The sequence below is a fragment of the Myzus persicae genome, unplaced genomic scaffold (assembly GCF_001856785.1).
Source record: "Myzus persicae strain clone G006 unplaced genomic scaffold, MPER_G0061.0, whole genome shotgun sequence".
Taxonomy (NCBI): Eukaryota; Metazoa; Arthropoda; class Insecta; order Hemiptera; family Aphididae; genus Myzus; species Myzus persicae.
Window position 1 is genome coordinate 1 of NW_019104436.1, and position 57,354 is coordinate 57,354.

The 57,354-nt window shown below is 29.2% G+C and overlaps 1 long non-coding RNA gene across 1 annotated transcript; it reads left to right on the top strand.

The window, feature by feature from the left end:
* The first annotated feature begins 25,686 nt into the window (after window positions 1-25,686).
* On the top strand, window positions 25,687-26,538 carry LOC111042158. The gene is made up of 2 exons (XR_002605400.1): window positions 25,687-25,791; window positions 26,010-26,538. It is a non-coding gene; the product is annotated as an uncharacterized LOC111042158 (long non-coding RNA).
* The last annotated feature ends 30,816 nt before the right edge of the window (window positions 26,539-57,354 follow it).

Sequence of the window (57,354 nt, forward strand, 5' to 3'; positions counted from 1 at the left end):
AATTCCTAAAAAAGTTATCTTTTACATTTTTACCGGTACTATATTATATTACTATAACATTTTTATAAAATTAAAATTACAAAAAAAAAACAATACATTTTTCACCAATAACGATAATATTTTTTATACAGTTACAATTTTTTGACAAAATACAAAAACAAAAATAATATATTAAGCAAAAACAATATTTTTAATCTACTTGTAGTAACTAGTAACTATTACTACAGACAGTCCTAAGTCTGTATAAAAATGGGAAGGGAAATATTGTTTAGTTTTTATAATATACGAGACTCAATCGGTACCTATAAAAGTTAAAAAAATTCGGGACGCAATTAGTACGACCACCAAAAAAACCCGGGTCGCAATTAGTATGACCTCCAAAAGAACCCGGGACGCAATTCGGAATGAATTTTTGCCGCGGGACGCAATTCGTATGCAGCCTAAGATAATACTTACACACCACTTGGGTCAGTCGAGGTGGATTTTAGTTGAACAACACTTAGGTTTAAAAAAGGTAATGGTCGAACTGAGCTCAGGTAAAAATCTGGTAGTAGTAGAACTGCACTTGAGCTCAAAAAGGGTATTCCAACGAAATTATTATGCATTTGAAGAGGTTAAACGGTTAGAAAACACTCATTTCCCTTCCCACTTGCTGAGTTAAGACTGACAATGCTTGGCTTCCAGAATGGGTAAAACTAAACTGTTGCCACTTGAGCTTGTTACGATGAAATGAGATGATATGGAACCTAGGTTGTGATGATGCTATCCTGGTATGGTTGGCATGGGCAACTTAATGCGCACTGCCTTGGATTCGACGGGGTAGGCAACTTAATGTGCACTGCCTTGGAATGACCGGGTAGGCAACCAGATACGACGACGACGACGGGACTAAAAGATACTTAAAATTACCGGACCAAGGAAGTTTAATTTATGCACAGGAATAAGAAAGATGAATTTAGTTATACAGGGGGGATGTCTTGATGGTCGGAATCGGTTTGGTGCAATGACCACCAAGCTTACATAAATCGGCGAATACTTAAATCTACCATTAACTTTACGATGATGATGATGATGATGTGGATGAAGGCTGCAACAAATGACAGACGACGGCGAATGGACTCGAAGACCTTGGCGGCCTCTCACACATAACGGCGGGTGCTGGCGGTCTTAAGCATTGACTGATGGCACCAATCCCGATCTCATGCAATTGAAAAGCACCGTCCAAAGATGTTTCAATGACGAGCTGATGAGATGAGTAGGTACACGATATTGATACCCAACCAGAAATGCAATATAACTCACGTAAATGCTGGTAATGATGGTGCTTTATTATAATAATAAAATAATACAACGTACAGAGTTGAATAGGTGTTGCAATGACAGAACAGGTAATATATAAATTATAATGTGAGACCACGCGTTGCCGCAGTGGCAATGAAAACAAACAATTCCGCGTTGCTCCAATAGCAGAAAATTAAACAAAATGTGTAAATTCACGAACCAAAAACAAAACAATACTTTTTTTTACAATTAATATATATACGACAATGTGATATGAAAAATGTAACGGTAAAAATTAATAACAACAATAAGGGCGTTGGCCGCGTAATCACAACAGCATTAAAAACAAATAATATAAACAAAGGCAATATGACGACAACGATAACAATAATAATAAATTAATTTATATTATAGTTAATTATAATTCACATACCTAACGAGTAACGATTCAGTGAGGACGTGGAAGAGGGAGAGAGATAAGACTGGTCGCCGCCGCTGTGCTGTTTTGCATATCGCAAGATAGTCACAACAATGTGTCGCGGCAACATAAACTAATATGTTCTTACTCCTTGTAAAATATTAATTTGGATAAAAGTATCCTTGGTTTATTGTACCTATTATAATATCTTGATATTAAGAACAAAAGTAATTAGTAAATAAGAATGCAAATGTCGTGTATTACGGTAATGTGTGATAGAATCATGGAAAACTAAAAGTGAAATATTAGAACTTTCTAAAAATAACTTTGTCTGTCCTTTTTTCAATTAAGAAAATAGTAACAACTAACGGTTTTCGGGAGTATTTCGGCATAAATTTGATGATTATTTAAGTCTTTAAGAAGATACTAATCGATGATAACTTATGAATTATTTTCTAGATAATATCTATTACAATGTTCAATAGTGGTTATGAAAATAGTATGACTAATTAGTCTAGGTTTTTGATACTTGGTTTATTACCTATGGGCTTGTGACAATAATATCACTTTGGTACCCTTAGCCGGCATTTTAGACGTATGTAATGGGGATCACAAATATTAACAGTAGTGAATGTGTGAACATACACCAACAATACAATACAACATTCTGTCAGTTGTCTATCCTTGTGAACACATTTCAGATGCTGTATACAACTGCCGGGGATAACGAATATTAAAAGAAGTGAACGTAGGTAGGACTACAATATACCTCTTTCAATCTATAAAGGAACCAAGAGTTCAGAAGATGGATAGAAATTGTCAAGGAACCATTAAAGAGATTAGAGTATTATGGGAGCAAGAAAATGATAGAGATCATTGGAAGGAAATAGTTTTGGCTGTAAAGAGAAGCATACAAGGCTTGTAAAACAATAAAAAAAATTGTGTGAGGCACTCGGGGGCTGCCGTGGTAAAGCTTTTACATACCAATTTTGTAGCCACGTATTATGTATTTTTGTATGGTATTAATTCAAGTTGCATTTTTTAAGCGCACACTTTTTAAGCCACCGCAAAGAAAAAAATGTCTGCCCCTAGTGAGTCTTGCTACAGAATAGTTGTAGATTTGCCTGTGCAGAACAATGAGATGATTTTGTGCTTCGCACTCGTATTTATAAATTATAAGCCTTGCCTCAGCCGCTGCGGCTCTGCGTAATCGTCATGATTTTCTGTGATTAATTATTGCGCGGGCCGTAGCATTGTTAGCGGCAGCCGAATCAGGAACAGAACACGGCACCGACGCCGGGTGTGTCACCTGCAAGTGAGCCGGTTGCTCATTTATTCATTATTTCTGAAAAACAATAGCCGACGTCCGACGACCGCCGATTTTCGACTGCAGATAATAATAATAACAATAAAATCTTATGGTCACACATTTTCGTTACGAAAAATATTTTTTCAGGCCAGCGATAAAAGCTATAAAATAGCTTAATCATATTATACATAAAATGTATTAGTAATTTATAATAGATAGAGTAGATAGACAATACTATTAGTGATATATGATATAATATTATGTTGAATTATTTTTTGCCGAAACCAACACATTTATTTTAGTATGAATTATGGTAGGTAATAGAATATAGTATGTACTTATAGTTAGAATCATCTGAGATCTTAATATAATATTATATTTATAATGCTATTCAACAATTTAATTTACATTTATTTTAAGACGATTTAAATAACAATTAATCATTTAGTATAATTCAAACAAAACATTTAAACGTTATTCTTTGTATTAATTATCTAGGGGAAGATTTGATGGAAAAATGTATAATATTTATTTGCTGCAGTATTATACACACAAAAATCTATTTGTGCCGTGGTATTAGAGGCTGAAAAAAATATTAGTATTAGATTTGCTGAATGTGTTCATTACAATGCCTGAATGCCCTTTCACAGACACGTTACTCGATTTATATACGTTAGGGTGACCATAAAAATTAAATAAAAATACGGGACACTTTAGTTACTTAACTAAAAAAAAAAAAGGAAATTCTAATTTTAACTAAATATATTAATACAAAAAAAACAAATTAAATGTATACTCTATAGTAGCTTTTAAATACATATAAAATATTAATAAGTATAATATTATGTACACAAAAGTCCAAAAAAAAATTATTTTGATGACGACGGCACGTAAATTTCTTAATTTAGAAATAATTTTTAAAAACAAATTAGGTAGTATGGTATACTGAATTTTAAATAAGCCTAATAAACTTCACGTCATACTACACTTCACTACGACTACGACTACACTGTGAATGTCATCGTGAACTCGACACTTACGTATAAATATTAATAACAAATTAAATATATAATTTTACATAGATATTATAAAATAAAAATGGACATTATATTTGACAACAAACTGGCTGTGGTGGATGGAATTGTACTTATTTAGTAGCGACGTCACACATCAATATAATAATATTAATGAGTAATAACATTTTCTACGTTATCGTTATACCATTAGTATTTAAAATCGTTGGTTTAACGTTGTCAGTAATGATGTGACATTATTAGTTCTCTATTTTCAACCCGCAGCAATTATAATAATATTCTGTCAAGACAAGAATCTAAAAATAATGCTGATAAGTATAGATTAGATGTTCTATTGAATATTGTGATACAAAAATATCGTAGAATGAAAAATAAAAAAATAATAAATTAACAATAAAGAGAAAAACGGGATTAATACGGGACCTACTTGAAAATACGGGACAAAATGCGTCCCGTATAACTTTTGTCGGGACAACGGGACACAAAGTGGAAAAACGGGACAATCCCATATAATACGGGACGTATGGTCACCCTATTATACGTCTATATCAATCATTTTTTAGTTCTCAAGACAGACAAAAAAGCGATTGAATATAAACCCTTTTCATTTTATTATTTTTATAATAAAAGTATTGAATTTTTAATTTATTTTACACGAATAATATTTTTTAAAACTTCCCGATTTTGATAAATCAAAATAAAATTCTTTAAAGAGACAAAAACGTTATGAGCATTAATTGATAAAATAAAATAAATAAAAATTATAAAATGCCTAACCAATATTATACCTATACACATTATTAATACATACGGCTATTTTTTTTTATAGATTCCTTGTATAAATTTGAAATATCTGTAAAAATAAACTACATTTTTACAATTTTCTATTGTATTTTGTACGTGATTTTGTGCATGTCAGTAACTCTGTTTTATAAAATGTTTAAAATTCAAAAAATTCAACAAATTATTGTTCATGAGATTAGAAAGTTTGATTCAATCTCAACATTCATTTGAATGATATGTACAGCGCTTATTATCTTACTTATGTTGCTATATGACGTACCTACATATATCTCTCGATTTTCAAACTCATAGCTATATTATACATATTTAATATTTTCTCGGTCATTAAATGTTATTTTTTTCTCTCTTAACCTAATGGGTCATGACAAATTAAACACGACCAGTGAAATTATCATATTTTAACTTCCGTTAGTTTAGGAACTACGCATATATTCTGTACTCCATTGATTTGAGATTTGAGTTGTTCTGGAAAAATATGTAATATAGGTACTGGTCTAACTCTAACATTATGACTAATACACAGTCTACACTAGAGTTATTACAAATATTTATTTTCTGTAACCAATTATAACTAATGAACAAATATTTTTTAAATAACAAAAATATTAGTTATTTGTAAACCAACAAATCCTTGTGTAAGTCCACCTTAAAAATGTGGCTTCGAGTGGCACATCCTTTTGTATAAGATTTCCAAAGTATTGAATTTCATGAGTGTGCAGATTGACTTATGTGTGAATCACTCATACACTGCCGAATAATGTAATTTTACTCTATCCATTGACATAAAAATATAAAATGAAAAATGTCAGCTCCCTTGAATATTGGGTTAACGATTGAACTGAACTTTAAATATTATCAAACGTTATAAAATGTTAATACACAGTTATTTTTTTTATAATGCAATATTAGAGAAAATAAACTTTATTTTTGATTGTATGTTGTGTTATTATTTATAGTTCATACAAATTAAAATATTAGGAAGTTTGATTAAATATTAGTTTTAACTGCATTGTGTAGTGTAAAATAAATTTAAATATATACATATACATACTTAGAGCAACTTGCACTAAAAAAAAAAAAAAATTTGAATAATTTGAAACAAATGTGATATTATAGGCATTCTGTTAATAGTAAAATGCATTTAAAAATGAATGTTGATTGATTTGTATAGTTTAAAAACTCCGCAGATGTATTTAATATTTATACACCGTGATGTATCCAATAATAAGTGATTGTTTTCAACTACTGTTTTAACGATTTCATATATAATATGATGATACTCAGTGAGTATGTAAAAAGTTGATGACCATCATCATTATTTGTATCAATCACAAATTAAATTACAAAACTAAAAAAATGTAAAAAAATAAAAAAAATACTATATGGACCTTACATCTTGTGACTAAAAATATAATAATAAACATAATGTTAAATTAGTATAATGATACCTTATGTCTTTATGATTCACAATCTAAGAGTTAAAAAGATGACTGAAATTCCAGACAATCATCAGCAGTTATTATAACGATATACAGATTAGAAATGTTTGGAATATTTGTTTTTAATTGAAATAAAAGGTTATTCATTACACATATTTAAAAAATGAAATTTCATTGGTAGTTATAACTAGATATTTTAAATTGGCATAGCGATAATTAAATACCATACAATTTTAAGTGTTATAGGATTCAGGCACGGATCCAGAGCAAAGATCTGAGGAGAGGGGCCTCAATTTTCTGTTAATGTAATATTACAATATTGGAATGACTGTCCACCATGAACTTGGATAGTACTATCTTAGTTTGTACACTTAAGAATGATACGTATAATAAATATATTATATTATCAGACATGAAATCTGCATATGTAAAAGAAAATCATGATAGTTACACTATTTATAATTCAAGAACAAGAATTTGGTTGAAAATTGGTGGGAACGTAGTTTAAAACCAGGAGACGGACACAAGATACTTTTTATACCGGTGCATACTATATGTCTCCCAAAATATACGAATTGCCTCCCATCCTTGTCGTAAATAAAAAGGTTAATATACACTATAGTTATATACGATGACCAGGTAGTTCATAATTATATACGAATTGCCTCCTAAGGATTTTCACAATAGTTGCCTCCCATACAGAATTAAGTATTGGTTCATAAACTTCACTAAAAAAATTGACATAAATAGATGAATTTATAAAATTAACATAATGAATAAATATTTTATTCAATCTTTTTAAATTGTTTTATGTTTTATTATTATTGAAAATATGAGACTTAGGTATATATATACCTCTTGTATTTGGGTACAATAATAATAATAATAATATAGATGTAATGTTAATTGATAATTTTATAATACATGTGTTAATTGATAATTGTATAACACAATGTGCCCTGCACAGTTATGAGAAAAAAGCATAACTCTTCACAACCACTTTCCTTCATAATTTTAATAAACTTCAACAAGCACGTTGATATTTAATTTGAACCCATATTAGCATCTGTTTCAGTCCACATAAAACAATACCCTTGTTTTTGCCCCATGTCATAAATTGTAAAATTGTAGCTGGAAAACTTTCTTTTGTAATAGAAACTACTAACTTCACTTTGCGATGAAGTTAACACTTTCTGTAAATCGAATACTAGTACAAAAAATTTAGGATCAATTTTAGCTCTTTCTTTATCTGCTTTTTTTATATTTCTTGCTAATGTCTTATTTAAAACATGGTTTTCATAAGAAATTTGAAGATTATTTTTTTCTTCAACACTAGCAAGTTTGTAGTGTTCGCAAACATCACAAAGATCTTTCTTCGGCTTAAAAAAAACAGATTAAAATCATTATTAAAAACATCATTATACTGCCTAAAAGTGGCATTTTTATAAATTTTATTGCAGTAGAATTAGTAGGTTTTTCTTTCATACATTCTGTGTACAATCTATACATTTTCGAAACAGATAGCCTAGCTAGCTTCGAGATATTCCCTTTTTGAATCTTGTCTTAGATATTCATTTGTCTCAGTATTGAGTTTAGAAAGAGCGGCAGTGACTACTGTTTCATAAACTCCTAAAGGATGTTGAAACATCTTTTTGCAGACTTGAAATTCTTTATGGTTAATAGTCAATGTATACTGCCTAAAAAATTTCCTGCGTGTTTCAGAAGAATGAGCTATTTTTTGTTTTTTGTTTATTACTTTAACATGTTGATCAATGAAATCCCATTGCCTAGTATGGTCACCTAATTCCCAATATGCATCAAATATTAATTTACGATCAATACAGTTTAGTTTTTCATAAAATTTACTACGGCACATTAATATGCATGGTGGTCCCATTTCCTTTTCCTTTATTAGTTTGTTGTTTTGGATCACATGCTCTTTTCCTTTGTTTAGGAGAATTTTCGACTTAACATCTATCCAATCACCTTTGTTTTTGGAGCGTTTTCTTTTTAATACTTTTTCTGATGGTGGTACTGCCACTTTTCTTTTGCGTTTCACTATGACACTATGGGTGTAGTATTTTCCTACATACATTACACAATGTAATTAAATTAGTTTAAATAAAACTGTAGTAATCATATTTAAAATTGTATGCATATTTTTAATAATATAATTAATAATGTTATGATATTTTATGATCAATGAATACCAATTTAAATAAGAGTTATTTAAATAATTAATAAGTCAAGCTTAAAATCATGTAGTTGACAATGTTCATAATGATTATGAAGCAACTTATTTATTTTTGTTGTAATATTAAGTTATAATTTAATTTATTTCTACAATTTTGAAAATAACTTACAATGTCTGCTGCAAGTGATACATTTTCAACATCAGACAAAACGCTTGCATTTATTATCTTGTAGATCTACAGGTACATATTCAGGATCTTTGTCACTATCATAATAATCTACCACGTCGGGAGGCAACTACCTATTGCATAAGCGGGAAGCAATTTGTATTAAAATTATTAACCTTTTTTAATTCGGGAGGGGAGGCTTCCTAAATCTTGAACTACATGACATTGAACATATATCTTGAAAATAACATTCGCAAGAACGGCAAAATCTTGAAGTAATAACTGTGTAATTGGTAAAAAAGTCCCTCCCCAAAAAAGGGATGTCCGGTTTAGTGGAAAAGTTCCCAATTATTGTGTTCAAAATTTTGAAGTTCAAGATTTTGCCATTCAACAGTTTGCAAATTCTTGTCGGAAGTATTTATTCAAGATTAAATTTATTCGATACAAGTCAACTCAAAGTTAACAGAAAAATTGTTACCATTTATTTGAGTTACCCACCACCATTAGTTTTGAGCCTACACACATACATATATTTACATCTAAACATCCACCACACACTAGCGCTCCCGAGTTATGCTCGGCGATCCCGTCCACCTCCCTTGAATAGCTATACATACATACACACAATTACTCAGGTCGGTCGGTTTGTGAAAATGTGTGTTAATCACATCGATGCCCGAGTACACGGACTATAATTGTTTGTTCCCGGTATTAATACTGAGTAAGCACCTACCGGGGTTCGCAATCCATTTTAGGTGGATGAATACCTGATGATATACTGAGCGCATTATCACAAACGAGTTTCATATGGAATTGGTAATTTAAACGAGTATAGAAGTGCACGGGATCAGCTAGTTTAAAATATAGTTACATCAGGATCGGCTGAATTATGAAAAGAAATGTTTGGGGAGGGGGGTGCTGGACCCATAGCTCCACCTGGACCCGTCCCACAAGATATAGTCAGGAAATCCATATATTCCTTAATAGAAAACTTTAGACGAAAATGGGATGTACAACAACTGTGTTATACAAAATAAAAATGATTACGTACTTCTTGAATCTGGAAAAATATAATAACTCCAATAATTACATTTGTAAAATATTCATAATATTGTTCTAGTGTAAGATTCTGGATTCATTGATAATTTGATAATAATAGCATTTTAATCATGAACTACATAAACATATAAGAATTATCTAAAAAAGAGTATAAAATAAAATTGTTATCAAAACAAAAAAAGGACTTACCTATTTTAACTGAAAATATAAAAGCTGATAGTAATTTATAAGTATTTTTTAATTTTAATTTTAATTTATTCTTCATGAACATAATGGGCCCTGCTAAACATGTCCGTGTGAGGATAAACGATCTTACAATTTGAAATATGAATTCCTTAAATAGTTCGTATAAACTAAATAATAACAATTTGTAACATACATTTGTCACATAACTAGAATATTAATATAGATGAAAACATATTTTCTTTTCTTAGTTAATACAATATAATATAATAATTTGGTATTATGCAAAAAATCGTGTAGTTAAATAATGCAATATTAAATTGATGCTTGATATACTCTAATCTAATTGTTTAAAGTTCTAAGATGACTGTGAAATTTTTAAATGCATTCATAGGTTTTCTTAATTTATTTGTTACACGACGTATGTGATCATTCCATTTAAGATTATGACACATTTCTATACCTAAATATTTACAATTTTTTGATATTTTTACAAAGGTTTGGCATATACACATATTTTGATTTAAACACGCATTCTCGTGTTTACATAGATTAGTTGTATTAGGTTGATTTGAAGTTTAAGAATAGATTATTTTCACACAGCCACTTATTGATTTTACTCATGTCGGAATGAACACTAGCAAATAATTCATCCCATGACCGACCCTCAACCAAAAGTACTGTATCCTCTGCGTAGCAAACTAGTTATGCATGGTATCAAATGCTTCTGCTAGATCCAAGTAGACAGTTGCACATTTTTTTAAATTTACAAACGAGTTAAAAATATAGCTGGATACTATTGTAATTGCTTGTTCAGTACTTTTCCCGGTCTAAAGCTAAATTGAGTACGTGATAGAAAATTATTACTTTCAATGTAATGGAATAGTTATTTTATAATAATTTCTTCAAAGGATTTAGCAATCTTTGATATTAGCGAGATTTTGAGATAATTTTCAATGTTGAATTTTTCAACTTTTATGTGTATTGGCGTTATTACTGAAATTTTAAAGCACTCTGTAGTAGTAGATGTTGCTGTAGCTAAATTAAGAATGTGTGTTAATGGTTTAATAAATGATTGAATACTTGATTGATCATTATTACAGAAATACCATCTAATTGTTGAGAAGAATCATTTTTAAAGAATTACCCGCTTTTTAGAATTTCTTTGTCATTAATTACAATAAATTTATCAAATGAAATGTCTGTAGTATTTTCTAAACATTTTCATTATGTTTCTTTTTCGCATCCCTTATTCCTACTTAACACGCTCTTTTGTTTTGTTAATACATGTTTTTTTTATTTCTAGATTTTGTATTATGCCGTCTTTTTCTTTTAAAGACTTTTCGAGTCCTAATATCCGGTTACATAAGGTTCAGAGAGTATAATTAGTAGTTACCTGGTTTTATAAGTTCTTCTAGTCTTGTGGTTATAGCTACACGGTGTCTCAACTCTCAATCGAATAAATATTTGCGTCCCATTTTGCATGTGATTTTTACCTCTGGCTTGTTTAAGCTTATTTGTGTAGTTTTCACAGTTGAATGCCTCCATTTTTCCTTTCATAAAGTCTAATGATTCCGCATTCATGTTGGAGCGCTTCATATGTAATACATGTTTACACGTATTACATTGAATACTGACCTAATTTTGGGAAACCGTCACATTGCATTTCGAGCACGATGTCATACTTTTACAAAATACTTAACAGAACACGACAAAGAACAGTAGACGACCATACTAAACTGTATAATTATAAAACTATTGTAATATATTGTGTTGAAAAGAGAGGCAAATCTAATGGTTTGTTCCTAATAAATTTACTGAATGTTCAGTTATTACACTAAGTTTGAAAATGTTTAGTTTTTAGTAAAAAAAAAACCAATTAAGTACCCAAATTCAATTGTTATTTCATAGTTTATTTTCAATTGGTATATTAATTATATTCATAAAATGTTCTTAATGAAAATCTTACAGAAAATGTCAATTCAGGAAATTATAGATATATTTACACTTAGTGTGACCACGGTCAAACATAATTATAGATTTTACAACATCGAAACTCTAAAAAGTGTTACGGATTTCAAATTTTCATATTCTCAATGATTTCCAATTGATGAAAAATAATTTTGAAAAATAAAAAAAAGGTTTTGTGAATTAATCATGAAACTTTCCAATAAAAATAAACGATTAAGATCAATGAAATAAAAATATCAATACATGTTTCTTACCAGTCAATTTGCCTGTGGAAAATAATGATAAAATAAAAAAAATTGTTATTACTATGCCATATCATCTAAAAATAAATATTAAATCGAATATCCAGGAATATATCAGAATAGGTACTGTCCAACATTATCAAATTGTTATAATTTGTTAAAATTCACAATCAATAATCACAGCATTATAATAGATTGAAAAACATCAATAATGTCTACCTTAATGTAATATTCATAATGCATATGGGATTTAAGGTAATTCTAGTTAAAGCATTACCTAGGCTTGGAACCTATGTATACTATTAAAATTATAAAATTCTTATGTAAAGAAATTTAATTCGTCCAATCCAGCCCTGAGGCTACATACACACATGTTCCTCAGCCAACTGTTGAAACCCAACAAAATGCTAATGACCATATACTACAGAGTTTCCAATACTTGGGAACTATATTTAAAAAAAGTATTAACAATATATAAATATATATGTACACAGGCACAAGCTTCTAAAGAATGCAACGAATGCCATTTGAGACCTTATATCTAAAAAATCTTATGATTTATATAATATACACAGAAAATTAATAGTATGGACAAGCATTAACTTAGCAGTCTACAAGGTATGTACAACCAGCTTTTATTCTTGGTGTGTGCAACGTATACCAACAAACTTCTTTTTACTGTACTCATAATTTAATTTATAAATTACAGTTAATTTTAACCTCTGGATCCGAACGTTTCAGATCAAACATCGAGAGATTTGGTGCTACCTCTTAACCTCTTATGGTAGCGTTAATTTTCTGTATTAGGTTTGTATGTTTCTTCCTTATCAACCTTCAGAAATACCTTTTAAGTATGTGTAATATGTATGTATCGTTTTAATATACATATTAATGTGAAAAAAAAATTGGGTTTACACCTTTTGGTTCCAAGCATATGCAATTTGTCTAAAGAAATTTAAAATTTCATATAACTAAAATTATAAAACTACATAATATTTACTTACTCAACCAGTCTAGAAAAACAAATTCTTATATTGTATTGTTATATTATAAACATACTGTATTATATTAAAATTTTTAAAATAAACTGTTGGTTGATGATAAACTATCATAATTTAAAAATTTCCATAGGAAATACATTTTATAATTTGGCAACTTATTGTTTTTTATTCAACTTTAACATTTTAGGTTCTAAGCAGAGCGATGAATGTATTGATTTTAAAACATGTGTGTTTTTTTCTTTTATTTTTGTTTCCAGCGTCACGTTTTGAGACAGTAAAAGTACTTCGATGTTCTTGACAGCATGTATTTTCTGGTAAGAAAGTGAATATAGTTGTTACTTTGGAGGGACAAAATCAAAACATTTAGAGTAGCAGGATAAAGAAACAAAAAATTATAAAAAAAACTATAGGATTTGTTTTTTTAAATAGTAAATACATTTTCAGTTACTTTGATGAAACCAAATAATGTTCAAATATGACGAACTACAGTTTTCAGTTGACAGCAATGCATAAATAACGGAACTGGTAATTGATAAGTCACTCAGCTGTATAGGAAACTTCGTGTGCCATAAAGTCAACGAGAATTTTGAGTAACTACAATTTGAATTCAATGGTCAATAAATCTGTTTGTTTTTTTTTTTTTTGAGCATAATATAAAATTATAATTCATATTTTTATTTATCTGTATACAATTAAAGTTTGTATGAACTACATCAAAATCATGAACACTAAAAAAAAATTTTTGTCCGATTGAATCAAAAAGTATAAATTACACGGAACATGAATATTCGTCGGATCTCCAACTTTAATGGTGTTTCTAGTAGTGAATTGGATCTAGTATTTATTTTGGAAGGTGAAAATTCCAGAATTTGTAGGCAAAACAATTAAATGATTTGTTAAAAAAAACCCCTGCAGATACTTGAAATTGTCACCAAATATTTATCCTGGCCATCACTAGATATAACATTATTTACATCATCAAGATGATGCCAAAATATTTTAGCCTTTTTTTGTGCTTTTTACAGATTTCTATAGTTTTTCTGTTCCGACTTAAGTGGATGATTCAGGTGATTAGGTAAATTACAAAAAACAAATAAATAATACGTACCTTCATTCACTATAAATAATAAAGTTTCATAAATTAATGACTATGCACACAATATTCTAAACAAAATATGTATTAAATAATTTATTGGCATACTTATTATTTATTTATTATCATGACAAAAGTAAAAATTCAAGATTTGGGAAAGTAAGAAGTCGTTAAGTTTTTTTTTAAATGTTGCTCTATAGTTAAATAATTTATTTATCATATTTGACATTGTACATTTGTACAGTAAATTAAATTAAATAATTAAAACTTCGACTTTCTGAAAAAGTCAAAATAGAGCTCTACATAAATCAGTTAAATATTTACTAGTAAAAAAAAAATCTAGAATTATTATTTTCATCCGATTTTTTTTCGAGATAAGCAATGAAATAATATTGGAATACTATTGTCATGGGACCATGTATAACGCATTCTTGAAATGATTTTTTTAGAAACAGTAATAACACTGGAATGTATATGGAATAATATCATAATGATATTCCGAATAAGTTTTTTTAATAATTTTTTTAATTAGTAAGGTATATTATTCAGGACCACGGACTAAGATATAATGAACAAGAAGCGAGCAGCTTATCAGTTTCCACGAATATATGTACAAGAGACAAGTGCAGGAAGTTGAAATGGAGGCCGAGAACTCACAACGCCATCTGCAGAAAACATGGACTGCAATTCATAATGTTAGGTCAAATAAAAACCAACAAAAGTGTCTGAAGACATTCGGTCCCCTGAGTGATTAACCTTCTGGACTTCAGTGGCGGTTTCCCGACCTTCGCCAACTATGTCGTTTCAATTCCATTATATTCCAATCCATGCTTAGGATTGCAGTTGGTCAAAATCATATATATATTTATACCACGATTGATACCAATGTCCAGCTGTGATGCAAATGTGAAAAAATGTCTACATATTTTTGCAACTTATTATAGTTCCTGGCTTATACATTCTTTAGTTTAACTCTTTCGAAACATAACATATATTAAGATCTCATTCCTTTATAATGTAATTCTTTTAAATTTTCATTCCGAAACAGATTTAATATACTGCAACATTATTTTTTTTATAAAATAACAGTCCTATTTGGAAGTTTTCAAGATTTACATGCGTGCCAGTCTAAACAATATAATGTCTATACCTAAAACAACTACACTAAAATAACTACAGTTACAGTTATTAAAACAAGATAGAAAGATAATAATTTTCTATTAAAAACCCTTCTACCTATTACATATTAAAAATAAATAAATAATACGTACCTTCATTGGCTGCAAATCATAAAGTTTAAAAACTAATAACCACGTATACACAATTTTACATATATTGATGTTATATTGTATCAATTCGAAGTGATCAAACTTCTTGTATATCAAAATTGTTCATATCATTGTATTTGTAACACATATTATAATTTTTTTCGATGTCATGTTTTATTTCAGTGTCTGTTTTTGTAATAAGAGGAGATAAAACGGTATAAATATATTTTTTGGAATATCTTTTACATGTATTTCTTTAATATTAATTGAAATAATTTATATTGTTTCAATTTGTATTATTTCCTTGGAACGGGACTCTTTTTCCCTAAAATGACCTATCACTTTTTGACTATGTCGCTTTTTGCCTAAATATTTTAAAACTATTTTCCCTTTTCGCCCAAGAAAATTATATCACCTTTTGATCGCATTTTTATAATATACAATTTGGGAAACACTTACTTGAAGCCATTTAGCGTTGCCCAGAGAGTACCATAAGGAGACGGATTTTATAACTCTCCAAAAATGTATTGTGTATTTTGTGCATTTATTGTATTAAATGTACATGCAAATAATTAATATAACATTTTTAAGGTCATCGAAGAAATTGTTTATAATTTTATTTATAATTTTATTAATATTAAAAGTGAATGGATTTGTTTTAAGAAAATGATAAGCTCAAAAAAACAATTAATATACAAATATAAACTGTCGAAATATAAATATTAGTTATTTTCGTTTTTTTCCTTGTAATTCATTTCAAGTTTGGAGTCACTGAAGGCTCTTTGATATATGGTGGTAGAAGTCGTAATATAAACTTCCTTATCATTTCTGCACCATAATCAAGTTTGAAAACATTTGATAAGAACAACCGAAAAACATTTCTTCTTGATAAGAAACAACTGATTTTGAATGGTTCATGAATTTAACTCTCAATCCCATAGATAATAGAAGAATTCATAGGACATGCCTTTACTCACTCTACCATAGAGTAACCCTCTATTTACTACCCAGCGTGCTGCTTTCTTTTCTGGACAAGCGGGAGCTAAAATAGAGAAAGACAATGATGTGCCTCTTTTAAAGTTATATTACAAAAATATTTATAATCGTAGATAATAGCCATAGATACGGGACACTTGCTTATCACTGGATTGTATTGTTAAGGGGATCGGTGGCGTTGACGACTGTCTTTGTCTAACACACGCGCAACATAAGAATTATTAATTAGAAGAAATTAATTTTTTTCAAATGAGTTATTTAATATTTATAATAATATACAAATGTACTAATGTTGAACATTAATGACTGTATACACTCACTACTCCATAATAAATCATTTTAGTTTTTATAAAAAAAAATTATAAATACCTATCCATTATTGATGGTTAAGCACCTCATAACCTCGTATATTTTTTCAATTGATTCTAGTCCGATAAGATTGTATGGCTCCTATTATCTATTCTTCATCATCTCGTTTTTTCAATATATTTTCTATAATTTTTTGGTTCAAATTGGTTTCTGTGATACCATATCAATGGCAATATTTTGTATTATTTATTAATATTGCCGAAATGGATTACATCGTATTGTTATATTATTATATTTTTCATTTATTGATACCTTTTATCACTCATTTTATATAGTAGGTGGGCGCCTACATCTCAATATTGATATGGAAGATAATACTTATTAAGGTATTCATGTTTTGTGGTGTTACATTTGAGTTTAATATAGTGCACTTTTAATATTAAAACTAACCGAAGTTGTTGAATTTATTGTATGAATATTAATAACCCATGTAGCAAGTGGAATAATTATTATTATGATTGCATTGCACGACAAAACATTGACAGAGTTTTGACAAACCAAATTATTGCTGTGTAACTTGTCTGACCATGATTGTTTTGTGTATAGTTGTTTATATATATATATTTTTTTTTTTTATATTGGTGCCATTAACTGTTAAGTTCCCATCGCCGCTGTGCAGCTGCAGTGTTGGCAATACTTCGTGATATCGGTAGTCAGCTGACGTGATGGGGCTTAGTGATAGTGGTCCATTTGCAATTACAGTTATTATTTTTAAAAGTTTCGTATTTTATAATGTTGTTGCCTTTCATCCGTCATATAGAAGAGGCGTTATGTAGATTTTGTTGTTTTGTTCCTGCTAAAAACCTTGTGCCAAATGTGTTTTTCTGTTATTTTCTTCTACTGTGCTCAAAGCTGGTATTGTTGTAATATTGTCTGGTAAAGTGGTAACTATGATTCGACAACTTTATTAGAATATTCTAGTTAAAGGTTTCCTTATTAGTTATTAGTATAGGGTCGTCATTTTACCAGCATAAGGACAATTCTGGCACCTCTTGTATGTTGGAACATCATTTTTGATTGACCACGGTTCTGTGTTTTCTGCATAACTGCTTGGCTGTGATATTATGTATTATTCTGAGTGGCCACGTAAGTATTAGACATTTTAAAGTTAAGAATATCGTGAATATTGACAGAGCTTGACAAACCAAGTCATTGCTGTGTAACGTGTCTGACCATGGTGTCTTAACGTTAAGGAATTACAAGTTAGGTTAGTTTAGAAGTGGGTGTAATATTTTATCAAATACATTCAACGATTCAAGAACAGTTTAATAACAAATATCACATTGAAGTTGGACACAAAAATCTGGCCATTCCAGGAAAAGTAAAAGAAGAAACATTGCAATAAATACAAATAATACTTACTTAAATTTGCTGTAAAATAATAAACATAGCACCAAAAGTTAATACGAGATAAACTATTTTAATTAAATATGAAATTTATAAATGTATTCAACGTGACTGACGCCCCTTTGGTTTTCTCTACCGCAAATGAAAATGTATGAATTCTGATGTGTGGATGCTAAGAATATTGGCAATGTGCGTATTTATAAATACCAATATTATATTGTGTTCCCCATTTTTGAAAGTTATTTAATTCTTGGTTTATGTAAACCACATTATTTTCTATCCTAATATAGGAACATTATTAATTACAGCGATTAGAAGTAAGAAATTAAGATATAACGTACTCTAATATTTTTGATATTTAATGTCTATCATTATCTACAAATAGACATCAAATCTATAATGGACCACATACTTGTTTAATATTTCAATATAATATTGAAATTTCTTATAAAATACAATGATGAAATTAAAATAAAATAAGAATAATAAAATAAAAAAAAACAAAAACAAAAACAAAAATATGCGTACTTATAACTTCTACAAAATACAAGAAAAAAGTTTTCATTAAAATACCAAGTGATAAATAATGATTAAGTATGCAGAACATTATTCAATATCTTCAATGGATTGACTTTTTTAAAAATTGAATAATTTGTAGCTTTTTGCATTATTATTGTGATTTCAAATCACTATCATACGCGTATGTACAAATGTACAATACAATCACTAGGAAACCCGCTACCAGGACATCAACTACTGTCTACCTCGACGAGAATGGGTCGTGTTAAATCAACTTTGTACTGGACATGGGCGCTGTAAAGAGCTGCTCCACAAATGGAAAATGGCAGACCTCCCGGCTCCCAGATTGCGACTGTGGGCATCCCCCTCAGACCATCCATCACATAATAAAAGACTGTCCCCTCCGCACATTTAAAGGATCAATGCAGGAACTTCACTACGCTACGGACGAAGCTATTAATTGGATTAAAGCCCAAGACATTATACTCTAAAGAAGAACATACCACCATATTTTACCAATTCACAGTTACCAAAAACCATTCACGTTATTTATTTATTTATTCTTAATATTACTAATTGTATTTGCTTGTTTGTACTTAGATATCATACGATAATAATAATAGCGTATGTACAATCTGCATTGTTAGTCACAACAAGTGAATTGTAATGTGTGGTTTAAAAAATGCATACTTGAAATAATTACGGAATAAGGGGCTACGATTTTATTGCGATAATCTTAAATTAAATAATAACAAATATTGACAAAAGTACAGACGGACCCATAGTTTACATTTAAAAAGTATCCTGTTTTTGTGTAATTTGGAAAACAATTTATGATTGTGAAAATAACAGGTATTCATAAAATATACTATGAGCAATGTATGACATAAAGTTTGACTTTATAACTCAATTTCGCTATACAATGAAAAAATAAAAATTACTTACGTGCTAATTTTTCTAAATAAAACAATAAAAATATTTTTTTGCTTGGTTAGTTTAATTTTTACGAATTGGCTTAAAAATTAAATATTGAACATATGAAAAACAAATAACTTTGCTTTGATCGTAATTTATGATTAGTTATAAGAATGTTTGAAGTCTCAACTTTTGATACCATTCAGTAACTTTTATTTAATTTTCTTAATGAGACAAATTATAAAATTTAAAAGTATAGGTACTTACCATCTAGACCGTCTATAAAAACAAATAATATAAAAGGCTTTTAATTAATGTGATATCTTCTAGTATAACTCTCACTGTTTATTTATTTTTTTTATTTTAAAATCACTTTAATACCGAAACACATATAACCCGAAAGATTCTATTTTAAAAACATCCGCATTAACAGAAACCTGAATAAAACATTCTGTCAAACATGGAAAACGAAAAATTTGGTTTTTACAACCATCATGTGATACATTATTTTATATGAATTTCTTGTAAAATTCTGATGAGTGTTTATTAAAAATATTGACTATGTGAATATTCAAAAATACCCCTACTACATTGCTTGCTACATATTTGAAGTTAATTTAAATCTTGGTTTATGAAAACCACCTTATTTTCTATTCTAATATAAAACATTATAAATAACATAGATTAGAAGTAAGAAAATAAGATGTAATGCGCAGCACGTACTCTAATGTTTTTAATATTCCATGTTTTTTTTTATCTACAAATGGACATCAAATCTATAGTGGACGACACGCGTGTATAATATTTTAATATAATATTGAAATAACTTATAAAATAATACAATGATGAAATTTAATAGAATAAAATGACAAAAATTTGAGTACTTATACCTTCTACAAAAAAAAATTATACTTTTATAATAAATGATAATTAATAATTACGTATGTAGAACATAATTACAGATTTTCAATGGAGGAACTTTATTTAAAAATTGAATAATTTTTAGCTTTTTCCATTATTATGGTGATAAAAAATTGCAAACCACTATTTTAATTTATAAACTATGTATATCAGCATTGATAGTCACAATAAGTTGTTTGCAATATGTGGTTTGAAAAAAGCATACTTGAAATAATTAAAAAATACGTGTTTACGATTTCATTTTATTTTATTTTTATAATTATCTGGTAAACACAGAACCCTAGTATTTTTGTTTTTTACAATCTTCATGTGATACATCATTTTGTGTGTATTTCTTGTAGTTGGTTTGATTTAGAAGTTAGTTGTTTAGTAATAACAATACTATTGACAGGAAAAATTTTACAATTAAATTGGTGGATTAAATAAATATTTTCTTTAAAATAAAATCCAGTTAAATCATTAATTGATTCTGATTATTAGAAATTTAATAGCCTAAAATAAGACCTAATGCAACATGAAATATAGAAGTGTCGTTGTCTCGACAAAATTGAATAACGTTGCACAACGTATTGACATTTACATTCGTGACCAAATACTAAATAGTAGTAAGTATATTATTAATTGATATATTGTTTATATTTTATAAATTTGTCGTGTGGTCAAAAAGAAGACCGTATTCTTCTTCCGTATTTTAAGTCGGAACATCGTGGAATGACAAGAATTTTCCGAACTAAGTTTGAAGTGTAAAGTCTCGCAATATAATCAATTAAACAAATATAATATAGTTTTAATGTAATAAAATGCTTGGTTATTTTTGGTTTGAAATGGGTTGAGTACTTAACAGACACATTTAACTATTTATGAACAGTTTCTGAACAATATAAACTAACATAACTTATTTGAAATTAAATACAAATACTTCCTCAAGAAATTTGATTTGTCATTAGGAGTAGGAGAAGTAGAAATATAGCAATGAATATAAAAAATACTTACTTGAGTTTGCTGTAAAACAATATATAATACACCAAAGTTAACACTAATATTTTAAATGTAACATGGAATTATAGATGTATTTAATGTGGTTGACCATTTTGGTTTTCTCTGCCTTTAATGAAATAATATGAATTATGATGTGTGGATATTAAAAGTATTGACTACGTGTGTATAAAAAAATACCCTTATTATATTGCATGCTTCATAATTGAAAGTAATTCAATTTTTAGTTTATGTAGAAACCATTAAACACCTTATTTTATAGGTATTAGAATATAAAAATATTATAATTAATAACAGCTATTAAAATTTTTAATTTGAATGTCACTTTTTTAGAAAACAATTTCTCATATTTAAATTGAGACACAACGAAGTACAACGAAGAATATGTACTTAAATGTTTCTGATCTTCGAAGTCTATTTTTATTTACAAACGGACATAATAGCTTTTGATATTATAATCTTTAAATCCCATATTGTATAAAATGATGCATATTTTAATGAAATATAAAAACAAAAATATACATACTATAATTTACTACAAAAATTAAAATATTAGTTAATAAGTCAAGAAAAAAAAATACCTGGGTATGTAAAAAATCATTCAACATTTTCAAAAGAGTGATTTTTTGTGTATTTCACATTTTAAAGTTATTTAATTTTTGGTGTATGAAGAATCACGAATCTATTCAAACAAAACTTATAATTATTTATTAAGGAACACTTTTCTTTAAAATTAAAAACATTTATAAAGGTTATGAACAGGGTTGGTATTTTATAGTATTTGCATATTTCTCATGAGATGCTTAAAAAATAGCAGAGTAAGCTATCAATATGTTTTAAGAATCACGATACAAAAAACTCAAATTAAAAATTTTATTTTGCTTTTTTTGCATATCTTACGATATTTAGTTTTTACTCCTTTTTGGGTTTTTTGAGACTTTTTTGCATTTTTACCTATTTTTCAATCAAAATCTGTCATATTTTATGAAATTATATTTTAGTATTTTTGTCAATCCTATTGTGTATACAATATGCGTAAATCAATGCTGAAGTATCGTTGAACATAATATGGTGTTCTCTTAAATTTAACTACTAAAAATTATAAACTCAAAATGTTTTTGGGCTTTTAAATTACACCGTTTTGTAACTTTTTATATAAATTATATCATAAAAACTATATTTATAAAATAAAATAAAAACAAAAAATATACATACTAATATAAAAATTGTCTACAAAAATGAAAATATTAATTTATACGGCATTAAAAAAACCACCTGGGTAATGGGTATGTAAAACATAATTCAACATTTTCATAAGAGTGACTTTTATGTATTTCGTAGTTCAAGGTTATTTGATGTTATAAAATTAATTATTTATTAATTGCAAAAACCTTACCGGTATAGTCATTACTCGTTTTTAATAACTCTGTACAATTTTAAAATTGTTTGAGTGAGTAGGTACCATAAAACAATTGAATTATAATATTATTATTACTATTATACTTCATAATCACAATCTATAAATATGTTAAGTTACTAAATTAATTTGGTATTTAAGAATATTACCTGTACAAAGCACTGAAAAAAAATTGTATTTGTTAAACTTGTCCATATACCACAAATTAGGTAAACTATTAAAAAAATTTAATCATCTAACAGATTATTTTGTTTAAGTTATTCAATTTTTAATTAATTTATAAGAATTAAACTATAACCCAAAGTAAGAAAAATTAAATTGATGTTATTGTAGAAAATACAAATCCATTGATGCTTGACCAATCAAAAATCAAGTTTAAATTTGTCTAAAAAATGTTAAGAGTTAACATATAATTGTACTTCAGTGGATATACTAGAATAAGCGTATACCTACAATTAAAATGTCAAAATATTTTATCTTAAAATAATAAACAATATACTTTTCGTAACATCTCAATGTATACAATTTATATAAACTATGTAATATTTAGTTAGACTAAAAAGTAACAAATGTTAAAATGTTCTGTTTGTCTCTAGATTGTCATAAAACAACAATAATAATTTTTCGAAATATATTTCGACAATATAAAAGTCATAACACAAATATAATTATTGTTAATCAGTACATTAATCCTTACATTTTAATTTTTCTATATTTGGTACAGTAGCTGCAGGCATAACAAAAACTGAAATTACTATAAATGTAAGCATTATTAAAAATTGTTTAAAGAGAATCATTTTGATTTAATATAATTAAATAATAAGAAATAATGTGTACGATGAACAATAAATGAAATAAAATATTACTGGTCGGTTTATGCTATAAGCGATGTGTTCCTCATCTAAGTACACTTACTCAGTACAGAATAAAAAATGGTAAGTAACAGCTAATACAATACAACCATAGTAAATAATATTATTCTATACTTATCGGCGAAGGCCACATATTTTATTGTTATTTTTCAACACTTAAGTAAATATAATGGGTATCCACGCTGTGACCACAGGCGCGGCAATCGCAACCCCTAGACACACACGGAGAATGGAGATGTCTACCCAGTAACGCGAAACCGAGCACAATACCGGAAATTTAATTACGACGATTAACAATACCAACAAGCCACCTAGGTCACCAAGGGCCCAGGAAGTCGGACCGTAACACTACATTGTCGCCCCCTCGTATAATCTTCCGGACATTTACTACTGTTGTGCAGTTTCCAAATCTTTTTCCACCGAGTAGAAACCGCTAGTTTAAATTACTCGCCACCGGTAGACAGCTACCTCACATTTTATGAATACCATCTCCTAAAATATTATCCTCATTGTATACAAAGGATCTAGCAAACGTAGGTTTGATCGATTAAGGGGCTCTCATCGCGTCGGCTCGCTTTGATAATCCCGGCCGACCGACCCGTGATAGTCATTGTTCCGGAATTGAGACTAATATAACAGGAAAACTACGCGTTGTTATTCATAACTTCATAAGACACCGGTCTGCCGTGTTCATGCCGTCTCATTCGGTAGGTAGGTACTACTAGGTAGTATTATGTAGGTAAAACATATTTGTTACTAACCCATTTTGAGAAATTCAAATGAAATCCAACATTTTCTTATAAAATATCCACGTTACGGATGAACTGCTCAGAAGTTAAGGGATTAAAGAAATATGGCAATGAACATAACCTTTTTTTGCAGCTCAACATTTTATTGGAGACCTATTTCTTCGTATGTTAAAAACACTCGAATACATCCAGCTCCCCAAACCCAAATAAATAATTTAGGTACAAAGCTCTGTAACTACAAGTGTTTTAATTTGTGTAATATTTTCCATTACTTCTTCGTGGTTATTTCTATCTCTAGAGTAAGATTAGTCTTTGTTCGGACTTCTACCAAACCTGCTATTTCGTCTATTAAAATGTTTGGTCGTGAATGTATTGCTCTATTTATACGTCGTATACAGCTGAAAACACACAATGTCGAACACACAATAATAATATATAAATGTATTATTGCCGTGTATTATATCGAGGCTCCACTGTTGTTACCGTCGTACATAATATTAATAATTAAGGAATATAATAATAATAATAATAATAAGTGATCATACACATGACACATAGTGATAATAATAATAAATAAAGAATACCGGCCAAGGTGTAGTTACGGATATTTAAATCATAATAAAATGTGTATTAAAATTGCACGTGCGGTGCTGGGCATCGTCACCAGGACGCCCTACGTGAAACGAAGGTTTCACTTGCTCATGGTGTTGTCCGATGAAGAGATAAAAGAAAAAAAAAGATATCTGTGTCAGCGTCGGACGCGTCGTGCATCACTCTCGAAATACGAGGTTGTTACACAATTATGAATATTGTTTCGATTGGCCGGTATTCAACTATAATTTTAATTGGATTGTAATTAGTGACGTAATGTCGGTCGGTCACATCCAAGCCACGGGTACTAGGCAGCGGTGATAGTGATGTACAAAGATCACGATTAAAGATATACTGGTTGCCGAACGAACCATGATAAGAAGACCGTCAAATATTCTTATCAAAAGTACTGTGTCCTTTGTCGCTATCTAGTATCTAGTGTATATTTGCGATTTATAATTTATAATTTAAAATACTGTAGTAATATAATAATAATGCGTAATAATTACAAATTACTAATACTCCAGAGTCCGGACAATGATTTAAAAGTTATATGTTAATATGTATGATGAACAGAAGACAACAGATTACAAGATATTGACGGTTAAATAGGAAAAAAAAGACTACAGTCTAAAAGGTACAAAATACAGTTACATACAGAATACAGGCACTAATACACAATTTTAATTTTAAATATTTCAGTCAAACAGAAAAAAACAATACAAATTAGTATATTTTTCAAGATTTGTAGGTTTTATTTTATAATTTATGAATAATAATATCTTCTTATGTTACAACTAATTTAGCAATTTTTTTTTTTGTTTTATTAATTTTTTTTGTCTCTTGGTTTTTCAGCAAACTATACTGCCTCATTCTCATTGTAATGTACATTACACATATATCAGTTAAAACTTCAGTTTTATGATCTACACACGGAAAACACAATTTTAAATTCTCAGTGCTGAAGAAATCTTCAAATGTGTCATCAAATGGATTCGCTGAGCCTGCATGTTTCAGAAAACATACTTCCAATAATTGAATAATTTGAAACAAATTTTGATTTACATGGGTTAAGAATCCTCTAGTTTTCAAATTGACTAAATCTGCTGCTGGATTAGATGATTTACCTTTAGCAACTTGTAAACTGGATTTACAGACTTCACATTTAGTATGTTTTAATTATCTCTTTGTTACATACCTATGACACATAAAAAAAATCATGTAGATAATAATATAAAAACATGTAATACTATTCAAGTAACAGTTAATTTGATTTACCCAGCTAAGAAATAAACTATGCATTCAAATACTGTTGAATCTAAATTACTATAACTATGCTCTTTAAAAATGTCATCTAAAGTCCAATAACCCTCTTCAACAATATACTTCAGTTTATTATATAAACAAAAAAAAAAATACAATATTACATACTTACACAGCTAAGTTATTTATATATTTTTTTTTTTGAATATGATATGATATTCAATATTGGTTATTAACTATAGTTTAAAATGTTCAACACCGGATGCGCTAGTAGTCAGAGTACTTTGATAAGAACTTGTGAATGTCAATAAATATTGTAGTAAATATTACTCGTTCGGCAACCAGTATATCTTTAATCGTGACAAAGATTAACATATCAGTATCATCGGCGTTTTCTTTGGTGTGGGCAGAGACGGCAGCGGGACGGAGGACACTATTGTATAATATATGAACGATATTGGTCTTTGAATTTTGACCGTTACAACCAATATAATATAATATTTATGGATGATTCGTATTCGGTGTTCGAATGGGGGGGGGGGGCTCACAGGCGGACGTACTCCGCTTTCATTTTTTCATAGATTTCAGCGTCCATCTTCATTTAATTAAGCTAGGAACGCTATAAACGCGTTCCCCTAAGGATGCTTACTTTTGAACGGTGTTTATTGAACTATTTTTTTTATTTTTTCTATAGGTAGCAAATTGCAATGCAATGGTTATTTTTTTTCCAGGAAACGGTTATCGTTGACGACAATCATGGACTAAGATAATAATCACTCGAATACATCCCGCTCCCCAAACCCGAATAAGAAATTAAGATTGCAAAGCTCTGTAACTACAAGTGTATTAATATTTTCCATTACTTCTTCGTAGTTATTTCTATCTCTAGTGTAAGATCGGTCTCTGTTCGGACTTCTATCATTTCGTCTATTAAAATGTTTGGTGCTTTATGTATCTATTGTATTACTCTATTTATACGTCGTACACAGTTGCTTAAATTACATTATATATAATGTGAGAAATTAGACATTTATAACAGAGCATGCACACGAGAACAGATCTACGGGGGATCGTGTCAGAAGCTAAGACGTGTGACATGCGTGAGGCAGGATGTATTTTCAAAGTTTGGTTCATCTTGTGTGGTTACAATCCAAAAAGTATTATTCTGAATTTTATAAAAATTGGGTTTCCAGACAAAAAAAATATCGTAAAATTAAAACAAAAACTAATTATTCTATATAATATGTAATATAATTTTATAAGTTTTAAAATGGGTTTGAAGATGAACTTTTTTTCAAACCTTTCCATTTCCATCACATATGTAAATCAAAACGTGATAATATTCATGTTAAACGTATAGGTTGAAAATAAATAAAAACGAAAAAAATGTAAAATGTAAAAAAAAAGATGAGAATCCGAAATTACATAACGGAGGTACATAATTTTATTTACAGTTTGAAACTTCCAAAAATTGTATACAGTCTTAGTACTGCAATGAAATGTATGATAAATTAATTGATGTAAAATAATACTTGAATAATTGTAGATGATGATTGATCGCATTATTTTATAATAAAGTTAATCAATGAAATGTCTTAATTTGTAGGTATCTAAATAAATAATAATGTACCTATAAAAACATGGACACTTTTGACCGGCATTTTTTTTAAAAATTTTTGTTTTAAATTAATGTAGTCTCTTGGAACATGTCAATCATACATTTCAATATTTCATTACATATAAGTGAGTGTAATTAAGATTTTATTTCTACGTAATTTTTCACTTGCTTAAAGGGTCCTAAAATTAAGTTTAGAATACCTAATATCTTTGTTGTGAACGGCCATTAGATACCAGTAGTGGCAGTACATGTTTGTATTAAGGATTGATTGAGATAAGATTTTTCAACAATTCTGTTAAAAGTAAATATTGAATGTTGAATATTGGAAATACGTTTTCAGGTGTTGTCGCTCAAAAAAATAATATTTTATACATTTAAAAAAATGTCTAGTATTTAACTTGGATCATTTTAAAAGAATAATTATGTATTTATATAAAGGCTATACTGTGCTATTTATTAAACTTTTCTAAACTGTATAATAAATTCATAACTGTATACTCGTTCGAATTTAAAACTAATGTACGAAATACACCAAAAAATATTTTTAATATTTTTATTCGTTATTCATCGTACAAATAATATATTGTCATTAATTATTGTTGTTGTTAACACCTGAATAAATACTCAGTATGCAAAATTAAATATGGCGAACATTACGCTTCTCTAACACATGTTTCTTATCGTTTCTAAAAGCTTTGTTCAATCGACTTCGGAATACCGCTAAATAATTTTCATATTCATTTATATTTGCAAGTAATATGTATAACATTAAATATACTCTATTCGGAATGAGATCGTACTTCAGCGGCACGGATATAGATTTATGGTTGCACGTCGGCCTATATTCCGTGTGTTTCTTAATTTATCAGATCGGTCAGCCGCTGGAGGGGAGGTAATCAAGCCGATTGACTAATCAGCAATCTGCTATTTTACGGATGGACTGAAATGAAACTCGATGGATTTGATAACAATATGCAAAAGTTTAGGAACAAATCAGATGAAAAGTCGCGTCTTACTAGCGCAATCTACAGTAAGAACTCATGTACCACGTTACCATAACTAATCACAATAATAAATTAACAAATAAATAAAAATATAATAATTGTTCATTATTTCTTTAATTTACTCAAAAATATAGTAATTGTTACATGAAAATATGGAGTCTTTAAAAAAGAAGTGACTTATGAACATATTGATGTACATATTTTATACATTATACTAAAGTTAATATTTAAAAATATTAAATATATATACAAAATATTATGAAAAAACTAATTAAAATGTTTACAATTGAATTTTGTTTGAAAAATATTTATTGGCCCCTTATGTAGTTGTTAATTTTGAATTTTTTTTTATTTCTATTACTTTTTTTATTTTCATTATTTCTAGCATAAGCATGTTGTCTCATACACATGGTTATATACATTACAAATATATCAATAAATATTTCAGTTTTGTGAAGAGCGCATGGAAATGATAAATGTAAGTAATACATAATTACATAATATGATACACTATGTAACGTCTCGCACGATGCCTGTCCATATTTGACGTGGGGCGTACATTGACGAAACTGGACTTTGTAAGTCACCAACCCACAGCCGATATTCGGAAATCGGAGCATGTGGGATTGAAAAAAAAAAATAAAAAGGAACAACACACAATAATAATATATAAATGAATATTATTACCGTGTATTATTTCGAGGCTCCACAATTGTTACCGTCGTACATAATACTAATAATTAAGGAATATAATAATAATAAGTGTTCATACACATGGCACATAGTGATAATAATAATAAATAAAGAATACCGGCCCAGGTGTAGTTACGGATATCTAAATCATAATAAAAATGTGTACTACCATTTCGCGTGCGGTGCTGGGCATCGTCACCTGGACGCCTTCGGTGAAACGGTGGTTTTCACTCGCTTATGGTGTTGTCCGATGAAGTCGTAAATTGTATAATATATGTACGATAATGGTCTTTGAATTTTGACCGTTACAACCAATATAATATAATATTTATGGATGATTCGTATTCAGTGTTAGAATTGGGGGGGGGGGGGTGCGTACAGGCGGACAGAGTCCGCTTTCATTTTTTCATACATTTTAGCTTCCCTTTTCATTTAATTAAGCTAGGAACGCTATAAACGCGCCCCCCTAAGGATGATTACTTTTGAACGGTGTTTATTGAACTATTTTTTTTCTATTTTCTATAGCAAATTGCAATGCAATGGTTATTTTTTTCCAGGCAACGGTTATCCTTGACGGCAATATAATAATCATGACTTAATATTTTTCTGATATTTACTCATGGTTATACCGACATAACCTTAAAAATAAATAAAAAAGTGGTAATACCGTCGTATTACGTTTTGTCGTTTGGGAAAAATCGTACTTGGTCACCGGTGTTCGGTGCGACATCGTGGATTTGTGGATGATAAGAATTATCGGTAATTGTTTCGATTAATAAGATGGCAAACGATAACAAAGAAAATAGTGCTGATAGTATTACGGCTACGGCTTCGTTAGATATCATTAGACTCGTACTCGCAATGTTGGAACAAAATAGATTGCGAGAACAACAGATGGACGCAATCGTCAATAGGTTGCTTGACCAAAAACAGAATGACCCGCCCGTTGTACCAGCGGTGGTACAAAATCAGGAGCAGATCATACCGATGTTTACAGGTGAATCAGGAGACACGGATGCAGCTACCGAATGGGTTAATGCTTTAAAAACCGTTGCTCATTTAAATGGATGGCCTGATACCTACACTTTAGAAGCGGGGCGATCACATCTGGGAGGTGCAGCAAGACATTGGTATTTGAGTCATATCTCAGAACTGGATACGATGAATAAATGTATCACATCTTTCGAAATTATGTTTACCAGTCAAGAGAGTATTACATAAACATGGAAGAAAATAGATGAACGTATCCAACAACGTGGTGAAACGGTATTTGCGTATTTTCATGATAAGGTGCGGGATTTGTCGAAGTTTAAAATTCACTGCGGCCGAAACAAAAAAAATGGTGTGCATCGGACTCAAATCTCGTGAAATGTGTGCCGCTATATTAAGTAACAGTCACACAAGCGAAGTGGAACTATTGGCGGATATACGTATGTATACTGAAGTGCATTCTAATCGAAGTGGGTATCGTCTATGTTTTGCGTTTAATATATTCGAACTAGGATGTACCAACGCACTAACTATGGACATTTTGGACAACAACGTACCAGTGGTAAGCAGACCTTACAGAGCAAGTGCGGTGGAGAGAGACATCATCGACAGAATTGTCAGTGAATAGAAGGCGGCAGGTCTATTAACGGAAACGAAATCAGCATACGCATCTCCTGTGTTATTAGTGAGGAAGAAAAATGGTGAGCCAAGATTAGTTGTTGACTATAGAAAGTTAAACTCGCAGACTATACGTAAGGTATTTCCGACACCGAACATGGATGATCATTTAGAAGCATTGAGTGACGCAATACTATTTTGTACATTGGATCTTGCCTCGGGTTATTAACACGGCGCATCCGAGTTGGGTCCCGAATACTAGGGGCTAATCGCAGGTAGTGTACTAGTTGGGTCCCGGATTTTAAAAGGTGCTATACTAGTTGGGTCCCGAATTTTTAAAGGTACTATACTAGTTGGGTCCCGAATTATTATAGGTATTCCACTAGTTCCTGAATATTTTTCGGTAAATACTACACTATACTAACATTTTCATTCCCATTTTAACACAATGTCTATGATCTATTTAGACCGCAGGTTCAAAATGTTTTTTACAGTTTTTTTTTAAATATTAAAGTATAAGTAATTGATAGTTAGTAAAAATATTATACAATAATATTAATACAATTTTATTAAATTGAAAAGTAAATAAAAAGTACTTATACGTATATAATATGACTATTGGGATATTCGTAATGAAAAAAGACGTAAGTGGTTTTCGAGCACTCGTGTTATAATTTCAGTGTTATCGATAATATCTGATAATTTTTGACAAATCTTATAATAAACTATCTGGAACAGCGATAAATGCCGGTTAAACCTCGACGAGTTGGTTAGGTTAAAAAAAAACTGTAAAAAACATTTTTAACCATACCTGTGGTCTAAATAGATCATAGACAGTCTGTTAAAATGGGAAGGAAAATGTTAGTATAGTGTAGTACTTACCAACAAAATAATATTCAAGACCTAGTGTTATAGTTAAAATAATCCAGGACCGAACTAGTGTAGTACCTAAAATAATTCGGGACCCAACAAGTATAGTACCTAAAATAATTCGGGGCCCAACTAGTGTAGCAATTATAAATTCGGGACCCAACTCGGATGCAGCCTATTTACAAGTACCTTTGACGGAGGAAGCAAAGGCCAAAACAAGTTCTATTACACCGAGTGAGACCGGACAATTTGAACGTATGGTATTCGGATTAGTAAATGCACCTTATGAGTGTTCACGATTAATGCAAGGAGTCATGTAACATTTACAACGAAAAGTCGCGATGTGGTATTTAGACGATATCCAAATTCCTGCGAAAAACTTTGAAGATATGATAAATCGACTACGAAAAGTATTTGACGCACTAAGAACAGCCAATCTAACCCTGAAGCTAGAGAAATGTTATTTCGGCTATGAAGAAGTCAACTATTTAGGATAAAAGGTATCAGCTGAGGGCATTAAAGCAGGACTGGACTAGACATCAGCGATCCGAGACATGAAGCACCCGGTTAATCAACATGAGGTACGACGTTATCTGGGGCTGACTGGATTCTTTCACAGATTTATACTATTTATGCTGAGATAGCCAAACCACTGACAGAACTTTTAAAGGACAGTATACCGTTCAAATGGAAAGCAGAACAAGAACAAGCTTTTGAAAAATTGAAGCATTGTATAACCAGTAATCCAGCGTTACAATTGTTTAATCTTACACAGAACTTCATTGTGATGCCAGTCAAGTGGGTCTGAGCGGGATGCTGTTACAGCGAGGTGAAGGTGACAAGAAAATGCATCTTGTTCATGCTGTTTCAAAGAAAACTACAACTGCGGAGAAGAATTACCAAGCAGGTAAATTAGAATTAATGGCAATAGTATGGAGTATAACATGTCTACCTCATTTACTCATTGGAATTCCATTCACTGTCATCACCGATTGTCAAGCTATCGTACATCTCAATACCAAAAAGACAGACAATCCACAAGTGGCACTTTGGGCAAATCTACTGAGTGATAACGAATTTGAAGTAAGACATAGACCAGGAACTAAAATGGCACATGCTGATGCATTATCACGAGCACCAGTGGACATACCATATGATACTGAACAGGAACTAGAAGGCTATGAGGTAATGTTAGCAATGACCGAAGAGGAACATGTAATGGCCACGCAGAGAAGTGATGAAAAGTTACGGTATATTATCAATAACTTGACAAAGAGACCAGAAGAGCGTTCAGTAGCTGAGGACAGTATGATTAAAAATTATGTCCTACGTGAAGGTATATTAAATCGAACAGTTAAGGTTCAAGAGAAGACACGTCAATTGTGGGTAGTACCAGATGGGATGCGGAAAAGTTTGGTGGTTCGCTGTCATGACTTATCGGGTCACTTTGCAGTAGATAGAACGGTATTTAAGATTATAGAACGTTATTATTTTGCTCGTATGCGCAGGCATGTTAGATATCATATAAAATGCTGTTCGGAGTGTATGCTCAGTAAGATACCTAAGGGGCGTCAACAAGGTGAGCTTTATCCAATTCCACCAGGGAAGAGGCCATTTGAAACTATTCATCTTGATCACATAGGACCATCCATAAAATCTACTTCAGGTAACAATCATATTTTGGTATTAGTTGACAACTTAACCAAGTATGTGATATTGTATGAAGTGCGTAGATGTAACACTGATTCAGTATTGAAATGTTTAAAAAGTTTTATATTGTTACATGGCCTACCAAAAAGGATTATTAGTGACAGAGGTACTGCATTCACTTCCAAACGGTTTGAAACATACTGTGAGTCAGGTGGAATAAAACATATATTAATTTCAGTCAGACATCCACAGTCCAATGGGCAAGTTGAAAGAGTGAATTCAACTTTGGTACCAGTACTACAGGCAAACATGACTAATGAAAGAAATTGGGACAAGAAATTACCCGAAGTTGAGAGTCAACTGAATAATTCACAAAATAAGACTGTTGGAGATACACCATTTCGTATATTGTATGGTTACCATGCAAGTTTCAATGATGGGGTTCAAAGACACATAACAATTGAAGAAGAATATGGAGATGTTAATAAACTACAAGAACAGGCACGAGTCAACATCGAAAAGGAACAAGTAAAGTGGAAAAATAGATATAATCAAAAACATACAAAACCTGTGAAGTATAAAGTGGGAGAAGTTGTGTTCCTACGACGTCCAGCTATACATACAGGTGAACCTACAAAATTACAACCAAAGTTTCGAGGACCTTTGATAATAAATAAAGTACTAACTAACGATGTGTACCAAGTAACTGATGTGACAGTGAGAGAGGGACGCCAGTATGTAACAACAGCTCATGCGTCTCATCTCAAAGTATATCGAATAGGAACCGACAGTGATAATGTACCAAATCATATCACTGATGAACATGAAGAAGTAACTGATAGTGATGAAGTACAGTCAGATGGGAAAGAAAAGACTGAAGAAAAGATAGAGACTGAAACAGTTCCAGACCAACCAGCACCAAGGGTGAAAAGGAAGCCATCATGGTTGAGGGACTATAAATTATAAGACTTCAATACCACTAGTATTCATGTTAAGAATTAATTTGATAATATTAATATTATATTTTGTTCTAATTTTGAAGTAATTGAATTTTTTTGTTAAATCCAGTAGGATTATTATTTCTATTTTTATTATTATTATTATTTGTTGTTATTCTGTTACATACAGTTTATATTTTAATTCTTTATTTAGTATTATATTCAAATGAATACATTTAGTAAGAAAGGGGGAGAGTAATCCCCTTTTAAATTGTACTTAAAAATTCATATGTATAATAATACAGTAAGGACGCTGTTAAGCCCAGGATGACCGAGTTGTTGGCAACACTACTGGGTGACAGTAAAAGAGGTATTTGTGAGAGTATGGACAGTGTGTTGCGGTGCGTTGTGCCGCATCTAGTGTGTGATAGTTAAGTCGGGCTTGGAGCCTTAAGCTTTAAGTTGTTATATTAATCATCCTATTCTTGTTTAATACAATAAAGATTTATGCGTAAATACACATTTAGTGAATAATATAAACATTTTGGAAATCCTGACACCACTTTCATTTTTTCATAGAATTGAGCGCCCCCTTCATTTAATTTAGCCAGGAACGCTATATAAACGCGTGCCCCTAAGGATGCTTACTTTTGAATGGTGTTTATTGAACTGTTTTTTTTTCATTTTCTATAGAAAATTGCAATGTAATGGTTATTTTTTTCCAGAAACGGTTGTCGTTGATGATGTATAGTACATAACTATATTAGAATAGGAAATTAAAAATAAAGTTAAATGTATTTCTTGTTCAATTAAGAAAAAATCTCAAATCTTCACGAAAAATAACTTAATTAAATACATAATAAATAGCTATTTCGATATAGGTATATCGTATTCGTAAATAATAATAGTTATAAAAGTATGTCATACCATACTGCGGCAGCGGCATACAGGCAATGGGCGTAACGTAATAATAATCATAATAATAATAATAGTTAATAAATTCTAATAACTAATAATTAATATGATATTATAGTATTATATTGATATAGTCATTTAGGTACAAATCAGTAATAACAAATTTAAAATTCTCAAGAACATATTATATAATATTTTCGCCATAAATAAGTTATTTTTAAATTAAAACCAATTGGGTTATTACTTATTGCTCATATATATTTATAATTTATATTTATATTTATAAACAGCCACTATTATCAGTAGACAAAATATTCATAGCATACATGGGTTCACTCTTCGTTCTCGGCTCTCATAGCACGCAAGAATTACAATATTGAATGTAGAATATTTGAAATGGTATTTCAGTTTTTGTGTTACTATGAAGTGCAGAGGGTGCAGGGGACGAAGTTACAACGGGTTACTTTACAATTTATAGGCTATTGAACGGTAGCCAGGTATTCATATAAGCATTTTAAATGTAAGTGAATGTGTGAACGTACACCTACAATATAACATTATGTCAGTTGTCTAGCCTTAAAGTATTTATAATTAGAATCATCAAAATACCTGAGATTTATAATATAATAATATATAATATAATATTTATAATTGTATTCAACAATTGAATTTACATTTATTTTAAAACGATTTAAATAACAAGTAATTATTTAGAATAATTCAAACAAAACATTTAAACGTTAATCTTGTCAAAAATTCGCTGAAAAAATGCTTCATATTTATCTGCTGTAGTATTACATCCACAAAAACCAAATTCTGTCAAGGAATTAAAGGCTGAAAAATAAATTTGTATTAGATTTATTGAATGTATTAATTAGAATTACTAAATGCCCTTTCCGCAGACGCGTAACTCGATTTTATATGTAAGTAACGATAATTTATTAGCTCCCAAACCAGACAAAACAGGATTGAATGTAAACCCTTCTAATTTTATTATTTTTGAAATAAAAATATTAAAATTTTCATTTATTTTACATGAACAATATTTTTTAAAACTTAATACAGAGACAGAAAAACGTTATTAGTATTAATTGATAAAATAAAAAATAAAAAAAATTTTAAATGACTAACCAATTTCTACACACTATTATTAATACATACAGTTTTGTTCATTCAAAGATTCCGCGTATATATTTCTAACATCTGTAAAAATAAACAACAATATGACAGTTTTTTATGGTATTTTATACATGAATATATCGGTAACTCTGTTTTATTAAATGTTTAACATTAAAAAAATTCAACAAATTATTATTCACGAGATGAAGAAGTTTGATTGAATCTCAATATTCATTCGAATGATATTATGTATATAGTGCTTATTATCTTAATTATATTGCTATGTGACGTAAATAATTTATCTCTCGATTTTCAAAATTATAGCGATATTATGCATATTTAATATTTTCTGGGTCATTAAATGTTACTTTTTTCTTTCTTAACCTAATGATTCATGATAAATTAAACAGAACCAGACAACCAGTGTGTTCGGACCAGACAACGGCAGAGTGCGCCAGCTAATTGTCAAAATATAATTAATGCAACCCGGTTGCGAGCGCGCCTGCGCCGTCGCATCTGTGCCCCGTTCGCGCTGTGTCTCCTGCTCAGTCAGCTATTTTGCGCGAGTGGTCACGATCCCCGATACCGGTCGTCGTACTTTTTCTTTGTTCTTTTGCCATCGGTGGCACGTCACGGGGCGAATACGGTCGTCGATGTATCGTGCGAGTATGGTGCCTACAGCGGGTCGTGTGCGTACAATATAATATTTAGTCAATCGACTTCACGCGTGATCTGTCTTTGGGTGCACCCGTCAATAATATAACATGGTCTACACCTGCGCGGGCGATGTGTAGCTTCGTGTTGGTTTCTGGTGCACCGGGCACGGGTTTTATGATTCTTTCATTTATTTTATATCGCGCGCGGGTGCGAAGGTGAGTGCATCGAGCCTCCCAATTTGGTGCCGAATAAGATATTGTGGGCCAACCAGCAGCTGCACGTGGATCGCGGGATTGCGGCAGCAGTTCAAGGTTTTCACTCGCCTCAACATTTGGAGGTTATGGTTCGGTTAGCGGCACTCTGTACGCGTAGCATATGCATGATACGCGATATCCTTATCATTTGTATTATCATTTTGTATTATCATNCATTTGTATTATCATTTTGTATTATCATAAATATTGTTATTTATTGTTAGTATTCGTAATATCACGGATTAAGGTTCCGTTCCTTTAGTATTATTATCAAACTACATTTGTTTTATATAGTAGGTGGGCGCCTACTCCCCGTATTATAATATTTGTACCATGATTATCATTTGTTCATGTTTGTGATGTGCTGTTATATACTCAATACAGTCCACTGATATTTGATTTATGAACAACCTGGTTTTACCTTATTTTTCTTATTACCATTGTATTTGTTGCCTAGTAATAGTAGTTTTTTAAAAAGGGAAATACAGTACACACAATACACAGTGAAATTTTCATGTTTTAACCGCCTTTAAATGCGAACTACGCTGCATATTTGTCCCCTTTAATTTGAGTGGTTCTGGAAAAATATGTAATATAGGGACAGGTCTGACATTATGACTACTACACCAGAGTTGGTACAAATATTTATTTTCTGTAAACAATAATAAGTAATAACTAATGAACAAATATTTTTAAATAACAAAAATATTAGTTGTTTGTAAACCAATAAATCCCAGTGAAGTCCACCTTAAAAAATTGGCTTCGAGTTTCACATCCTTTTGTATAAGATTTCCTAGATCTACAAGTGTGATAGACGTAACTGTAAATCACTCATACGTGGTCGAATAATGTAATTTTACTCTATCCGTTAACATCAAAATAAAAATTAAAAATGTCAGTTTCGTTGAACCGAACTTGAAAAATTATCAAATGATATAAAATGTAAATAAACATTATTTTTTTTATAATACAATATTATAGTTACTTATATACTTTATATTATACTAGTATACATTATAGTTTATACGAATTAAAATATTAGGAAGTTTGATTAAATATTAGTTTTAACTTTACTGTGTAGTGTAAAATAAATTTAAATATATACATACGTAGAGCAAGTAGCACTAAAAAAAAATATAATAAATCATAATAATTTGAAATATGAGATACGACTCTCAAATTAAATTACAAAACGAAAAAAATTAAAATTAAAAATAAATACAATCTGCTCTTACATCTTTTGACTAAAAATAAAATAATAAACATAATGTTAAATAAATAAAATAATACCTTATGTCTTTGTGGTTCACAATCTAAGAGTTAAAGGGATGATTGAAATTCCAAACAATCTGATTATTACAAAGAATATCACAACGACCTACCGTTTAAAAATGTTTGATGTATTTTTTTTTAATTGAAATAAAAGGTTATAAATAATTTACTTCAGTAATTAAAAGAAAAAATTAAAAATCATTGGTATTTATAAATATGTCTTTTATTTTGGTATAACAATAATTAAATATCATAGGATTGTGATTGAAATAGGATTCAGGCACGGATGCTGGGCAAAGATCTGGCGGGACGATCCTCAATTTTCTGCTAATGTATAATTACAATATTGGAAACACTGTCCACCATGAACTTGGATAGTAATATCTTGATACGTATTATAATATATTATATTCTCAGACATGCAATCTACATATGTAAAAGAGAATCGTGTTAGTTGCACTATTTATAATTAAAAAACGGTTAAACCGATTTGGTTGAAAAATTGTGGGACGTAGCTTAGAACCAGGAGACGGACGTTGGAACTTTTTATACCAGAGCATACTATACTAGGGCCATTGTGAGAGCGCTACTCTTTCGCGCATACAAATGATTGGGCTCAGTGGTTTCGTATCTTACTCCACCATCTAGCCGGTAGGTTTAGTGATGGGAATGCGCGAGATCGGATAAGTTTTGATTGCCGCCCAGTAGCGATCTTTTAGTTTAACGACCATAGTTGCCTCCCATCCGTATCGTAAATAAAAAAAGTTAGTATACACTAGTTGCCTCCGATGACCAGGCAGTTCATAATTAAATACGAGTTGCCTCCCAAGGATTTTCGCACTAGTTACCTTCCATACAGAATTAAGTAGTGGTTCACAAACTTCACTAAAATAATTGTCATAATCAATAAATTTTTTTTTTAATTTTTTTAATTGTTTTATGTTTTATTATTATTGAAAATATGAGACTTAGGTATATCTATCATATAGGCACAAAAATAATAATAATATAGAAATAATGTTAATTGATAATTTTCTAACACATGTTATGCATATTGTATACACTATACATTTTTCTATATTTAGTCATTAGGTTGTTAAAAATATATAGTTCAATTAAAAACATCAGTCTTATGTATAATATATTTATATATCTGACGTTCATGTACAAATAGCACAACTATAAAAATTATAAATCAATTAGTCAATAAGAATTCAAACAAAATTATTAAAAAACAAAAAAATTATTTATAACATGGCTTTGGCTTATATTTTTTAGCCAATATTTGTAGATTCTTGAAACTTTTTTTTTCATTCAGCATTTTTATTTGAGTATCAATGAAAATTATTATGTTTCTAATTTGTAATCGACCATGTAGTTTAGGCTTATTAGAAATTTGTATTAAAATTACAGTCTCTGCAGTCTGAATTAGTTTCAAACTTCGATAAATTTATGTTTATTAGAATGTATATTAATGTATATTACTATTATTATATTATAAGTATATTATTCTCTTACTTATTTTGATACCTATATGATATGTTTGAAAATGTTTATAACCACTTGTATATTTTTTACCTGCCTACTAGAAGGTTACCAGTATACTAGACCCAGTACTAGATAAAATTTAGTTTACGTATTGAGGCAATTTGTATAAAAAATATTGACCTTTTTAACATCAGAAGGCAACTAGTGTGCGTCCTTTTATACCGTTCCCGTAATAATAAACATAAAATGCGGTATTGGTATCAATGCACATGAGACATGGAATAATAAATATATACATATAAAAAAAGATGAATAGAGAACATTGGGCACGACGACCCTCAGATTTCCAGCTAATTGCAACTTGAAATTTTTGTTTGTCAAATTACGTGTTTGATCGGCGTGTAGATAGTAATTGTTCCGAGAAGTAAAATTCAACAATCTATTCTTAAAATTTTAGTAGAAATTAGTATTTTTTTTTTGGTTTTTTGGTTTCCATTAGCTTCGGACAGATCAGGTATATTAGCATCCATTAAATCAAATTTTTGCAAAATTGCCTACCAAAATGGCTGAGTTGCACTTATAGCCGCTCATCGCCCTGTCCACAATCAAAATATAAATAAAACATATTACAGAGTGTTGAGGCCCCAACGCATTTATGCCACCGACCGACACACACACACACACACATACTCACCAGCACACAAAATACCTGTTCACCAATTTATGTATATTTATATTATTTTTGTTTCGTTATAATTGTGTAGTGTGTGAATAATATAAGCGACGATTCGGTCCACATGAGCACGCCCCCCCCCCCCCCCCAAACAATTATATTAGTCTGTTCCGTTCAGCTAACGTGGATCCATCAATTTATGATTTTCAAAATCACCAATTGTTATTATTTTTACGTGTTCAACGGCTCAAATAGCCACGATACCTTGTATTATTTGTAGGCACCAACCGCAGGAGTTTTTTTATCATAATACTTTATTATTTATGTGCGATAATCCTTATTTTTACATTATTCGCAAGACGCCAATCGCCAGTTATATATTATTTACTATCATACTGTTTTTTTTGTTGTCATGTTTCTTTACTCGTATTTATTTAGGCATAGGTAGTAGCTCATGCGTGCTCCACAAACTGTGAGTTTTATTTATTACTTATTTATATTATTATACTTAAGTTGTTATTATCTGGCCAACATTTATAATTATTTTTTTATTATTTACAGTTGTTGTGTACTATTAAAATTTTTACAATACAAGTCAACTCAAAGTTACCAGAAAAATTGTTACAGTTTATTTGAGTTACACTCCACTATTAGTATGCACATATACACACCTACACATCCACAACACACTAGCGCTCTCGAGTTTTGCTCAACGATCCCGTCCACCTCACTAGAGCTAAACATACATACACACAAATATACACAGGTCGGTCGGTGTGTTAATCGCATCGGTGCCAGAGCACATGGACTACTATTGTTTGTTCCGGACCCTAATACTGAGTATGCACCTTAACCCGGGACCCGCAATCCATCTCAGGTGAATGAATACCTGATAATATACTGCACGCATTATCACAAGCGAGATTCATATAGAATTGGTAATTTCAACGAGCAATGAAGCACACGGGATCAGCTAGTTTAAAATGTGGTAACATCAGGGTGCGCAGAATTAAGAAAAAAAGTTGTGAAATAAAATGTCTGGGGGAAGCTGGGCCCCTAGGCCCCACCTGGACCCGTCCCTGAAATAGATTGGAAAGTTAAAGATTAATGTACAGTTAATAAATAAAAATAATATTGTCAGGAAATCCATAAATTCCTCGATGGAAAACTTTAGAAGAATATTGGATCTACAACAATTGTGTTTTACAAAATAAAAATGATAACGTACTTCTTGAATCTGGAAAAATATAATAATTAAAATAATTAAATTTGTAAAATATTCATAATATTGTTCTAGTGTAAGACTCTGGAATCATTGATAATTTAATAATAATAACATTGTAATCATGAACTACATGAATATATAACTTTATAAGAATCATCTAATAAAGTGCTTAAAATAAAAATTATTGTTAAAACAAAAACAAGGACTTACTTATTTTATCTATAGAAATATAATAGCTGGTAGTAATTTATAAGTATTTTTTTTAATTTTAATTTTAATTTATTCTTCATGAACATAATGGGCCCCGCTAAACATGTTCGTGTGGATACTCGTGGATAAATGAGCTTACAATTTGAAATATGAATTCCTTAAATAGTTCATATAAATTAAATAATAACAATTTGTAACATACATATGTGTCATAACTAGAATATTAATATAGATGAAAACATATTTGCTTTTCTTAGTTTATAGAATTTAATATAATAATTTAGTAGTATGCAAAAAAATCGTGTAGTTAAATAATACAATATTCTATTAATGCTTGAAATACTCCAATTTTTTTAAGTTCTAAGATGTCTGTGAAATTTTTAAATGCGTACATAGGTTTTCTTAATTTATTTGCTACAAGTGGTATGTGATGATTGCATTTAAGGTCATGACACATTTCTATACCTAAATATTTACAATTTTTTGATATTTTTACAAAAGATTTTCACATACACATATTTTGATTTATACACAAATTCTCGTGTTTACCATAGATTAGTTGTATTAGATTGATTTAAAGTTTAGGAATAAATTATTTTCACATAGCCACTTATTAATTTTACTCATGTCGGAATGAACACTAGCAAAAAATTCATCCCATGACCGATCCTCAACCAAAAGTACTTTATCCTCTGCGTAGCAAACTAGTTTTAAAAGTGTTTTTAGTAATTAATTTGGTTTATATGTATATTAAACAGTGTAGGCGATACAGCTGTCCATTGAGTTACACTACATATTATTGAAGTTTCATCACATAATTCATCATTTATTCGAACGTGTTGTTTCCTATTTTTTAAATATGAACTCAATAAATTATATGCCGTTCCATTGATAGCAAGTGTGTTAACATTTGATGGTAATATTGTATGATCCATGGTATCAAATACTTCTGCTAGATCCAAGAAGACAGTTGCACATATTTTTTTATTTTCAAACGAGTTATAAATATAGCTGGATACTGTTACAATTGCTCGTCCAGGGTTTAATTTTGTTGGTTTTTGATGATATTTTTTTCTGAAGTACAAATATTTTCTTCATTTTTTTAAAATTTGAATAAATTTGTTTGCCGTAGAATTTAAATAAGAGTCGTTCATTATACTAGTGACCAGTCGTAGTTTTTATTCTACGTATTAACATTTGTTAATGTATTAGATTTTAAAAGTACATGATTTAAACAGGATACTTATATTTCTTTAGTTCGAGTAATACAGTTAACGAGACTAATAAAACCATATTAGTTTATTGAGTTAAGATAGTTATTACAATGTGTACGGTTATTGATTATATTATATACATATTCTATATTTTAGTCGCCTTTTATCGTAGTGTAGTTACTGTTTTTGGATCAGGCTCTATGTCGAATAGTTTGTGTGAATTTGTCAAAAAAACAATTATTACCAATTTGGGGAGGTCTGTAAATTCCAAAGACTGTGAAATTTGAATTTCCCTATTTACAATTTATTTCTGGACTAGACATACGATTAGTATTTAAATCAGTTACTTGTGTATTTATGATTGAATTATTTATAAAAGCAATTATTATTCCATCATTTTGTTTCATGTAGTTTGTAGTCTTGAACACAGTATAAATTGGAATTTGAAATTTACAGTCATTTAGATTTGGAAAACCTAGCCTAGCGTCCGTAAAATAATTATACAGTGGAACCTGTATATAACGGACAGTCATAGCCCATAGGACCAAAATAACAGTCCGTTGTAGACAGGTTTCAATGTTTTAAAAATTAAAATGTTTAAGTACATTTTACGTATTGTTTCATATTTTATAATATGTACATATTAGGTATAATCTTTATTAATATTATACATATATCATAATAATTTATTTATTAATATAAGTAAAAATATATGTATTATACACATACATTCTACATTATGAATTGAATTTTAATTATTTATTACAATTACAATTATTAATTTTATATTATATACACACAATAACACATTATAAATGTATTATATGTACATACTATTATATTTGTATACATTTATTAACTATTTTTAAAAAAATGATTCTATTGATATTTGTTTTTTGAACTTCGATTTGGGCATTTCCAACTTGTGATGGATAATTAATTCGCTCATATATGAAAATCCTTTTGTTTTTAATTTAAAGCTTTACTCGGCACGGGAGGTGGCATTGCTAAGGAAAAGATGTACAACTCTGACTGCGAACAGTGCGAACCGATAGAAACTGAATAAAAACGTTTGATACTCATGGTTATCATATTTTATACGTATTGCAATTTATATCTGGATATCTTAGACTGTAGAAATTCAATAGGCAATTATAGCGTTATCGTAATCGGCGATAATGTAATTACTAATTGGTCGCAATCCATGTTTTCACTGAATGACCCAATTGCGTTCCTTATCGACGCTGTTTCGTAGAATGTATATATGTTTTTTTGTCCGTTATGAAATTGTTGGATTAAATATTAGTGTCCGTGTCCGTAATAGAAGGAGTCCGTTATAGACAGGTCGAAATACATTAGAATGCCTATCTTTTTGCAGGGACCTGGTCATTTTGACCTTTAAGAGAGGTGTCCGTTATAGACAGGTGTCCGTTAAGTCAGGTTTCACTGTATCAAAAAAAATTGTTTGATCATCTAACATTATGCAAAACTTGTATTCGCACTTTTTATTTTAATATGTAATGATTGACCCCTATTTAATACCTCATGCATGTCTTTCCATGTACCATTATGAGTAAGTATTTGATTATACTATTATAATCGTCGGAAAAGTTATTACTAAGTATATTGTCAGTCATTGGGAATTCGAAAATAGTTATTATCGATCTTAAATTTGCTTTTCTGTGTACTTGTTGCCGCGACACATTGTCGTGACTATCATGCGATATGCAAAACAGCACAGCGGCGGCGAAAAGTCTTAATCTCTCTCCCTCTTCCTCGTCATCATTGAATCGTTACTCGTTAGGTATGTGAATTATAATCACCTATACAAATTAATTTATTATTATTGTTATCGTTGACGTCAAATTGCCTTTGTATATATTATCTGTTTTTAATGTTGTTGTGATTACGCGGCCAACGCCCTTACTGTTGTTATTAATTTTTATCGTTAAATTTTTCATATCACATCGTATATATATATTAATTGTAAAAAAAGTATTGTTTTGTTTTTGGTTCGTGAATTTACACATTTTGTTTAATTTTCTGCTATTGGAGCAACGCGGAATTGTTTGTTTGCATTGCTACTGCGGCAACGCGTTGTCTCACATTATAATTTATATATTACCTGTTCTGTCATTGCGACACCTATTCAACTCTGTACGTTGTATTATTTTATTATTATAATAAAGCACCATCATTACCAGCATTTACGTGAGTTATATTGCATTTCTGGTTGGGTATCAATATCGTGTACCTACTCATCTCATCAGCTCGTCATTGAAACATCTTTGGACGGTGCTTTTCAATTGCATGAGATCGGGATTGGTGCCATCAGTCAATGCTTAAGACCGCCAGCACCCGCCGTTATGTGTGAGAGGCCGCCAAGGTCTTCGAGACCATTCGCCGTCGTCTGTCATTTGTTGCAGCCTTCATCCACATCATCATCATCATCGTAAAGTTAATGGTAGATTTAAGTATTCGCCGATTTATGTAAGCTTATTGGTCATTGCACCAAACCGATTCCGACCACCAAGACATCCCCCCTATATAACTAAACTCATCTTCCTTATTCCTTGTGCATAAATTGAACTTCCTTGGTCCAGAAATTTTAAATATCTTTTAGTCCCATCATAGCGCCGCCGTCGTCGTCGTATCTGGTTGCCTACCCGGTCATTCCAAGGCAGTGCACATTAAATTGCCTACTCCGTCGAATCCAAGGCAATGCGCATTAAGTTGCCCATGCCAACCATACCAGGATAGCATCATCACAACCTAGGTTCCATATCATCTCATTTCATCGTAACAAGCTCAAGGGGCAACAGTACTATACATTTTATTTTCATCAAAATAATGGTAATGTTGTACTTGTGTACTGAAAATTGATAACTAATGAATTTTGTTGAATACGGTATTATAAGAGAAGGGATTAGGTGACCATTCAATATTATTATAAATTGCACTAGATTTTTTTTTATGGTGTAGTTTAATAGTGAAAGAGAAGTGCAGAATTAACATGTTCAGTTGATAGTCCTTAATGCTTATGTGTACCTACATAACCTACTTAATGTTATGTTATTATATTTTCTATTAAAGATTCGTAAGTAAGCTATAAATAGAGTTAAAGTTATAGCTCAACTTTGCCCGAAATTAATAAAATTTATCTTACTAGCTGGGATATGAATGAATAAATCGAAGGTTGGATACAACGATAATGAATTATACTAGATAATTAACTCTAAAATAAAAAATGCATATTGTCGATACTTTTTATTTGTGTCTTTTTTGCAGAAGAATCTGCCATTTCTTGTCCAGGTATAACGGTATCCAAATTCTTTTGCTTTTGATATAGTCTCCCAAAGCTGTTTCCTGTTGTAGACTTTCATTCATATATATTCTACTTCCTTTGAATTCAATTTTTCCTCATATTTTAATAAATTCCTTTTTTTCTTTTTTCTACAAAACCTTTATTTGAGGTGCTGCTAAGGTACGATTTGATAATTTCAGTCAATATCAAAAAGATTAATATCGACGTCCATAATTTTCTGTATGTCACTATTGTTTCAACATTTTCATTATGTTCCTTTTTTTACGCCACTTATTATTCCTACACTCCTTTGTTTTGTTCTAGTTTTTTTTATTTCTAGATTTTGTACTATGACGTTTTTTTCTTTTAAAATTTTCGAGCAATATCTGGTTACTTAACTTTAAGAAAGTATCATTAGTAGTTACCTGGTTTTTAATAAGTTCGTCTAGTCTCGTGGTAATAACTACACAGTGTCTAAATCACTGTTCGAATAAATATTTGCGTCTCATTTTGCATGTGATATATTTTTGATATGTGTAATTTTACTCTGCATTGTTTACGCTTTTTCAGGTAGTTTTCACAAATGAATGCCACAATTTGTCCTTTCATAAAAACTAAGGATTCCGCCTTCATGTTGGAGCATTTAATATGTAATACATGCTTACACGTATTACATTGAATACTGACCTAATTTTGGGAAACCGTCACATTGCATTTCGAACACGATGTCATACTTTTACAAAATACTTAACAGGTCACGACATAGAACAGTGAACGACCAAACTGAACTGTTTTGTAATATATTGTTATGAATAAAGAGGCAAATTTAATGGTTTATTTAAAAAGTTCTCAAGAAATTTACTGAATGTTCAGTGTTTACACTGACTTTGAAAATTTATAGTTTTTGGTAAAAAAAAAAACAATTAAATACCTAAATTCAATCGTTATTTCATATTGCTATACTAATTATATATAACATTTTCTTGACGAAAATCTTATTGAAAACGTCAATTCAGGAAAATATAAATATAGTTAGACATGAGGAAGCTGACCACGGTCACGGCCAATCATAATTATAGACTTTACAACGTCGAAACTCTAAAGAGGGTTCCGGATTTCAAAATGTCATATTCTCAATAATTTCCAATTGATGAAAACAATTTTGAAAAATATAAAAAAAAAATGGTTTTGTGAATTCATCATGAAACTTTCCAATAAAAAAAAAAACAATTAAGATCAATGAAATAAAAATCTCAATAAATTTTCTTACCAGTCAATTTGGCTGTAGAAAATTATTATAAATTTATACAATTGTAATTATTATGACATATTATCTAACAATAAATATTAAATCGAATATTTAGGAAGAGATCAGTATAGGTATACTGTCCAACATTATCAAATTGTTAAAATTTGTTAAAATTCATTATCAATAATCAAGCGTCACAGCATTATAATAAACTGAAAAAACATCAACTATATGTCTACCTAAATGTAATATTCATAATGCATATGGAATTTAAGGTAATTCGAGTTTAAAACATTATGTAAGCTTGGAATCTATATATGCTATTAAAATTATAAAATTCTTATGTAAAGAAATTTAATTCCTCAAATCTAGCCCTGAAGCCACATACACATACGACATACGTTCCTCAGCCAACTGTTGAAACCCCACAAAATGCAATCCCATGATTTATAATATTCACAGAAAATTTATGGTATGAACAAGCATTAACTTTGCAGTCTACAAGGTATGTTTAACCAACTTTTATTCAAGGTATGTGCAACGTATACCAACAATCTTCTTGTGGTAGTGTTAATTTTCTGTAATTTTTTTGTATGTTTCTTCCTTATCAGTTATCAACCTTCGGTTATACGTTATACCTTTTGAGTATGTGTAATATGTGTGTACCGTTACAATATACATTTTTATGTGAAAAAAAGAAATTCGGTTTAAATCTTTTGGTTAAAAGCATATGCAATTTGTTAATAAAAAATTTAAAATTTCACAAAAATAAATCTATAAAAGTACATAATATTTACGTACTTAACCAGCCTATAAAAACAAATTCTTATATTTTATTGTTATTATATAATCAAATTGTATTATATTGTATTTTTTTAAATAAACTCAGGGTTGATAATAAATTATCATAAATTAAAAATTTCGGTAGGTAATTATTTTTATAACATGGCAACTAATTGTTTTTGATTCAACTTTAACATTTTAGGATCTGAGCAAAGCGATGAATGTATTAATTTTAGAACGATGTGTGTTTTTTTTATTTTATTTTTGTGTCCATTATCACGTTTTGGGACAATAAAAGTACTTCGGTGTTCTTTAACAGCATGTATTTTCTTTTGGGGAAGTGGTATTTGGTACATTGGTGGGGTAAAAATTAAAAATCTGAAAGAATCAGGATAAACAAACAAACAAATTATGGAAAAACTATAGGATTTGTAAATCGTAAATACATTTTCAGTTACTTTGATAAAACCAATTAATGTTCAAATATGACGATCTACAGTTTTTAGTTGACAGCAATGAATAAATAACGGAATTGATAACTGGTAAGTCACTCTGCTGTATAGGAAACTTCGTGTGTCGAAATGTCAATGCGAATTATGAGTAACTACTATTTGAATTCAATGATCAATCAACCTGTGTTTTTGTTTTTTTTTTTTTTGAGCATAATGTAAAATTATAATTCATATTTTGTATTTAACTGTATGAAAAGTACATCAGTGTTCTTTAACACCATGTTTTTCCTGGTAGGAAAGTGGTGAATATAGTTGGTACTTTGGGGGAGTCAAAATAAAAAAATTAAAAGGAGTAGGAAAACAAACAAAAAATTAAGGAAAAACAAGAGTTTTTACCAAAACAATGTTTTTGGCAAAATCGTGTTTGGTTTTTGATGTAACTCTAAAAAAAGAATATCTTAGATACAAGAAAATTTCAATGGTTGAGAGTTTGAATTTAGAATTTTATCAAAATTTGTGAAAATCACGAAAATTAGGAAATTATTATGGTTAAAAATTCATAATGATGTTTCTTTTTATATCAAAGATTTTAAAATTTAATACAAGATTTCTTATACATTTCTATAACTTTATCAAAAAAAAAAATTCTAACAAAAAGTCAAATTAAATTTCTATGAGAGTATGAAGCTGTATTATTAGTATATTTTATACCCACAATCGCTTTATAAATGTATTTTTTTTTTTGTGCAAAAATGAATTTAATGTACCTACTAATAATAGTACTAATAATAAATAGTAAAATAAAATACTTTACTCAAAATAATATCATGAAATATACTAAATTACAATTTTATATTAATTATGAAAGACTGATAGTTCATCTCCGCTCAGCATCATTTTTTGGATACTATGATTTTATTTCATGGAATTCAAATTTCACACCATACATAAATGCGATCTTCTTGTCGCCTCAATGATCAAACAATCTGTTTTTTTTTTTTTTTGAGCATAATGTAAAATTATAAGTCATAATTTTTATTTAACTGTATAAAATTCAAGTTTGTATGAACTACATCAAAATAATGAATACTTAAAAATTTTATTTTTGCCTGGTTAGAATCAAAAAGTTTAAAACACACAAAACACGCAAATTCGTCAGATCTTCAACTTTAAGGGTGGTTCTAGTAGCGAATTGGATCAGTTGTTATTCTGGAAGGTGGAAAAAAACCCAGAATTTTTAAGCAAAACAATTACATGATGTCTAGAAAAAAAAACCACTGTAGAGGCTTGAAATTGCTACCAAATATTTATAATGACCATCACATTATTTACATTATCAAGATGATGACAAGATGTTTTAGCATTTTTTGTGCTATTTATAGAATTCCATACATTATTTTGGACTTGAGCATACGATTTAGGTGATTAGGTAAATTATTAAAAATAGATAAATCATACGTACCTTCATTCACTATAAATAATAAAATTTGATAAATTAATGACTATGCACACAATATTTTCCACAAAATAGATAATAATTTAGTGACATATTTACTATAAAGATAAAAGAAAAAACGCTCGATATTGGGAAATATTAAGTCTTTTAGATTCATATAAAATGGTAAACTAACTATACTATATGTTTAAATAATTCATTTATTATATTAGATATTTTATGTATGTACAGTAAATCAAGTAAATTAATTAAAAGTTTGCCTTTCCCAAAAAAAAACATAACAGAGCTCTAGGCCACTCACTCCCTCCGTTGGACTCGAACAAAATGAAGAAAACATCCCTACAATTGTTATGCAACACCTCCTCGAGTAGGTCACACCACGATTTAAGATATACAGGCTGTAAATCGGCATGTGATAAGGTGAGTACCAAATTGAGTTCTTCGCGGTGCTGGAAATTACAGCAAGCGCTCTTTGTGAGAGAAAAGTAAATTACTGTGTGGCTGCCGGCTGCCTGCTGAATTTCAAATTTTGTAATTTTTTTACTTATTTAATTTAACAATTTTATATTATTTTCCAAACATTTTATTGAAGTCTGCTTTCAAACTGTACAAATTTAACAGTAATTTAATTTTATAATGTGATTCATATAGATTTTATTATTTTATTATAATAATCAAGCTATAATACAACCAATATATTTATTAGTTCTAAATGTTAATTAAACTTAGCAGTCAACACATACGAGAAACCATATTCTTCCAAAAGATATTCTACTAAATAAACTCAATACCAGATACTCATGTCCTAATAATATCCTCTTCCTTGAAATGCTTTTGGCAAATGCGAAAATGTTCATTTAATTTCATATCTAGTGCATTTTCTCACAAATCTAATGATGCTTTGGGTATACCAAAATTATTACATTTGTATAGTGTTTTAAAATAAGGAATGCAGCACTCACTTCATTTTATTATATTTTTCCAATTTGAATAAAATTTTTTTTATAATTTTAAGATACCTATCCTATGGAAGTATGAAATCTCAAAGCTCAATTGTAGTGGAAATAATTCCATACGTTATTCCAAACAACAAAGTTTTGAATGCGGCTATGTAATAAGTACTTAAAGTACTTAAGTATTTATATATATCTTAAATCGTGGCATAGAATCTAAGACATAAATTCAAATTATTAAGTGTGATAGTTAGTTCGTGATTAAAATTGTGATAATAGAGAGCGCTAGCGTCATTTTCCACAGCTGTGAGTCAATCTCGTCTTCAAACTTTAATCATTTCGGTATAGGTCGACGGGCAACCTGTATATCTTTAATCGTGGGTCACACTGAAACCACCGTAAGACAACTCTTATCATTTTTCGAACAAGTTCTTAAAATGTGCTAACTGATGTTTCTTAAATCTCCCCTTAAATAAACCAATTATATGTGATGCAGTTATGATTTTTAAGGACCTGTGTTTTGATTTCTTCATATTTTTTCAACATATTGCTCCTGGCTTACACTTTCTTTAGTTTAAATTCTTTCGAAACATAATATTATAAAACATTATTTTCCGTAAAATAACAGTTCTATTTTGATGTTTTCAAGATTTATAAGAATGCCCGTCAAGACAATATTATGTGGATACATACAACAACGATATGACGTTTTTGTTAACAAGAATAAACAGTATAAAATGTCCTACTTACCTACAATCAATTTTATTAAAACAAGACAGAAAGATAATAATTTTTTGAAGCGATCCATACCAACCAGTTTAACCGAATAATAAAATTCTATTTTCTTTTGAAAGACATTCACATAGGTTATATAACATACATTTATAATTATTTTATGAAAAAAATATAAAGCTTTGAAATTGGTCGAGGTGGTAATATCCTAATAACTCTAGTCCATATTTATTTTAATGATATGCATTAGGTAAAAAAATTTAAAACATGGTTAGTCTAAAATTGCTGTTTTAAAAATGTTGGATATCTCATATTATCATAATTTAATTTATAACCATCTTAAGTTCAAATTCGTGTAGTATAAATTCATAAAAATCACAAACATTTTAAAACTATGCAATAGGTGTACTCTAAATCTTAAACTTTAAAATACATGGAACATGTAAAGTAGTTTAATTGTGTAATTATACCTGTTACATATTAAAAATAAATAATACGTACCTTTGTCGGCTGGAAATAATAAATTTTAAACACTAATAACTATGTATACACAATTGTACATATATAGCTGTTAGATTGTATAAATTTAAAGGGATAAATCTTCTTATACATCAAAATTGTTCATATCATTGTATTTGTTATACATATTATAATTTTTAACAATGTTTTGTTAGGTTAGTTTATCAACACCTTCACCTGTTCAACTATTCCAGAACAATTTAATAACAAATATCACTTTGATGTTCGACACAAAAATGTACACAATAATTTTTGATTTGTCATCTGGCCATTCAAGGAAAAGTAAAAGTAGAAATATTGCAATAAATAAAAAAAAATACTTACTTAAATTTGCTGTAAAATAATAAACAATGCACTAAAGTTAATAAGAGATAAACTTTTTTCATTAAATATTAAATGTATTCAACGCGACTGACCCCTTTGGTTTTCTCTGCCACTAATGAAAATATAAGAATTCTGATGTGTGGATGCTAAAAATATTGACTATGTGCGTATTTAAAAATACCAATATTATATTGTGTTCCCCATATTTAACAGTTACTTAATTCTTGATTTATTTAAACCACTTTATTTTCTATATTCATTCAGTAACATTATAAATTACAACGATTAGATGTAAGAAATTAAGATATAACGCGTAGCACGTACTCTATTGTTTTTGATATTTAATATCCATTTTTATCTACAAATGGACACCGAATCTATAATACGACGACATACGTGTTTAATTTTTCAATACAATATTATCTCTTATAATATACAATGATGAATTTTAATTTAATTTAATTTAAAAAAATATATGCATACTTATATCTTCTGCAAAATACAAAAAAAAAGTTTATATTAAAATACCAAGTGATTAATAATAATTAAGTATGCAGAATATAATTCAACATTTTCAAAGGATTAACTTTTTTAAAAATAGAATAATTTGTAGCTTTTTTCATTATTATTAAGAAAATAAATTTCAAATCAGTATCATAATTATACAATCTGCATTGTTAGTCACAATAAGTTAATTGTAATATGTGGTTTAAAAAATGCACACTTGAAATAATTACGGGATTAAGGGGCTACGATTTTACTGTCACAATTGTAAATTAAATAACAACAAATAATAACAAAAGTACAGACGGCATGATAGTTTTCATTTAAAAAATATCCTGTTTTTGTATAATTTGGGAAACAATTTATGATAGGTAGTGAAAATAACAGTTATAGTTATTCATAATACATTCATATTCAAAATATACTATGAGAAATGTATCACATAAAGTTTGACTTTATAACTCAATTTCGCTATACAATAAAAAAATAAAAAATTACTTACGTGCTAATTTTTCTAAATAAAAAAATATAAATATTTTTTCTCTTGGTTAGTTTAATTTATACGAATTGGCTTAAAATTAAATATTAAACATATGAAAAACAAATAACTTTGCTCTGATCGTAACTTATAACTAGTTATAAGAAAACTTAGAGTATCAACTGTTAATATATTTCAGAAACATTTGTTTAATTTTCTTAATGAGACAAATTATAAAACTCAAAAGTATAGGTACTTACCATCTAGACCGTCTATAAAAACAAATAATATATGTCTTTTAATAAATGTGGTATATTCTAGTAGAAACTCATTGTTTACGAGCTTTTTTTATTTTAAAATCACCTTGATACCATAACGCATATAACCCGAATGATTCTGTTTTAACAACATCCACATTAACCAAAACCTAAATAAAACATCCTATCAAACATGAAACAATGGAATCTTCATGCGTGAAAAATAATTTTATATGAATATCTTGAAGAATTCTGATGAGAGTCTATTAAAAATATTCAATATGTAAAAATAAAAAAAAAATAAAAAAATATAAGAAGAACAAAAAATAAAAAAAATAAAAAAAAAAAAATATAAAAAAAACATAATATTATATAATAAAATATAAAAATAAAAAAAAAAAAAAAAAAAAAAAAAAAAAAAAAAAGATATAACACAAAGCGCGTATTCTAATGTTTATGATATTAAATGTCAATATTTATCTACAAATAGAAATCAAATTTATAATTTACAAAATACATTTATAATATATTAATATAATATTGAAATCAATTAAAAAATATAATGAAGAAATTTATAAAATTAGATTTTACAAAAAAATATGCGTACCCATTGTTTCTACAAAACACAAAAAATAAAATTTAAATTTAAATACTCAATGATTAATAATAATTAAGTATGCAGAACATAATTCAACATTTTTAATGGATTGACATTTTTTAAAAATTGATAAATTTGTAGCTTTTTTCATTATTATGGTGATAAAGATTTAAAAATCACTATCATACGCGTACATACAATCTGTATTTTTAATCACAATAAGTTAATTGTAATATGTGGTTTAAAAAATGCATACTTGGAATAATTATGGGATAAGGGGCTACGATTGACATAAATTTACTTTATAACTCAAATTCGCAATACAATAAAAAATCAAAAATTACTTACGTGTTAATATTTCTAAATAAAAAAAAATACAAATATTTTTTGGATTGGATAGTTTCATTTATATGAATTTTCTTAAAAATAACCAATTAAGCATATGCAAAACAACTAACTGTAGTTTGTTCGTAACTCATAGGTAACAAGTTATAAGAAAATTCGGAGTTTCCACTTTTGATTCCATTCAGAAACATTTGTTTAATTACCTACCTTAACAAGAAAAATTCTAATACACATAAGTAGGTACTTACCATTTCCAGTTTCTATAAAAACAAATAATAAATAACTCTTAATGTGCTAGTTTCTTGTATAATTCTCATTGTTTATAAGATTTTTTTATTTTTAAATCAATTTAAGCCCATATGAACCTAATTAGAATTTTATACAACATCCATATAACATTCCAGTAAAAAGAAAAGTAGAAATATTGAAATAAATATATAAAACTTACTTTCAATTGCTGTTAAATAATTTATAATACACCAAAGTTAATACGAGATAAACATTTTTAATTAAATATGACATTTATAGATATATTCAATGTGATTGACCCCTTTGGTTTTATCTACCACTAATGAAAATATATGAATTCTGATGAGTGAATATTAAAAATAGGTACTGACTATATGCCTATTTCATAATACAATTATATTGGAAACTTCATATTTGAAAGTTATTTAATTTTTGGTGTTTTTAGAAACCACGCTACTTTATAGGTATTAGAATATAAGAATATTATAAATAAAAAGGATTAAAATTTTAATTTTAATGTCACATTTTTGAAAAAAATTTTCTCGCACATATATAAGGATACTACGAAGAATATTTACTGTAATGTTTCCGATCTTCAAAGTCTATTTTTATCCACCAATGGACATATCAAAGCTATAATGAACTTGACACTTAATATTTAAATATAATCTTTAAATCCCTTTTGTATAAAATGATACATGTTTTAATAAAATAAAATAAAAATATAAAAATATACTTACAAAATTTGTCTACAAAAATTAAAAAATTAATTAATGAGTCATTAAAAAAAACTATTGTTTATGTAAAACATATTTCAACATTTTTAAAAGAGTGACTAGTGTATATCGCATTTCAGGGTTATTTAATTTTTGATTTATGATGAATCGGGAAGCTACTCAAACAAATCAGATCATTATTTATTTAGTAACACTTTTATTTAAAATTAAAAACACTTGTATAGGTTATTTGTATTACATTAGTAGCACACACTCAACACTCTTGTAATATGGCAGCACCGAGGCGGCGGCAGAGCGGCAGTCTCAAATAATAAGACACAATGTCACCAAACCCGTTTAAATTTCTAGACTCCTGTTTTGATAATATCAACAAAAAAAAAATGGTGATATTCTATGGTGTGTATACAATATGCATAAATCAATACTCAAATATAGCTGAACAGTGGTGTTCTCATAAATTTAACTACTGAAAACTATAAGCTTAAAATGTTTTTTGGCTTTTATATTATACCGTTTTGTAACTTTATTTATTTTTTTTTTTTTTGTCTTCAATCCTTAGATTGGTTTGCTGCAGTTCTCCATGCTTCCC